This window comes from Dipodomys merriami, unplaced genomic scaffold (genome assembly GCF_024711535.1).
Source record: "Dipodomys merriami isolate MVZ:Mamm:240054 unplaced genomic scaffold, mDipMer1.0.p SCAF_21, whole genome shotgun sequence".
Classification (NCBI taxonomy): Eukaryota; Metazoa; Chordata; class Mammalia; order Rodentia; family Heteromyidae; genus Dipodomys; species Dipodomys merriami.
Window position 1 is genome coordinate 2680311 of NW_027203493.1, and position 72089 is coordinate 2752399.

The following is a 72089-nucleotide window of genomic DNA, read 5'->3' on the forward strand; positions in this document are numbered from 1 at the left end:
GAATAGCATCTAAGACATACAGTAATCCTACCTACGCATGTTGTAAGTTCAAGGAACAGCATGTTTCAACAGCCTGAAGGAAGACAGTAAAGGGAAAAGGCCCTATCCAATAGGTGGCCCATATATGAATCACTCACTTTAAGATGAGGACTTTCATAACTGGGTATGGTGCTGGAATTTGAAAGGAAGGAGCTAGGTAGGAAGAGATGAAGGAAAAACAGACAAAAGTTAACACATAACTTACATAGGATTCCATGAGAGCAGTCAGGTCTGAACGAATCTTCCTTGCTAGCCAGATAGAGCGGCTACAGAGGTCCCGGCGATGGAGGGCCAGTTGTGGATGCTCTGTGAATGCCATCCTCTAACTCAACTGGAAACCAGTGAGCTGGATTTGCTTCTGTCTACACTGGCCCAAATAAGAAATGTGACTCTCACAGACTAAATCCACTGGGCATTCTCTAATGGGATTGTGCACCCCCACCCCCACCCCCTGCCTGACTCAGAGGTGGCAGCAAATTCCTGGCTGTGGATTTTTTGTGCCTGTGGAATCAAAGGGCCCTTTTTAATCAAGCTTTTTTTTTTTTTTTTTGGTCTGCCTCTATCTCTCTCCTCCACTTGGTATTCAGCACACTTTCCCCCCCCCCCCCCACTATTTCTGTTGCTTTTTGTACTTAGCAACAAGGTCACTACCACATTAATCCTCATGTCATCCCTGCCTAATGTAATCTATTTTACATACAATATAATCAGTTCATTTTATTATTCCTTCTCTTATGCTCAAGTCTTTGCTTTTATTTTTATTTTAGCCTGGTAGAGTGTACAGTTACTGGTATAGATGCCACTTATTAAGCATATACTATAGACTAATTACTGTGCTATAAAACTTTTAAAATTTCACCTGATTCTTATTACAATGATTGTGGGAGTTTTCCCACTTAAGTAAGAAACTTAAGCTTAGGTAATATGCACAAAATCCATAAACTAGGTCCTAATTTATACATAGTTTTTGTGCTACAGCTTTCTACAACTTTCTAACTTCTTAAACACATTTGGTACAAGCCTAAGATTATCTGAAATAGGTCCTTTAAAAATGCACCATCTTTTCACTGATCCTTTCGGTGTTTCTCAAGTTATTGTATACATGATGAAACCTGAACTAAAGAAGCATCCCTCATGTCAATTATGGTGCCTTCTTGGTAGCTTACAGGATGTGGAAGGCACTGTTTAGGCCTGTTCTTTTCCAAAGGATACACCCAACACTAACTTGGTAATATTTCTCAAGCAGTCTCACTCAAGTGACAACATGCTTCATTCTCTACTCTGTCCCAATTGTATCAAATGCTTCTTAACTAAACTCAGAACAAGCTGGGCTTTGAAACAAGGACAAAAGAGTTCAAAAGGTGCATGGGGGAGTTGTCATCCTTATTGCCTTTGATTCAGAAAGTAATGGTAGAATAATGAGTTTCATCCTCAACTGATCAGTTGGTGTTCACTATTTCCTATCATTTATACTGCCGGAACCTGAAATCCCTGCCATGCTACCAAAAAATTGTAAACAATAAGGGATGTAAGGGAGAAAGGAGGGCCTGGGGAGCTGTCACAGTTTTTAAAAAGTAGAAGGTTTTTCCTTGGGGGGGATGCGGGTAGGGGTGCTGGTCCTCAGGCTTGAACTCAGGGCCTGGGCTCTGTCCGAGTTTTGTTGCTCAAAGCTAATGCTCTAATACTTGGGCTACAGCTCCACTTCAGAGTATAACTTTTCCTGAATACTTGAGATAGACATTGTTTTTGTAAACAAATACTGATATTGCTGCCTGAGTTAGAGTGATTTCACCACACAGCATCCTTAATGGTTTGCTCTACTAGATGAATAGGGCTACTCATCTTATTGAAATATCTAAAGATTTCCAAAATTGCTGAACACAGAATGTGTTGGCATTTCAGCATTGGAAATCAACAACTGAGTCAAAAGTTTGACTCTCCACAAAGAGCAAACAATGTATACCACACATAAAGCCAGCTGAGAGCACTTGGTAAGCAGCATTAACTCTTTTACCATTACAATAACTTAGGTCGATACAACTAAGGAAGACAAGTGGCTTCCAGGAAATAATTTTTATTTCTCTTTACATATTTATTTAGGATATACCTTAGACCTAGGGTAAGAGAAAACAAGAATTTGAAAAGCAAAGTATCCCTTTTATTATAATTTCTTTTTACATAACCTTTCCAATCAATCTAGATTCAGTTACCTACCCATTTCTCCCATCAAAGGAGAAGGGACCTGCACATTTCAACAGGCAAAAAAAAAAAAAAAAAAAAAAAAAATGGTTCTCAGGAAATAGGATTGATCTCTTACATTTTGTTTTCTTGAGTACATTGAAAAATGGGGAAAGACAGGAGGAGGAAAAACTGGTACTTTATAAACAATGAGACTATAACCACCTTACTTGGATTAGTTAATTTAATAATTTTTTTCCCTCTAGACAGGTACAAAGGAGGTTCAAGTACTCTATATGGATGTTTTCTTGTACTTTCATAGTTCTTTATCCCAAGGATTCCTGGCCAGTGTTGGTTTAAACTCTGTGAAATATATTAAGTCTAATTATGAAAATTACCTTGGATAAGCATAAACAAGGAGCAAGCACATCTCCCTAAAATATCGGAGTTATATAACCTATATCCCCAGAATTTAGAACTGCCAATTCAAGATAAACAATATGAAGTAAAAGAATGAAAAAGGTAACAAGGAGGTGACTAGAGTAGGAAATAGATTTTCAAGAGTAAATGAGTTGCATGGAAGAACAATGAAATAGAACAGAAAAGAAGTAAGATTGGGGCTTAGTTTGCATTCAACCCTCTTATGCTAGCACTCCTTTCTCAAGAGAAAAAAAAATCATAATAAAGTTCATCAAAAATACTCAAACTGCTACAGTAATTCATTGCTGGAAAAGTTCTTCATGAGAATTTTTTCAGGGAATAATCTACCTTCCCCCATCCCAGAAAGAGAAGACGTTTGTTTTAATGCAGTTTGCTTTCCTGTGGTTGGCTACAGTAACCTTAACTATTGAGATAAACATCTAAGTGCAACAAAACCCCAAAAGTGTATGATACAGATGCCAGCCAGTGAAACAATACATCCATCTCCTGATATTTTCAAATCCACTCAGCAATACCAAAGTGGGAAGAAATGAATAATCTACATCCCTTTTCTCCTGATTTCATTTTGGACTCTCACACTGGATGGCAAATCTGCAGTGCTCTTACTTACACACTTAGACACACACACACACACACACACACCCCAAACCCACAACAATGGCATATTTTAAACTGTTCACTGTAGGTGTCTCACTCCCTATTCTCTGGCATCCCAACCACTGACACTAGTGGGTGTACAGTAAGCCTCTTTCAGAGATGACATTTTGTTATTCTTCTTTTGAGGGGAAAAATAAAGAAAAAAATGATAAACTTTGTAGTTTTAGTGTTTGGGAGACAAACTGTTCCTTATTTTGTTCTCAGAAAACTCCATTCTTTCCAACAGCCATCATACACTTGCGACAATGGACAATGAATAGGGGAAGCCTTTAGTTCTAGCTTCTGAGGGTCACAGTATAGGAACTGTCCTTTAAATTTTCTAAAAATCAGCCCAAATAAATTTTCCATCTTCTGAGTTATCAATAGAAAAATAAAAGTAAAAACTACCTGTGTCTCCCACTGGCAGTAATAAACAATACATAGCATATGAAATCCCTTACTTAAGGGAAGTAATAATTTAGGTTAACGACAAAACCATTACATCATTAACTTTGTTCATTGAAGCCTTTTCTCTTCTGAGGATTATTAAAAGAAAAACAAAGCAGAGAAGTTCTCTTCAACTTTGAAATTCCTGACTTTGTTCCTTCACTAATGACAAGAGTCCTCCACTAATATGGAGCTGGACTAGCAAGAGAGAAAACAAAATGAGGCCAGAGTGAGGCTGTTAGGGAGGTATATGTAAGGAAATGATGGGGACAAAAGAAGTAAACGCACAAGAGAAAAATCTATCTGTAATTCAGACTCTGAAAACACTCTTCTCATCCTCTCGACATTCCTAAATCTTAGTGCTCTGCAAAAATGTCAAGAGCATACTAGTTATCACAAACCTATCATCGTTCCCTATAAAGGCTTCCAAAAAAAGCACTAGACTACTGTAGTGATTTTGTTAGTGGGGAGGACCAGCTATCTTTTAAGGCCACTGGAGAGCTGATTTCAGAGGCTGGCTGTGCTTCTTCAACCCTATGCTTTGCCTTTAAAGTACCTCTTGTGGAAGGATCCCATGTCAGAATAATCTCGCCCAGCCCCCCAAATATAGACAAAGACCCCCCCCCCAAAATCAGACTTTCCATTAATAAATAAGGAATCTCAGGTTCCACAACACAAAAAAACACACATGTTCAAAGTGCAAATTTTTGCCATTAGCCTGGGACTTTTCTCACTGATCTAGAGCACTACTGTACAGCCAGAGACTGTAGATGGCAGCCTACTCCTTTTGGGAGCCTGCTTCTAAGCAAGTGAGCACCAGAAGAGCCATAAGGAGCCTGGGGAAGGGGAATGAGGTGCTGGGATTAGAGACGGTATGGTCCCCATGTATTTTTCCTTCCAAACCTAAGGGGAAGAGGAAGAGGGGATAGACAGATGTGTGTTTTAACAACACATATGGCAAAGAGGGCCCTAAAGTGCCAAGTCAAGCTAAGCTGCCAGCCTCCAAAGATTAGAATTATATACTATTTGAGGATATGTGTGCTGCAGTGGGTAGAAGCCAGAACTATAGGGCAGCAGTAGAGGAGAAAGGATTTAGAAAACAGTAATATACTATTAAGAATTAAGAGCTGATCCAGAGCACATCAGTTACAGGCTTGAGAAGGGGATCTGTTGATGAGTAGGAAGTCTGCCACTGGCCAGAACTGAGTATGAGGATTGCTTCTTTTTCATCTACCTTTGTGGGAAAGGCAACATCAATATTTTTAGGGGAGACAAGAGAGAGATCCAGGGGATGGATGTATGTGCTGTGATACACAATGGAAAGAGCAGGCCCTTCAGTTATTTTACTAGATTTTAAATGCTTTAAATTGTTGGGTGTTTTTTTTGTTTGTTTTTTGTTTTGTTTTTTTTTGTCCTTTTTATGTTTTAAATACAAAGTCTGAACTGTCCCAGTGCCCAAAGTCTTCCTTTCCACTAAGGTCCAGTAGAGTCTGAATCTTCAATCAGAACCTCTGTGGTAGCACCGAGTATATCTGAGTTCATGACCAGCCCTTCAGTGCCCCCGCCGCTGCCACTTCCCACAAAGATCTTCCCATCAGCCATGAGGCTCACCCGCTCTGTCCCACTGCAGTACGACTTGGACATCCCTTCAGCTTCTAGCAGCAGGCACTCTCCTGCAGTTGAGTTTCCCAAGGGCTCAGGAAGAAGAGAAAGTCCCTGACCATCTGCAGGTTGTGCCAGGGACTCTGGGTTAGTGCCCAATATATCTGTGCTGGTGATGAGGGCGCCTGCATTGGCAGCCAGAGCCTCTGCAATCAGCACCTCAGGGTGGCTTTTTGCTTTGTGTGCCACTACGCTGTCCTTCTTCTCAAATTTTTTGCCACAGATATTGCAAGAAAACTGGTAGAAGGAGTCTGCATCGTGTTTTTTCATGTGCCAATTAAGGGACGCCTTTTGTCGACAAGTAAATCCACAGATCTCACATCTAAGGAGAAACAAAGAGAATGGGTAATCAAAGAGAAATAAAGAGCTCTTATTCAAGGGTCAAATAAGACCTCACCCTCCTATGTGCTTGTGCATTCTCTTTATCCTCACTCCTCTCCTTCCCCTTTCTTTCTCTCCCCCCCGCTTTTATTCGCTCTTTCTTCTCTCTCTCTCTCTCTCTCTCTCTCTCTCTCTCACACACACACACACACACAAACACACACATCAGTAACATTTACTTTTTGTGAAGGATTAGGAAACTACTACCATGGAAATCTGATTTTTTTCTGTTTGCCTGAAAAGCAGTAAGACAAAAGCCACTAAGTAGCTTCTCTGATCAATATCCAATCTGACATGTTTCTAAGGAACCTAGCTGAAAGTGAGGTGTGCACTTTTCAGCCAGATGTTCACCAGCAAGTGAATACTCACTGCAGTGGCTTCTCGCCCGTATGAATCATCCGGTGTACTGCCAGATTGTGGGAACTCTTGAAGGCCCGAGCACAATATTCACAAATATAATCCCTTTGATCTAAGAAGAAAAATAACGTAGTTAGTATTCTGATTGGACTCTTGAGTACTTTTCTTAGCTCATCAATGTGATCTGGTGATCAGGAGGTCAATTTAGAGAAAAAGCAATGCTATTTTCAATATGTAAACACTTGGGGTAAGCAAAATTTAGTTTTTTTTTCTGTTTTGATTTTTAGTCTAACTTAAGTGACTTTCAAAAAACAAAAAAAGCCTAGGTATAAATAAGAAAATTGGAATCCTTATCTAGTTTTACTAATAATCCAGATCCAATAAATTGGTTACAAAATAACTACATTTTTCCATGGACTTTATTCTTTTTCTTTTTTGCAGTACTGGGTTTGAACTCAGGTTATAGTGTTTGCCATAGAAGAACCACAAATGAACCAGGCACCTGATCTTTCTTTGCCTTATTTTTTGGATGGTACTGAGTTTTTGCCCAAGGCCAGTCTCAGAGACCCTTCTATCTTCTGATACAGCTGGGATTCTAGATGTGCTTCCTCATACCAACCTTATTTGTTGAGATAAGTTCTTACTAATATTTTGCTATCAGGCTTGTCTTGAAAAATCAATACTCTAGATTCTTGCTGCTCAAAGAGACTGGATTACAAGCATAAGCTCCTGTAGTCTGTCTGGTTTTTATTTTATTCCTGGAAAAAGAAACTAACCCATAGCTAAAATAGTAATCTATTTCAGTCAGGGTTGGACTCATACCTGTAATCCCAGCATTGCAGAGATAAGGAGGCTTGGAACCAGTTTGAATAATAAGTTAACAAGATACAGTCTAAACAAAAACAGCTGTCCTGGTGATGCCATGCATGTAATCCATCTACACACAGCGAGACTATACGTAGGAGGATCTTGGTCTGAGTGCAGTTCCAGGCAAAAATGAGAAACCCTACCTAAAAAATAACTAAAAGAAAAAAGGGCCCTTGGCATAGGGCTCAAGTAAAACCCTGAGTTCACACTCTAGTACTATCAAAAAAAGTTAACCAAGACAGTTACGAATGTAAACTTCTCATCCAAATATATATTTCTTACATTTCTTAACTGTATTCTCCTACCTACATCTTCTGCACCATTCAACTTTCTTCTTGTCTCTATAACACTCTTTTCCCAGTTCTATACTTTTGGGGGGGGGGTCATGGGGCTTGACCTCTGGGTCTGAGTACTGTCTCTCAGCTTTCAGCTTAAGGCTAGCCCTCTATCACTTGAGCCACAATGCCACTTCCTGGTTTTTGGTGGTTTATTGGAAGTAAGAGTCTCATGGACTTTCCTACCCGGGCTGGCTTTGAACCATGATCCTCAGATTTCAGACTGCTGAGTAGCTAGAATTACAGGCATGAGCCACCAGTGGCCAGCTCACACCATTTTTACCATGTCTAAGAGTCTTCTGTTCCTTTATTTTTTGTTAAACAGCTGTATAGAGAGGTTTCAATTCCAAAAGTCAGGTTGTAAGTGTACATCTTGATGATCAACAGCTCCCCTTCCACCATTCTCCCCTCATTTCCCTAATTTCAAGCTATACAGTTCAATTTTCACGTAATGTACATTGAATATAATGACTGTACTTGCTTACCTTTCCTCCCTCCATTTGTGTCCCTCTCCCCCCAAAAAAACACATCTTCTAATATTCTTTTTTTCCTTTTTTCTTTTTGTCAGTTGTGGGGCTTGAATTCTGGGCTTGGGTGCTATCCCTGCGCTTTTCAGCTCAAGAGAAGCACTCTACTGCTTGAGCCACAGCACACTTCGGGTTTTCTAGTGATTTATTGGAGATAAGAGTCTCATGGACTTTCCTGCCTTGGCTAGCTTTGAACTGTGATCCTCAGATCTCAGCCTCCTGAGTAGCTAGGATTACAGGTGTGAGACACCGGCGCCCGGCTATGTTCTAATATTCTTAAGGATAACCCAAGTGATAACTATGCTGATTGGTCTGTGCTCCAAACCGTCTATAACAAGATCTAAAAATACACAGTCCTAATACAAGGTTTTCTCCACTTGTATGAAACTCTAGGAGAGACATTCAATTACTAAATAGAGATTATATCTGCAAAGACAGTTAATAGATGTTAATCTGCAAAAGAAAACCATGAAACTACTAACCTGGAATAGAATGAGCTTACAGGACTATTTCTCATAGCAGATTGGTGATATTTAGCTAAAATAAATTAACCTGGCTATCAGAAAAAATTTCTATGGGCTAAACTACTGACATCAAGGAGCAAAAAAAACTGAATAATTCTCTCTCAAGATATACACTATAAAGCAAAGACTCTGAAGTGATTAAGACCTAAATTCATATCCTGGTGCTATGTGCCAGGCTCTGAACACAGTAAACATTACCAGGTATTATCAATTTATCCTTTCAGTAGCTCTGTGAGACACATGTTCCATAATTTACAGTTAAGGAAAAGTGATATGTAACTTGCCTAATTCACACATAGAGCAAATGAAGGGCAGAGTATGTAGCCCAATATCCTGTTAGGGAAGGGGCTTATTTCTACAACTCTGGTCTTATCCAGCATAACATACATAGTAATCAAGTATTTGGGACAAACCCAGTTAGTAATATGTGCCACTAATTATCAGCTCAATTTGTCCTTTCAAGTTGAACTGCAATGAGATTGTCAGCGCTACAAATATATGGAATTGAGTCCATTCTAGAATATAGATTATTGCACTGAGCTTCTCTTTTTTGTTATTTCCTGTAGGAGTAGGAACATGTTATTGCATACAAATTTAATAGCTACCTTTATAAAAACTGCCCAAGTTTCAGGAGCGACTTAAGGGTTATACATTATACATGAGCCTCCTTTTTACAATTTTGGCTTTCTTCCCAATGTTTACCACATTCAGTTCCCAAGAGTTACTACAAATATCTGCCTAGACTAGAATTCAGAAATCCTAGTTATGTCAAAAATCAGTTAGGTAATCACAGGTAAATTAATTATTATTACTACTTTTGATTATTCATAAGTTTTTTTATTGTGAAAATACCATACAGAGGAGATAAAATTACATGAGCAAGGTAATGAGTACATTTCTTATCAAGCATTGTTGCCTCCTCCTTTGTTTCCCCTTACCATCCCTGTACTACTGTTTTTTAACTATAAATCAAAGCTAAACCAATTAACTTAGAGGTGTTGAATGGATTATCAAAAATATATGTAAATTTTCAGTTCACCGTTGGTAGAAAAATATATGCTCAGTAAATTATCATTATCCTTTCATAAAAGTTATAAAAAGAAATTAAAAGATGAATGTTCAAAAGCCATATATCATCACTTGTAAAATGTATCAATATCACATGAATGAAGACTAAATGAGTTTTAATTCTTTTCTGTCAGTAGTGGGGCATGGGCACTGTACCTGAACTTTTTCCTTAAGGCTAGACTCTACCACTTGTACTATAGTGCCATTTCATTTTCTGGCTTCCAACTGTGATCCTTGGATCTCAGCCTGAGTAGTTATTATTCTAGGCATGAGCCATCAGTGCCTGCCTTAATTTTATTTTAAATCACTATGAATGTATTATATGTGTATGTGTGTGTGTGTGTAAGTCGATCAGGTACATGAGTATTTCTTTCTGTCATTTATTGAGACAGGTTTCACTACATAGCCCTGGCTGGCCTCAAACTTTTAAGAATCCTCTGGCTTTAGCTTCCCAAGTGCTAGGATTACAGGTGTATGTCACCATGTCCAGTTTAATGAAATGTATTCCATTCCATTTTTAGACTTTTCAAACTGATTAATGGTAGGCTTTTCTAAAAGACTTATTCCTAAAGTATAGTTTATTTGGTTAATTGAAAACATCTTGTCCCTATTTCAAAAGTAACCAGTAGAACATTTGCCTAGCAGATATGATGCTTTGGATTCAAATCTAAAAATCACTAAAAACAGAAACAAAAATACCACAAAAGGTACCTGTATGATGTTTTGCATGCCGTAGAAGTTGCTTTTGGAGCCTGAAAAGTCGTCCACAGGAGGGATGGGGACACACATATTTCTTCTTCAGCAAGTGCTGGTATTTTATGTGGTGCTAAGCAAAATATAAAAAGAAACATTAAGGTTTCTTGAGAGTTCTTTTCTTTGCTAAGTCAAAAGTTCTAAAGGAAAACCAAGTAGGAGGAGGAAACTGAAGAGTAAAATTCTTAAAATTAAAAAGATAGGTTAGTATGTTCATCTAGGTTCTAATGTCTGTTACCCACTAGCAATGAGATAATAAGGAGATGTATTTAAATATTTCAAGTTCCAGTTTTTATTTGTAAAATGGGGAAAACTGTCTCACAGTGTTGTTATGAGAATAAAGAGATCATATACTTTACTGTGTTTAGTGTGGCAAGTGGCACACAGCAAAACAGCAGTTATTGTTGTAACAGAACCATGATTTTATGATTCATAAGAGAATCTTACTCTCATGTTTTATTTGCTGCTCAAGATCAAACAGGCATGTCCTGAGTAGTAGCTCATGTTTTCTGCTAGAACTGAATATAAACGGAATCCCCACTTCATTAAAAAAAATCAGTTCACTTAAAATGAAAAATAAACCTAAATACCTCTTATTCCTTCTGTAAAATTGTATTTGGGTTACTAAATTCATTTTTTCTAATGTACATTAAAATAAAATCTATTTTTCTGCATCTTAGTGTATTACTACTAACACCTTTAGTATTTGTATCATATTGGGAAATATGCACAATTCCACAATTCTGAGGGGAGTCCTGTTTGGGGTCAGGTTATTTAGTCTTTTTCTTCACTTTTTTTCCCTTTGAAACCATGATCTGCTATGGTTTAAGTGTATCCCTAGATATGGTAAGCGGTAGCGTCTAAAGGAGGTGCTTAAATGTTCTGCTTTATGAATGAATGAAATTTGTTAGTATGGAGAGAGGGTTGTTATAAAAATGAGATCCAGTTCCTTCTTTCCTCCTCATCCTCTTCTTGATTTTTGACCTTTCAGTACACTATGAGGTCATCCTTTAAGAAGGCCCTTACCAGATGGTGGTATAATGTTATTGGATTTCCATAAGGTAATAAATTCCTGGTTCTTAATTACATAGTCTCAAGGATCTTGTTCTAAGAAGTGGGCTATGATAGAATTACTAAAATAATTATATACTTAAAATTTCACTTAATGTTATATGTCGATAATAAAGCATACAAATACCAGTTCACATGAGGTATAAAGACAGATAATGGGATATAACCTGAATGGCTGTTATATTACATCTCCACTCACCTGCAAATAACGAGGGTGAGCAAGAACAGTTCCACATCCTTCCATCTCACAACGAACATACTGGATTGGAGGTTTTTTTCTATTATCAAAATTTTGGAGAAAAGTTAGCAAAAGTGGCATTCTGTATTCTGAACAATAGCTATTTTATAATTACAATTAAAATTTCGTTACTATTACATAGCACGAAATTTGTAATAGAGACAATAAGAAACTGCCAAATGTTCAATAGGGCTTAAAAATGGTACAAATAAACTAAGAATCCTCCCTCAAGAAAAATTAAAACTTAGAAAATTCACCATCCTGTAATAAAAATAAAAAGCCATCACTTATGCATCATGAACATGAACACTAATAACACCACATTTGTGCAATTCTGTAATAAGCCATCCCAGCAGGATTAGTATGAGAACTATATAAGCAAGGAAAGTACCCAACACCAGAAGCAAGGTGCAAAAGCCCAGGAATAAGCTGGGCGCAGGTAGCTCAAGCCTATACATCCTAGCTAAGATCTGAGGATCATGGTTCAAAGCCAGCTTGGGAAGGAAAGTCCACTGAGACTCATCTCCAATTAACCATAAAAGAAGCAAAAAACAAACAAACAGACCCAGGCCTTGAGTTCATGCCCCAGGAACCGGCACAAAACCAAAAGCAAACCAAACAGCAACAAAAACCAGGAAAATAAATTCCTCACCTTCTTTTTGGTAACCGTGGACTTTTGTCATCTTTTCGTCTTCTTCCTCTCCTATAAAGAGAAAAAAATTGGTTATATACATTTAGTCTTTATTCTTAGATTTATGCGATTTTGACTAAGTATGGTAAAAACAGAAAACACTCTTTCATATACATTACACAGATCAGTTGATCCAGAGCTCTGAGCTAGTCCCAGACTATCATCAGCTGTATTTAAATCATCGTTTTCCTGCCATTAATTTTGTGAAAGTATGTCTCCAAAACACATAGGGTACCCAAAACCAAAGTAAAATCACACTATTTCTTTAAAGCCAAAACCAGCAGGTAATGTGCTTAATTTAAGCAACAAATTGAAAATTTTAAATCTGCTGAAGGTGCCATGTCCTTAGTGGAAGTTGGGCAGTATTATGGGAAAGTGAATCAAGCAATTGTATTTAAGAAAAAGGAAGAAATAAGATTTGAGATTTTGGTAAGCAGTATTAATATGTATAACAGTAAGAGAACATACTCCATGGAGTTTCAAATTATCAATGCTTAGCCCTCTTCTAGATACAAGATGAAGGTATATTTTGAGGATTATTAGAATACTGAACTTTATGTATACTGAACATTCATAATTTTTTCCAATGGCAGTCTCCTGGTAATCACATTCCACTGAATACTAAGAGTCTACTGAATTCTAGATGGGAGGATGGCTGGCAGGTATCAGATGCAAAGGATAACTCAGAATACATAAAAGCAAAGGTAAAATAAATACTCAGAATATATAAAAGCAAAGATAAGCCAGACTTTACTCTGAAGTAATATAATGCCACTTTCAAACCAGCACGAAACAGAAATATATGAATTTCATAAACTATCTTTTTTTTGGGGGGGGGGGGTGGGGGGGGGGTCCGGTCGTGGGGCCTGAACTCAGGGCCTGGGTGCCATCCCTCAGCTCTTCAGCTCAAGGCTAGCACTCTACCACTTGAGCCCCAGCGCCACTTCCGGCTTTTTTCTTTTTGCTTATGTGGTGCTGAGGAATCAAACCCAGGGCCTCAGGCATGCAAGGCAAGCGCTCTACCACTGAGCCAACTTCCCAGCCCATCATAAACTGTATCTTATGATGATCTGAATAAATATCAATGTTATTACTTGAAGAGTTGTTATAAAGTTTATCAACTAAATTCAATCAGCTTAAAAGTAGATTGAGAGTTTATTATCTAAAAACCTTAAAAAGTAACTACCTTCCTTGCAATAAAACAAAGAAGTCTAATACTTAAATCTTATTTCTGCAATGAAAAGTGGTTAATAGCAAAAGGTTGTTTTTTAAAAATAATAAAATCAAGAATATCACATGCTTTTACTTATTCTTCTTGAATATGACCTTATTTGCCATATTTTTAATAGTTGTTTCTATTCCCTTTGTGTCCCCTACTGCTACTGCCTAACTTGTTCATTCAGAATTACATACTGCATTCACTTGAAAGTTCAAACGGTTCAAGCTTTTGAGGAGATTCTCCAGTGAAACTTGTATCTGATTAATAAGGCAAATTTTCCTTTTAAATTAAAAAAAAAAATCACATTTTGAAGTATATACATGTCCATATCCTTCTAGTCTCAGTCTTCCATCCTTTTTTTCACAAGTGGCTTCCAAAAGATTTCATTTTTCATGAACACTGCCTACTTACTTCCTAGGAGGTTCTTCATCTTCTCTAATTTCATTCTCTTCTTCTTTTACCTCTACTTCTACTTCCACTTTAATTTCCTTCTTTTCCTTCTCTTCTTTTACCTTCCCTGATTTCCTCCGTGGTTTTGGGGTTTCCCTGAAAGTACAAATGCATTTCAACAGTTATTCTACTAAAGATTTTTCTTCTTCAAGGCAGTCTGTGATAGCAGGTTGAAGCTTAGTTTATTACTGACTTAGCATAAAATTATGATTCACAGTTCATGAACTGTAATTTTCCATCAGGTACACAGTAATGATGTATTCATGGTAGGTACAGAAGGAATCCCTAAAGCTAAAAACCCAATGCCTAAAATCCAACCTCATTATAGTTGCAATCCAATCTCTTTAGAGTTGTAAAACAATACAAATATCAGGGCAAATCATGTTACTTTAAAAAGATAAAACACACACATCTAATAATCTGTATACAATCAAATTTAAGTTCTACAAATGGAAGAGAGAACTAAATATTGTACTTGCAAAACGAGTTCATAATCTTTCCTTTAAAAATTATTAGTATATATATTTAGTTTAACTACAACATAAGTGCTTTCCAACTTATTTTCCTTGACAAATAATAGTTACATCTAAGGTATACCTTTCTAAGTGGGGTTTGTAGGTCTCATCTCTTGGGTCATCTTTGAATGGTATTTCCTCTTCACTGATTAACATCTCTTCTTCCTCTTCTTCCTCATCACTACTAAAAATAAGCAAATACAAATGAGAAATTCTGGGTGCAAGGATCATGTCTGCCTAATTTAGTGATTTGTTTAGAGGTGACCAAATAGTCCCATTAAATTATATAAATTTTCATCCTTATGATCTACTTGGATTATAAACTAGTTGTTTTAATCTATATAATTACTAGAATACAAAATACGGAATTCTTAGCTATCGTATTACTTTATTATATAAAGATAGTGGGGCACTAAAAAATAAAAAACAAATTTATATAATATTATGTCTGGTAATCTAATAGATCACAAAAGACCTATCAACAGAGACAAATAACAAAAGGATACTGATAAATTCTCAAAATTTAGTCAAAATACCTTTCATTCCACAGTAATTCCCAAAATGGTTATAATAAACCTAATCACAGAAGGTATAAAACCCCTGGTCTCTAGACTATGTACCTAAATCTCAGAGAGCTTAAGCTATAATCAAGGTCAAATAGGAGATCTAAGTATAATAGTCAAACTGAGGTTAGTTTCGGTTACAGCTCAAAATCCTTTAACTTCTGAATTATTTCATGTGACTGAATATTCAAGGTTTAAAAATATAATATCTTACCTAATGCCACCAGGAGATTGATGTTCTTCTGAAACTTCTAGAATAAAGCCAAAATAAAACTTTATGTATATATGTGTTTCCAAGATTTAAGCCATGAGATAATTACATAAAAGGAGATGAAGTAAAATCTGTTAAAAAAAAAATCCTCCCTATACTATCACCTGCCAAAAAGTTAAGACATTTAGAAAAAATATTCAATACTATGCAAAACTTGACAGTAAGTAACCACACAAATAACAGCTTGCACTGTACCATAGTCAAGCTGATCTGTAATTGGCTCTGACTTGCAGATGAGCTGCAGTGATCCAGTCTTGGACCGAGAGCTTCGGGTATTCTCGGTGTCCCGAAGGCGAGAGACAGATGTCCTACTACTACTGCGCCAGCCCCGGCTAGGTCTAGTTGTAGCAGTGGAAACTTCCTGAGGAAGGACAGACTTGTCTTCTTTCTCTTCTTTGGGATCTGTATGAAAATATATGTCATTATTTTGAAGTTTACAGTTAACCAATAATCACCCCTAAATATCTACAAATTGTAAATACAGTCACTAAAAGGCACTTAGGCTCTGGGTCCAATTCTTAATACAGCAAAAATCAAACATTAAAAACTTTTCAAAACAAAATCCCTTATCCTTAATGTCATTACCCTAGATGGTTTGTTGCCTTATCTACTAAAAAGTGTAGTACTAAGAGAAACACCTAAAATACATCACAGTAATTTGATGAGAGAGAAACTAAGTTACACCAATTATTAAAATAAACTAATGCATAAATATAAGAGCTAACTCCTCCCCCCCAAAAATCATAATGAAGACCTATAAAATTAGAAGTATTTGCATATATGGAAATATTACAATAAAACCCTTACATTGTACAATTAATGTGCTAAGTGAAAAAAAGGAAAACTGATGCCTAAGGGAATGCAGAGAAACTGAAGCCCTTGTGAAATGCTAGGAGGCATGTGGAATGGAGGGGAACAGTTAGAGAGCTCTCAAAAAATTTACAACACAGGACACATCCATCCCATTCTTAGGCACATAAAATTTTCCTAAGGCCTTGAGATATAGTTGGAGGATTCTAATTTTACCAATGTTTAAACAGGGGGGAAAAAGATCTTCAATCATAAAACTATTGTTTTTAACAGCTCAAGTTGCTTCACTTATTTTTAATATTAAACAAGATTATATAGTATAGATATATTATTTTGGATTTTTAAAAATCATTTCTTATTGTAGCTATCTCTTATTGCTTACTACTATTCAGGGCAGAAGAAATCCTCGGAATATTGAAAGAAAAGGAAACAAAGGATGAAAATTGAACTTTTACAACATTCCTACAGATATTAAAAGTTTAGGGCAAAATTTCATGATTTTCTAGGTATAGGCATCAGGCTAATTAGTTCTGTTTCTTAAAAACCCTTAAGACTGCTTTGGCTTTGAGAAAGTAAAAGGATGTTTTCTCTTTGAATCAGAAACTCATAAAACCAGTGTTCACTGAAATAATGGTTCTTAGGTAACAATTAGCTTGAAGTTCACATTTAAATAGATATTCTAAAGGATGAGAAAGTGCTAGGTAGATCACAGAAGTAGAGAGGACTATACTGGAAAGTAAGATCTTACTCAAGATCAAAATGATTAGGGCAGGGAAAAACATGAAGAGCAGACCTATGCAGGGCAGATGCATAGGGACTAGCTAAAGGATTACTGTAGTAATAGGCCACACAAAAAGCTTGAGGAAGGGCAAACATTGAAGACAGAAAGAATTAAGAGATGAAAAATACTTAGGATGAGAGCTGTACTTAGTATATTGTGTGAGGAGTGGTGGTGGTAGTGAACAGGGAGGTACTTGGCAAACACTATGAAAAGAAAGCTACCTTTTAACATTAAGCTGTAAAATTACATAACAAAAATATAGGGCATATGCTGTCATTGAGAAAGTGGATCTAACAATTGGGCTAGCAGTTAACTGTTAACAAGTCAACCTGACATTCCATATAACCATCATTGTTTGATGCAATTATTTTTATTACACTAAATTCTAAAAAAAAAAACTAAACAAAAACAAACCCACATTCATGAGCGAGTTAAACTATCTTCCTTTATTATAGATAGGCAACAGTCAGGAAGCAAAGGCAAGAGAACCGTGAACTCAGGACTCGCCTGGATAAGACCATCTCAACAAAAATACAAAACAAACAACACAACAAACTCTTCCATGGGAACAGCTTTTCCATGGACCAGTTCACTTGTAGAAATTCTTTATCTCGCTATATAGGGGAAAGAGAAGAGTTTCCCCACTCCATTTAATCACCTTTGCCCTCAACTGAATATTATGTCAGAGCCTGCTTAGTTCTACTAGCCCTGATAGTAACACTCCACTCAAATGTCAGCTTTTGGTGAAGGCTTCTGAATGTTGAAACTTCCAATATTGTTTTTTCCCCTCAGAATGCTAGGCACACTTTTTTCCCTCTGCCTGTGTTAACTCTGTGTGTGGTCTCTAGGTATGCTCCTCTCCCTGCCACTAAAAAACACTGGACTAAAAAAACATGCCTAGAAATCAGATCTCTATGCATGGGTAACCATGCAAGAGACCCTTGCAATTAGATCTCCACTGGTATTCTTTTATCTTGCAATTGGTGATCAGTATTAAACATTCCTTTCAGCAATTCCAAAATATTTGATATATTATTATTTACTGTTGTCATTGTATATAGAATAATAGATTACTAAAACTGATTTCTTTGGTCTAACTGAAACTTTATATCCTATGATCAGCATCTTCCCTTTCCATATATATATATATATATATATATGTATGTATATATATATATGTAATCACACATCTTTCTGTGGCTAATTTCTGGCTAATTGATCCAACACTTTCCAGTTCTATCCATGCTGTTCAAAATAGAGAAAACTATTAGTGAGAATGTAAATTCATACAGCATTTTTAGAAAATGGATGCACTTCCTTAAAAAACTAAAAATAGAATCACCATACCCATTTCTAGGTATATACCCAAAAGGAACTACAACTGGTACCAGAAGTAGTTGCAATCTCATATTCATTTCAGCATTATTTACCGCATCCAAAATGTGAAAGCAACCCAAGTGTCCTATATATATTTTTTTAACCTGACAAGTCCTACAACTGCATGAAACAATCCCTTCAAATATATCTATTCTTATCTTATTGGTTCTATCTCTCTGAAGAACCTGGTTAATACAAGTTCTGGCTCTGATAGTGGTTCTAAGAAGAAAAGAATCTTAAGGAGTTTTTTAAATCTGTTATGAAATTTCTGCACTTAGCTCTAATATGATTACATTTATAATAACTCTATTTCAGTAGTCAAGTGAGCAGTGACAGTCCACAGTAAGATGTGGTAATAGAGACAGGCAAAATAATGACCAAAGCAGACTTCTAGTCAAGCAAAACAGGAAAGGCTTTGGGTGACCATGTCTTTCATAACTTTCAACACTGGGGTCAAACTAGTGAATATAATGAAATTGGTCGCGTGCTGCTAATCAGGAAACCCAAAATGGGCAAAGAAGGGATGCCAGCCTTAACTACCACCTAAACAACCTGAAAGTTTCTATATTTATTCCTAAGAATTCCTTATCCTCTGTAGGTATAGAAGTGACAATGCCCAAAAGCAAATTGTCTCACCAAGGCTGACCGGTCAGTATATGTTGGATACAGTTCTTACATACCTATATACCATATAGAGTTAAAACAGCTACTCTAATAGGTGAACTAATGAAGACATGGGGATTTGATTTTGAGAATATCCAGACTCAGAACCATTAGCTAGTGGATTAATGTAGGATAGATTTTGGAAGTGAATTATCTAGAATGAAGTTTTAATCGCCTAAGAGTTGTACAAACTATATATGTCAACATTCTGGTTTAGGACAGCTACACAAAAATTACTTAATTTATCCCCCCCCAAAAAGGGATAAAAATTTCCATCACACTCTCCAAGTTTCCCTGAAGACAATCTAGAGTAAACTGCTCTAATTTTTTCATTTTTACATTTTTCTCATAACCTAAAATTTCTTAATAATCCCCAAACAAGGAAAATAATTCTTGGCATATGTAACACTTTCCAAATAACAACAGTGATAAAACCACTTGAACAAAATAATCATGTTAAGCTTTCTACACAAAAGTTGTTTTTTTTTTTTGGGGGGGGGGGTCCGGTCATGGGGCCTGAACTCTGGGCCTAGGTGCTGTCCCTCAAGCTCTTTAGCTCAAGGCTAGCGCTCTACCACTTGAGCCACAGCGCCACTTCCGGCTTTTTTCTTTTTGCTTATGTAGTGCTGAGGAATTTAACCCAGGGCCTCATACATGCAAGGCAAGCACTCTACCACTGAGCCACCTTCCCAGCCCTACACAAAAAATTTAATGGTATAAAATATCAGATATTAGTTTTAAATTCTAAGAATCAGAGCAACAAGAAACCTGGGCAGCCATCAATTCAAGTATCAGTTCTAATCATACTATCATTCTCCTAAATGACATAAAATCTGAATTTTCACTTACTTAGCTGTAAAGCATTATTAAAAAAACAACAACAGAAAAAAAGCTTCATTCAAGTAACATACAAATACACACATACCCACAGAATGAAACAGAACCAAGCTAAGAAAAATGTGGTAGTACATGTTTATAATCTCAGCTATTTGGGAGGCTAAAAAGAAGAGCAGAGAAGTGAAAAGGGTGGAGAAGGAGAGAAGGGAGAGGAGAAGGGGAGAAGGGAGAAGAAAGGGGAAGAAGCAAGCTGTAAGTGGATTTAACATTGGTTGACTTCATTAAGTGAACTGCAGAGTTGGAAATTGGCTATGTTAGAACTGGATCAAGAGTATACACAATAAATGAATTATTTCCGTTTTAAGGAGTATGTTATGCATTTCAATTTAGCATCAAGGAACAGCGGATTACTAGAAAAATGTAATAAATGTGCAGCCGCTCAACATGATGGAGGCAATTTTAATAGACCAACAGGCAAAGCCAGAATGAAGGCTCTCTTTAAAACGCAAAAAGCCTGATCAGCTTCTTTTCACAATCCAAATAAGCAATAAAGTACATTCAATGTAAATATTTTGTCCGCTAAAACTCTAGGTTTCATTTAATTATTCACCAGGTTGAAATCTTTACTTTTCGCATTCTTTAATCTGTTATTTTAAGTCTACCAGTACCAAGATCCATTCCATCTAGTTTGTTCTGTATACACCTTTTCTCTCTTAATTATGTTTCTTCTTATTTTCTAAGTAATGCAAAGATAGTCTACTGTTCAAATCTGCTTGATATCATCAAAATAGATTCTATCAAACCCAGTAATGTTTTATTCAATGAAAGTCCCTTTAAAATGCAGAACTTGAAAGATCAGACTGTAGCTTATTCTCTTTTCTAACACAATCAGAGCAATTTACACATAAGAATCTTACCTTTACCAGTTATTTTTTCTATGCATCTGAAAGAAAAGACAAACATCAAATGAGCATTTTGTATATTTTCTTGAAATATAACTATTTCTCTCATGTTTATCTTCAAAATGATGTATGAAGCATTGAGTACTACTGCCAAATCAAAACCTAATTTTCAGCATTGGCAGGAAGATTCTGTATCTGCACTATCCAATGTTAGTCACATGGGGCTACTGAGCACCTGAATTAGCTAGTATAATGAAAGAACTCAATTTTTAATTTTGATTAATATAAATTTTAGTAGTCATATGTGACTTTCAAGACTGAAAGCAGTTAGAATACTATCCAAACAGTTGTTTTTAATTATAAACAGATATTAATATGCAAAAATATATTCCATTAAGTAATCATATAAAAACTTAATGTCCTGGGCTGGGAAGGTGGCTCAGTGGTAGAGCACTTGCCTTGCATGCTCAAGGCCCTGGGTTCGATTCCTCAGCACCACATAAGCAAAAAGAAAAAAGCCGGAAGTGGCGCTGTGACTCAAGTAGTAGAGCGCTAGCCTTGAGCTGAAGAGCTGAGGGACAGCACCTAGGCCCAGAGTTCAGGCCCCACAACCGGACCCAAAACAAAACAAAACAAAACAAAACTTAATGTCCTTATTTCACTCAGAAGAGCAACTAGGGATGAAATGATATGTTCAAGATATCCTCTAAAACACTTCTGCCAAGAAAGGAGGGTGTCAGGAAGGCAAGTGTAGCAAATACCACAAAATCTCTGCAAGCTCAGGATCTGGCTTATTATATACTATTTTACTTTGATAAAAACTGGATATAAACCTTAAGCAGACCACCTAAAAACTGCTTGTTAAAATCAAAGACAGGTGTGGTGGCTCAAGCTTGCGGACTGAGGTTAGCCCAGGCAAATGTCAGGGAGCCCATATCTTAATCAGTACATCAGATGTTGTGGTACACACCTAATTTAAGCAGTGCAAAGGTAAGAGGATTGTATCTGAGACCAAGGTTGGTTCTAGGCAAAAATGCCAGACTATACCCCCATAAATAACCAAAACAAAAAAATGGCTGGAGTAAGGATCTTGTAGTAGAAGGTCTGTCATGAAAGCATGAGCCCCTGAGTTCAAAACTTAGAACCACCAAGAAACCAAACAAAATGAAGTCTCTAAATTCTGTATCACAAATAAATTTGTACTGTACAATCTAATACATAACTGGCAAGTATCGTACAGTGAACTCCTCCTCTAAAGTATCCAACTTTAGAAATAAGTAAGCTTTGGGATTTTATCAAAAAGATAGCATACAGTATTATCTGGGAAGAACAGATTTTCATTTTTACTTTTTGCAAATAAGCTTTATACAACTGAAAACTGTGTAATCATTTTTGCTCCACATTTTTAAAGATTGGTATAATTTAAAATTTTATTACAAACATTCCAATGAACACAAGGTAACTATGCTAGCTGGAAGTGAAAAAGAAACAGTTATTGCTAGATATTTTGAAAAAACAAAACAAAACAAAAAAACAACGCTTTAAAATGGTTCATTGTGTTTACTACTCTACTGATGACTCTAGGATCCTGATCACAGGACTGCAGTCAGTACAACTGAAATTCTCTAGAGGCAAAGGATTTTAGTTTTTTTGATTCAGAGTATCAGTGGCTCTTCATTCTATTCAATGGTTTAGCATTTTGCTTTTAGCAAAACAAAATACAAGTGAATTCAAACCACCAGAAAATAAGTAGAACAATACTTTGTTTCATCTGTAAAATTCATCTGAACCCAAAGGAAGACTTTAAAAAAAACTCAAGTATTGGCTAATAGGTTAGCCACCAGCTACATTGTTAAAAAAAAAAAAAAAGTATTGTTTGAGTTTTAAAATCGGAAACACACAGGACATTATGACAGTGAATAAAAAGAATGAATGAAATGAAGCTATTTGACAGTTTCATGGTTTCTATTCCAGCAAAAAGCAGGAATGCTTCTGTACCCTAAAACTATACCAACATTACCACATTTCTTATAGAATATAATTAAAGGATCAAACAACAGAGTACACTTAAACTTCTGCATTTCAAGTGAGAATTCTAACTATATAACTTATTGTCTAAAATTTGGCAAATGATGGTCCTGCTTCTTAAACAGTATGACTATGTAAACTGTTTAAGTTTCTTTCCTTGCTACTAGTCTCTATTAGGCTTTAGTTTATATCTAATAGATTACACGTAACATTTTATGTAATGTATGTGTGTAATATAATACAATGTATGGTTACATATAATGTAATGCATGTTATACTGTATTTGTAGCATATTATATATACACATATGCATATACATTTTATGAACGTGTCAGACATAATTGTGTATAATGTATTATACACCATATATAACACATTGTGTGCACACACACACACATATATATATATGTACACACACACACACACACACACACACACATATGTAAGTTTTTTTTTTTTTTTTTAATTTTTTTTGGGTCCGGTCTTGAGGCCTGAACTCTGGGCCAGGGCACTGTCCCTCAGCTCGTCAGCTCAAAGCTAGCACTCTGCCACTTGAGCCACAGCGCCACTTCCGGCCTTTTTTTTTTTTTTTTTTCTGCTTATGTGGTGCTGAGGAATTGAACCCAGGGCCTCATGCATGCAAGGCAAGCACTCTACCACTGAGCCACATTCCCAGTCCCACACATATGTAAGTATTATATACTGGTGCCTGTCCTGACGCTTGAACACAGGATCTGGGTGCTGTTGCTAAGCTTTTTTGCTCAAGGCCAGCACCCTTAACATTTGAGCCACAGTTCTCCACTTCCCACTTTTTGGTAGATAAATGTAGATAAGTATCATATAAGACTTTACTACCTGAGCTGGCTTTGAAGCATGATTCTCAGATCTAAGCCTCTTGAGTAGCTAGGATTACAGGTGTGATGGGGGCGGGTGGTGGCACATGCACAGTGGCTCCAGGCCTATGACTATATTTGAGATCAAACCCCGAAACTTATGGAGTTTGATCTCAATTGCCAGTATCTCTTCCATCATCCACCAAAAATAAAAGCCTTCATTGGGTTTTTTGCCAAGTTAGGCGAAAAAATAGCCAAAACATGGAAAACTACTACTCAAGTATAATTACCTCAAAATGCAGGCATTTAAATCTCAAAAACAAAAAAAAAATGCTTTTTCACAGGATTGACACAGAAGAAAACCCAGCACTACAAATCATTCATTCATCTGCCAGGTCACCATTATTCAAAGAACCAAGTTTTACCTAGTATTTACTACATGGCAGGAACAAGTAGTTCACTTGCTACTTAATTTACATAAACTGAGGTCAGACAGGTCATTGCTTCACATCTAATTCCCTATAGGGAAGAAAATGGAGACATTGGTAGGTTGAGACATTTATATCTAAGATTGGTAGCTTTTATAGTGTAGAAGATTAAATGCATAAGTATAAAATCCTTGGGAACATAAAAAACCCTCTATCTGCAGCAATTACAGTTCTTCAATTGAAAATTTTCTTAAGAATTTGTTGTAGAACAAAGTAGGAACAGTTCATACAGTAAATGCTGTACATTTTATTAAGTCACTGTCAAAACTCAGAAGGTCATGTGAAATCTCTTTCCAAAAGTCTTTTAAATATCTAGATCACAGACTTAACTCCTAATTCTGGAAGGTCTGTTTTAAGCTTTAAAAACATTCTGGGTTCAGAAAGAAGCTAAACCTACTGTCAGAATGGTGGCATCTAAAATCAGCACCACGCTCCTTCAATTTTCCTTCTTTGACTAAGTGTTTTCACTTACGGAAAAAAAAAGTTTTCAGTAATGAACTCAAGTTAATGTTACTAATGTCTGCAATTTGCAAACGTGTGTGCTTCAGCATTCTTAGCCTGTGAACATTGTTTTAAAAGGCTTTCTGTCCACAATTCCTGTATTACATCTAGAACAGTTCCTTTCAGATGAAGTTTCTACATTAACACAGAGGTTAAAAAAAAAAGCCGAAAGAATACATACGCAGTAGTTGGTAAAAAAAAAAAAACCACCAAAGGCCTTTTTATATAATAAACGTAAATATACAGTATGAATATTTACGTAATAAATAAACGTCACTTATTTACATAAAATACGCTGTACTTAAGATGGGCAGAGAGCTGCAGTTTATCCCCCAACTGAAAGAATGAACATCGAGGGGAGTCTGGAGAACCCTGGAACTACACACACGCGCGCGCACACACACACACGCACACACGAGCACTCGGGCAGCTAGGGGACTTGGCGGGGGGAGTGGCGGGCGGGGGGGGGGGGGGAACACGCAGCCCTGCGGCAGGGACCGAGCTAGCCCCGTCCTAACGGGGGGGGGGCTGTGATGTCACACTGGAGGGCGCCCCGGGGAGAGGGACGGGCTGACAAAGGGGGCGCAGATGCCAGCGGAGGGCCGGGGCGGCAGGCAGCGGAGGAAGGGGTGCTCCCCACCCCGGGCGCCGCTCGGGTGGGGTGGGGGGGCGGGGGGGGGGGAGGCCGGGGTGCGGGCGTGACATCTGGCGTGCGGCTCCGGCAGGGGGCAGGGCGCGCGGGCGTCACGTGGAGCGGGCGCTACGGGAGCCGGGAGGGCTGCGTGCGGGCACCGGGGGGTCTCTCCCCACCGTCTCCAAACCCTGCGTGTACTCACTGGAGCCGCGGACTCTTCTTGCCCTGCACGGGCGACGGGGGCTTCGCGGCCTGGGCCGGCTGCCCGGGGCCGTCGGGAGGCCTGGCGCTGGGGCTGCTCCTCCGCCGACGGGGATACTCGGCCTTCCTCCGACGGGACACCGCGGCGGCGGCGGCGGCTGCAGCGGCGGCGGCGGCCGCCGCGGCCCGGCCCCGGTCCCGACCTCCCCTCAGCACGCGGCTGCTCGTGGTCCCCGCAGGCGTCGCCGTCGCCGCCGTCGTCTCCGCGGGCCGGGGCTGGGATTCCTCCGGAACCGCCTGGGCCGCCGCCTCTCCCGCCGCTTGCTCCTGCTGCTGCTCCGGGGATCGCGGCTCTTCCGTCTCCCCCGGCATCGGGGCTCGTCCGTCCCCCACCCCCACCCCCCCTCGTCCCAGGCGGCGGCGGCGGCGGAGGCGGCGGCGGCCGCGACGCTGCTCCCCCCCGCCCCCCTCGCCGCCCGGAGCGTCCGGCTCACTCTCAATCCGGACCTGCTCTTCCCCCCCTCCCCACCGCCCGCTCCGAGGGCGCCCCCCCCCTCCTGCCACTCAAGGCCCGCTACCGCTAGGGGCGCGCGCGCGTGCCCGCCACACACACACACATATACACACACACACACACACACACACACACACACACACACACACACACACTACGCGGACCAATCGGAGGGGGAGGGTCGGCCTCCTTGCCCCTCCCCTCGCGCTCACACGCAACGACGTACCAAGTCCCGCCCCCTCCCCTGCTTCCCACCAATCAGGAAACGGCTCCTAGGGAGCGCGCGAGGTTTCCTTCCCCGCGCACCCGTTCTCACCGTTAAACGGATGCGTCTCGCGACAATCCCAAAGTGACCTTCTATCCCCCCCAACCCCCCTTCGCCGGAGTGAGACGCACGCTACGGGCAGGAGGGGCGGGTCTGGCGAAGTCGGTGGGTGGGGAGGACACGCACCTCGTTCCCCGCCTTGCGCGCGCCCTGCACCGGCTGCGCGCGCACCCGCTTCCCTACGGAGCGGCGACTGCCGGCGGGGTTCTTTCTACTCTTCCTTCGCGGCTGGATGCCCTACCGCCTCCAACTGGACCCCACTTTCCTGTCTTTGGTCTTTTCGTCCCCGGCTCCGCCAAGTCTGGGAAGACGGGCAGAATTTTTTGAGCTGTCGCTTCTCCTTTAAGAAAAAAAAAAGCCCCCGTCCGTGGCCGGATGAAAGTCTCTGAAAAAAATGGCGGCGGCAGGACGGAGGCGGGCTTACGCTGACGTCCGGGGCCCGCCCCCTTGCGCATGCGTGTAGCCCGCGTAGCCAAGAGCAGCCTGGGAAATGTAGTTCTGTTTTTTGTGTGAGCTTCGGAGGAGAGAGTAAAAAAAAAAAGGAAAACTGGAGGCGGAAAAGAGTCTGGAAAGTTCTTATTTGTGTGTTTGTTTTTACTAATTCGTGATGGGAGAGGTTTGGTCTCCCCCGCAGTCCCTGCTCACTTTGCTAGGGTTGGTGAGGTCGAGACAGCGCTTCCGGGTTAGGACGTGACACCGCCTACATCCGGGCTCTAAGACGAGCCCATTGCTCATTAGGATCGTTTGGAGGGGCTTACGCTCCTTTTTGTTGGTGTTTGTGCGTTTTCCCGTACTTTCTTTTATACTTGGCGTGGTTTTCCAGGAGTGGCTCAGTTACCTGGTTCCGTGACACCGGCTAGCCTTCGTGGCAACATTTCCTTAGTCATGCGTCTCATCGTGCTGGAGGTCAGGGACCGGTTTAATCATCACAGTAATACGATAATAATAAATGTCTGTGGAACGAATCTGCCAACTTGCTTCTCTCCTAGGCTGTTGGCACGTGTGGGACCGGGTCGGCCGCGTTTCTCGCCGGTGGTCCCCTGGGCTGGAGTGAGGGGGTGCGAGCTGGACCGCGGGCTTCCCAGCCCAAGCCCCGGGCCTCTGCGGCTTACCTATGCGACAGCAGCGCCGGAAACACCATCAGGACGGCCTTGGTCAGAGATGGCTTTCCTGCTCTGTCGTAGCAGGTGCAACCGTTATCTTCCACGTGTTCACCCCCAGGATGCAATCAGTGATGCCCTGGGCCGCTCCTGTTTAGTTCTCCCTTTGATCCACGAACAACCCAGGAACAATTTGCAAGAAGAGTTCTTAACCCTGGTAGTTAAAGCATCTGGGGTTAAAAAGAGAATGGATACAAGGTCGGGAAAGAGTCAGTTACAGATTTTATATGGGAAGTTATAGAGAAGTACTGAAGTAGGTTCCCCCCCCCTTCCCAGTATTTGACTTATTTGCCACATTCCAGTAGGTAAATACTATCTATCCTTGCTGATTTGACACTTTCATTTGGAAAAATTCATACTGTACATAGGAAGTGTTTCAAGCTGTGATAGTCAGCAGACTTTGGAACAGCACTGACATCCAATGGCTGCTTAAAGTAATATAAAAATTTACACTGTCCTACAGCGGAATGAGGGATCTTTCCTTTTTTAAAATCATCACTAAAGAAAGTCCAGAGGCTCTAAAATAAAATTTGTATTACAGTCAATAACAAAGCTACCTTTGTTATTTTAGCCAAGTAAATTTTATCCCTGGGGGGGAAAATGGGGTAAGATCTATTTCTCAGGGTCTTTTCATACTACTTTGAGAAAGTATGCCTTTTATAGATATTTACTTTCAAAATGAACAAAATAATAGATAAAATAAGTTTTAAAATCTCATTGTCATTCTTTAGAGAAACTATGATGATGTCACCAAACAAGAATTATACATTATTTGGATGTCCACAGTTTAGTATCTAGTGTCAAACCTTCCAACTTGATTCTATATAGATGTTCACATTTTGGACAACTATGTGTCTTGTCCAAGGAGAACTGAAACTTGAATCTACTTGGGGCCTGGTTGTTTACAATCTATACAGGAAAGCAGATAAGCATAATTTTTTTGAATAAAGACTGAAAAAAAATCTCAAGGATACTGCTCCTCTAGGATCCGCCATGGAACACAGCTAGTCACTGTGGTGTATACACACTTGGAAAAACCCACAAATGAACTCTGGTTTATAATAGGTGTTTCTATTTTTCAAACTTAAGTTTGCATATTTATTACCCCAGGCAATGTACTAGCAGAACTTAAATCTTACAATTTACCTACCATTCTGTGTCAGGATCGTTAAAAAAAAAAAAAAAAAAAAAAACTAAACTCAAAAGAAGAAATTCACTAAATCAAAAGAGAGGAAGTGTTAAGCAAATACAGGAACCAAAAAAGGATTTTAGAGGCTGCCTTACACTGTCTCATTCAGTTCCTTTGCGGTCCCCTTCTTCACCACATCCCAGAGCAGTTCTTCACAACCATTCCGACAAGAGCATCTTGAGATTAAGACAATGGAGGAGTTGGGTGAGTGAGTTGTTTCTTGGAGGAGAAACACTAGGGGAATAAAGAACAGGTAGCCATGTCCATGTGTGATGGGGTTGATTTCTAGTCAAAGTGAGAATAGTGCTCTAAGATTTTATTTCCAATTTGTATCTGCAGCATGACCAAGAGTGAAGCATGAGGAACTATATACTTGTTCTGGGGAACTAGGGTCACACACAGTAGGCAGAAAGTTTGGTGCTAACCACAGAGTAAATACTCATAAGTAGTTTTAGACTGAATTATTATTGAAAATTTCAATCATTATAAGCCCTTTTTTCCCCCTCTGTAGCTACTGGAGATTGTAGGGTAGCTTTTACAGCGAAACAACTGCAGAGATGTTTTGGGGAGGGAAAGAAAGGAAAAGAGGGGACAGTATATAAAGAGGAAGACTTCCAACTTTTTCTGGTTACTTGGAGATGAGTCCCATAGACTTTCTTGCCTGGGCTTGTGTTGAACCATGATCCTAATATCTTAGGCACCTGAATAGCTAGGATTATAGGCATTAGCCACTGGCACCCAGCTGCCTTTTTTTTTTTTTTTGCCATCCTAATATTGAGTTGCTAACTTTAACCAGTTTACAAGTTGTACTAATTTCATACTCTCCTGGCTTTGTGGGTGTTTGTAGGTCTGGGGAAAGTGCCAACAATAGAAAAAATATCATGCGTAGTTTTTTTAAAAATTGGTTTCATTGTGATTCAAGAGTTGGAGAAATAGAGGAAAGAAGAACAAATAGCAGGAGGGAGGAGATGTTAATGAGAAAAAAAGCATTTGATGAGTATTACATTGTTTCAGAAATAAAATCTACTTTAGATGTGAATCCAAATTTGTGAATCCAAATTCTTACCTTGTAGGAGCCATGAATATTGGGGAAATTCGCATTTTTTTCTTGAGTTCTATCAGAGTCTAACGTTTTTTTTCAACTTCAGGAACACCAACTATCGTGCAAATAATTCAAAGGGAACTAATAGCCTGCAACATAAGTTAAAATTAATATTTTATATATGTTAATATTTGGCAGCAATATTCTGAAATATTATTTGCTTTTGTTTTAAATGACAAAGAAAAAATAGCTTATTAACTGCAGTTCTGACACCAAAAGCAGACTACATAGTGTACCATGTTAGAAGTGGTTAGTTTAGGTATTCTAGCCAATGGTAAAACCCTCTTTTTTTTTTTTTTTTTGAAAAATGTACTTTTGTATTTTGTGAGCAAGATAAATGTTAGAGAAATCTTACCCAAAAATACAGAAAATATGAAACAGTCTGGAAGCTGACATTCAGGTAGATCGTCCAGTTGACTACAAGCCAACAGAGAGCTGATGACCATGCTGCAACAGTTTTTTCAAATAATCATTTCCACTTCTATCCCCAAGATGTGAATTGCCCTCTTTTTTTTCCCTGCCTGCAGAGAAACTGCATGGGAGACAGGTTGGCCCAGGGGAGCAAAAGTTTTTCTATGGTGTTGCCTTAGAAGTTAGTGTCTTGTATCCATTCAGAAGGTTTTACCTAAATGCTAATGACAAAAGACTGATAGATTAAAAGAACCATGAGGCTCTGTCTCTGAATGAGTGGGCAATCCCCAAAAGACCTTACTCTTTTCTGGTTAACATTGTTTTATTTCCATAGTTGAAGGACTAGGGAGAATCACTACAGAATTTTCAGTCGACTCTCTCCATTGCTCTTAGGAATCTCATGTCTGTCATGCTGTCATCTTCATAGGTTCTGTAAGGATCTAGTCTTTAAATTAACATGATGGATGGGGTGTGGGCGAAGTGTGCTCATAGGAAACAGGAAGAGCCCTTTGTCTGCTAACTTGTGACCTAGAAAGGAGTGTTTTAATAACTTTGATTAGCAGATTCTCCTAAGGATAACTTCATACTTTTTTTTTGATGGCATAACCTTCCCCTTCCTACCATTACTTTTTTATTCTTAAAAGATCTTTGACTACTGGCTGGAACAAAATTTAGAAAATAGAAAAGAAGTTCTATTTTGATAGAGTAATATACAGTAAAAAGTGAAATTCTAAAATTCAGAATTAATGTTGGCTACTTTATATTTTAGACATTTAAAAATCTGCTCATTATAGAGATTCATAAATATGCAACATTAGAGAGAATTTCTCAATGAAATTGAACATATACTTCAAGCAGCTTAACCAACCCACCATACTAGTACATATCCTTACATATCACACCTACCATAGCTAGTAGTTCCTCAATATCATGACTTATCATTATCAGAAAGGATGAATGGAAATCACTGCAGTATGTTTATATTTCCATTACGATACTTAAACTAATGATTTGAAATATTGACTACCCAAAGTTCAATATTCTTGTGGTTTAATTCTTAAAAGTTCACTTAATGACCAAAATAAGGCTCACATAATGGTCTACATTATGTGCCTTAAGACTTTAAGTCGATGGATGCCCACTCAATCTCTTCTTCCCATTACAGCTTCCTTACTGAAGTGTAATTTGACTTGAAGAGTTTAGCTTAGTTAGCTTATCTGTAAAATGGTGCATAAAGCGCAGCATTGTGAAATATAGATAATTAAGAAAGCTCTAGTTTTGCAAAAAGAAAATAGCAAGGAAAGATGAAATCTTTCTTTAAACTATAAAGAAGTAATTATCCTCCCCAAATATGAAATAAATGAGTATCTGTTGTTTTGTTTCAATGATCTATAAAGTTCATTTTTCTTATGTAAAAATTTAGAAATAATCCAGTGTTTCCGCAAACTTTTAAAAATTATAGCTTATGGTTAAAAATTTTTAACAAAGGATCCTCTAGTGGAATAATAGCTTTAATATGTAAATGATAAAACAGCTTCAGAGAGGATGTCATGATTAAGATGATTCAGATAATTGATATGAGGAAGGAGAGTATAACTTCTTGTTTATAGTTAGTTCAGAGCTAGGGATCAGATAGCTCCAATTCCAGTGCTGTTCAAACATTCATGATCCTGTGGAAGTTATTTTATTCTATTGACAAAATGGGGACAATAATACAATCCACTTCAAAGTGTTAGAATAATTCAATGAAATGTATAAAATCCCAAACACTGTGCTGCCATGTGTTAATTTAAGTTAGTAACAATGCTATTATTTTCATTACAACACAAAGGTATTAGTGTAATGCTTATAATATCCATTGGCTGTTGCGAAGAAAACTAGAAAATAAACAAGTCTTGACTATTTGGATTGCAACATCTTTCTTGATTTCACAATATCTCAATTTTCTCTTCAACTAATTTTTCTCTCCACACCCTTAAAAAATAGAATACTTAAATTTTATTATAAGAAGTGTGTTGTGCTCTAGGGATAAAAATCAAGATTAAGTTGCGTACAGGTGGTTCATGCCTATATTTCTGGCTACTCTGAAGGCTGAGGTCTAAGGATCACAGTTCACAGCCAGCCCAGGCAGACAACTTTGGGACTCTTAACTCCAATTAATCAGCAAAAAGTGAAGACTAGAGGTGTGGCTCAAGTGTAGACTGTGAGCAAAAAACCAAGCAAGAGTATAAATTCTAGTACCAAGCACCAACCCCCCCCCAAGACAAAACTCAGAATTTCTGGTGTATATTGAAAACAGTGCTAATAAAATGGTTTAGTTTTACTGATAGGTAATATATTTATAATATAATATATTTATAATATACTTATAATATATTTATGTTTTTCATTTGAAGATTTTTTTGTGAGTGCTTTTCCCTAAATGAATTTATCAATACATACAATATGAGTTGTCAAACAGGATGAGATTATGAAATCAAATGTGACTGTAGGAAATAGGAAAAAAACTACCATATGAGTCCAGAGGGATCTCCTGACAGAGAGGATATAGTCTTGAAGGGAGAATATGAGGAAGGGAAGTGATTTGAAAATAGACCTAATTTCATGTAATTGTAACCCCTCTGTACAGTATTTTCACAAAAAAATGAAAAAAAGAAAATAGACTTAACTCAAGAGAAAAAGGTGATCAATGGAATCATGGTATGGTTATTAAGGGGCCAAATGATTCCAGAAACATACACTTCTGTATTATGATTCTCTTGTTTCTTGCGATACAGATGCCTTATTGGAGGAGCTAGAACGCTCTACCTTCCAGGACAGTGATGAATATTCCAACCTAGAACCAGTTTCCCTGGATCAGCTTCCCCAAAGGGAGAATAACATTGCTGAGATTTCAAAGACCTCACCTGATCAGGGTCACACAAGTCCCTTGAAGGTAACTTAGTTATTTTATGTTTAGTAGATTTCAGAAAGCGAGTTCTATCCTCACACAGTGTTATTAAAAGAGAAGTCTATATCCAAGAATGAAAAAATAGTCTTTCAACTTTCATTTTTAAAGATGATGGTTTTGGAAAGATGAGAATTATGAAAGTCAGTTACAACTAAATGTTTTCTTAGGGCATGGTAACAGGAAGCATATTGCTTGGCTCTCTTTGGGGCATTCTGATATTACTATCTGGGTTCAGAGATACCATGTATGGTTTGACCAACATGACACTCAGGCCAGTTATCAGATATCATCAGATATCATTGCTACAAGACCAGTTTAGACAGTTTAGGCAAGACCAGTTTTGGCAGTTTAGACAAGTCTTCTCAGAGGGAATTTTCTGCTCACTTTGTAAAGCAACCTAAATTTAGGTTGCATTGTGTACAAAGTCAGTTGGAATCTTTATTCAGTGTATCTAGAATAAAAACAAACTTTTGACACCTTTAGCAATTTGCAATTATGTAAAATTAAACTTGTACAATGGAAGCAGCTCAGATTTCTCCTTATAAAAGCTAGGGAGGAATTGAACAAATAGAAAGATGAGAGCTCATGGGTTTAATTACCTAATTTGTAATTGTGCAACTCTTGACTTTGATGGATTTGACTCCTGTGTTAAGTTGGGTAATCCATGTTCTCTATTAGAATGGAATGAAATTGTGAAAGTCTATGATTTTTTAGAATCTATTTTTGGTTAGGCTACATGTTAAAAAGAATCATAAACAGAGACTACCTGACAAGTTTGATTTATAAGAATATTATTGAGAAGTGTTCTCAATAGAGATAGAAAAAGAATACATGCAAAGATATTTTTCCTGAAGTAATTACTCATTTGAATATAAAAAAAACAGAATTGAAACTGGGGGAAAGCAAAGGAAGGGGTGGCATTGTCCAAAAAGAAAATTACTCATCACTTGACTTGTGAAACTATAACCTCTTTGTACAATACCTTAACACTAACAAAAAAATTGTATTTAAAAAACAAAACTGAGGGTGTCTTCCATTTAGCTGAATTTGCTGTAAATTTTCAGGTTCATGTGTCTAGAGGAGTACTTTATTAAAATATTATAGACTATAGAGTTGTACAAATTATCAACAATTTTGAATCTATTAAGCATAAAACACAGCTTTGAAGAAGAAAATGAAGTGAAATGAAAACAGAAGTACAACATATACATTACAATAAATAAATGAATAAAAGCTGAGGAGATATTTAGCAAGCAAAACATAGGTATTTCAAAGAAATTTTTCCATATTACAATGTGAGAGATAACTATGGCTAAGTAGCCAGTTCAGATGTGTGAATATAAAGATATCAAGAATGATAATTTATTTGTGCTATTTAAAAATGTTTAGAGAATTGTTTTATAGTGGTGATATTACAGATTAAACTCAGGTCTAACTCCTACGAGGCAGACACTATCACTTGAGCTAAGACCCTAACTCTTTTTGCTTTAGTTATTTTTCAGTGAGGTCTTTTTTTTTTTTTTAACCTGGGCCAGCCTGAACTTATTTATACCTCTTCTTTTTTTATACCTCTTAAATAGCTGGGATTGTAGATATTAGCAACATAACCACCATATCCAGCTTCATTGGTGAGATGGAAATCTTGCTGGCCACAGACTGCATTCTTTTCTCCCAGTCTCTACCTCATGAGTAGCTGGAAATCCAGGTATGAGCTACCATGCTCATTCCAAAGAGGTTTTATTTTTATTATTTGCTTTAATCTTTGTAACTATGTGTTATATAAGAATATTTTTAAAAAGGTTAAGAAATAAAAGTTGATGATATTATATATACAATTATTGTTGTTATTATTATCATTTCTTGGAGGCAGGATGTCTCATAATGTAGCTCAGCCTGGCCTCAGATTTGTGCTGCTACTGCCTCCGCTTCTTTTCTGTGGGGAATAGAGGTATGCACCAACACGCCTTAAACTTGACTAGAATTATTTTCAAGTAATTGTATTTTGTGCCTGTAATCCCAGCACTTGGGAAGCTCAGGCAAGAGGATCTGGAGTTTGAAGCCTGCCTGGGGTTCCTAGGGAGACCCAGTCTGAGAAAAAAAATATATAAATATGAATTATTTTTAGAGTCCCCTTTTGCCTTCAAGTGTCCCACGTTGTGCAGCCAATTATATGGTAACTCTAAACATCTGCATGATCTGGAGCCTGTCTTCCTGGTCAGGCAGAGTTCACACTGGTTTGCTTGTTCTTCCAGAAGACCTTCCTTCTACATGGATCATGTGATCCTGATATCTGCTTTTCTCTCCTCCTATAAGTCCCTGTTCAAGTGTCCTCTACTTAGCAAGTCCTTCCTTATCAATATATCTATAACTTCCATTCTTTTTCTGCTTCCCACTGTCCTATCTCTGATTTATTTTATGGATTAATTTGTCTCTTATCACTACTAGCGTATAGGCCCGGAGTACTCACCTTTTATGTGATTATTTTAGTTGGTTTCTTGACTGTTACATCTTAGCCCTGGCACTTAATACTGAGTAAGTATTTGTTTATTTAATGAATGAATGAACAAGTGAATAAATAAATCACTGCTCAACTACAGTTTAGATTTGCACATTGCTTCTTTTTCTTTTCCTATATCAAATTCAATCCTATAGCTTCTCTTAGGCATTATCTTGATTAGTTAGAGGGAATTTGCTCTGATTCATCTTGTTTGTTGTATGGCTCCTGTCTGACCATGGAATACTTTTCTATTTCATTGCTTTTCAGGCAGCAGGAGGCTGCTAATATTTGTTCACATGCCAAAGTCTCTGTTTAGAATTTAGCCTTTTTCTGAAGGGGTGGCTAGTTATTTTTTTTAACCTTATGAAAAGTGGTCCCAGAGCTGTGCTGGTTATTCCCTTTATTATTTGTTTCATTTTTTTTAAAGAAAAACATTTGTTGTTATTGTAAAGGTGATGTACAGAGGGGTTATAGTTACATGAATTGGCTAAGAGTACATTTCTTTTTGAACAATGTCACCACTTTTCTCTCTCCCAGTTTTTCCCTCCCATCCTCGCCCACAAGTTGTATGGTTTGTTTTATGGGGCTAGGATAGCCTTGAACTCATAATCTTCCTGCCTTAGCCTTCCTAGTAACTGGGATTACAAGCATGCACCTCCATATCCAGTTACTATCCTCTTTAAAAGCTGGAAATAGCTGGGCACCGGTGGCTCATGCCTGTAATCCTAGCTACTCAGGAGGCTGAGCTCTGAGGATTGCAGTTCAAAGCCAGCTCGGGCAGGAAAGTCTGTGAGACTCTTACCTCCAATTAACCACTAGAAAACTGGAAGTAGCTCTGTGGAACGCTAGCCTTGAGCTGAACAGCTGAGGGACAGCGCCCAGGCCCAGAGTTCAAGCCCCATAACCACCACTACCACCACCACCACCAACAACAAAGAGCTGGAAATATTCTGTAACTGTCAGTGATAATAAGCACCAATATTCTAATAACAGAAAACATTTTTCATTCTTCTTTGTCATTTACATGTCCTAGGCGCAACTTGTGGATACTTCTAATATCCAGAAGTCCAATGTCTACAGGTATGTTTTCAGTTTTTATTATATTTTCAAAATATAAAGTTATTAAATAATTGTTGTCAGTCTCCAGGCACTAGTTTGCTCTGCAAGTGTGTATTATCAGATCTTCCCACCCCTCCTCTTTTTTCCCCAGTCTGTGACCAGGGATAGAACTCTGCTAAACTGACTTGGCAGCATCTAGACTGACCATCCAGGCTGGTGGGCTCTGTTATTCCCTTTATCACTTGAAAAATGTAAATAGTCTTAGAGTCACCACAGGTGTCTTGGCCCACTGTTCCATGTATTATGCTCCACTCTGCAAATGAGAAAACACACCTGAAGAAACTTAAACAAGAGTCCAACAATGCCCGTTCTAGATTTAAAGCTGAATTTACACAGTGAGGCTCTAGGACAGGCTAATGCCTGTGTACTCTTTGTGCATAGGCTCAACATTTATTTACATGCTGGAGGGTTTTCCTTTTAGTTAAAGTTACATATTGAAAAATATTCACTTACTTAATCATTAATCATTTCTTCTGGCTAAAGCAGAATTCACATTTACGGGAAGACTTTTTATTTGTCATTGTTCTACCCTTAGGTGTACCTTGCTTTTTTTTTTTTTAATGTCAGGCCCATTTCTGGGAAACAAATCACATGGCTTCCATTCCATATAGTAAAGATTGATACTTGGTAATAATTAATCTGCGGCACTTTATTTCATTTCAAAATCACAGCCAGTACGTACAGCACATACCAGAGGTAAAAGCAGGGGAAGGACTTGTGGTATAAGAAACTGATTTTTAAAAAAAATTTCTCACTTGAGCGCACTTTCTCCTCGGGTGGGATTAAGGCCAGTTGATTAATACATAATTGCCAGTTGATTACAATTCTAGGACTTGCAGGTAACTTTCCCCCCCATAGTCCTCCTCTTTTCTACCCCAGTAACACATTTAAAAAAATGCAAAACAAGGACTTGATACACAGAGGCTCTCAGTAACTATTGCTTTCTTAAATCTGTGAAGCCAAGACTTCAATAGAAATACAAGTGACCACACAAATATATAACATGATAACCAGCCCAGGCAACAGCCATATTTCTGGTATACATTGTGATCAACTGATGGCAAACAGGTACTAGTCTATTAATGTCTGCAGTATAGATCTCCGGCTTCCAGCTGCCAACGTCCTTCTTCCTTCTCTTGCCCTGCATTCCAGGGAGCTGATGCTGCAGTTTGTGCTTTCCATCTCTAGGGATAGTTGGCTTTCATGAGCTGTGTCCAATAAGAGGCACTGTAGAGACCCTAGCGGGTGCAAAGCATTTGTCCTAGGCTCTTACTTTCCTTTTTAAAAAAATCGATGTTATTGTTAGGATGATGTCAGAGGGGTTGCAGTTTCATAAGTAAGGTGATAAGTACATTTCTTGTCGCGTTATTATCCCCTCCCTTGTTTTCTCTCACTTTCCCTTCCCCCTTATTCCTCTCCCCTCGAAGTTGTAAAGTTCATTCACAACATGGTGTCTTGTGAGTCTTGCTGTTCATTGGTTCACCCTTCGTCCTATGTATCACTATTTTCTTATTCCCTTTCCCTTCCCCCAAATCACATAAATGCATATAGAAGAAACAGGATACCAAAATAAAAAAACAGTGACAACAGAGGATAAACCAAGGAAGGAACTTAAAAAACAAAATAAAAAAGAAATAACTCTACACAGTACCTTAAAAAACAAAAATTAACAAAAACCCTCTTGTTTCCATAGCTTGGAGTTCATTTTGATTAGCATTATTTTATATGGTCATATGTACATAGCTATTGAGCTATTGTGATCCTCTGCTAGGGTTGACCTAGATATATATTAATTATTACAAATGAGGGAAACCATGCAGCCTATGTTTCTTTGGGTCTGGCTTACTTCACTTAATATGATTTTTTCCTAGTCTTTCCATTTCCTTATGAATGGGATGATGTCATCCTTTCTGATGGAAGCATAGAATTCCATTGTGTATATATACCACATTTTCTTGATCCATTCATCTAGGCATCTGAGTTGGTTCCACAAAAATTTAATCCAGTGGGCTGGGAAAGTAGCTCAGTGGTGTGTGCATGAGGCCTTGGGTTTGGTTCCTCAGCACCACATAAGCAAACTCCCCCCCGCCCCCACCAAGAAAAACAGAAGTGGCACTGTGGCTCAGGTGGTAGAGCACTAGCCTTGAGCTGAAGAGCTGAGAGACAGCACCCAGGCCCAGAGTTCAGGCCCCAGGACTGGCCAAAAAAATCCTGAGACTTGTTACATATGTGATGGAGAGCTGAGAGCCAAACTCAAGACATTGAGATAACCAGAACTTAGTCACAGCTGCTCCTAAGTTCAAGGGACACAGCAAAGAAGCAAAGATACCTGAGCCACAAGCTGAGGTCAGTGAACTAGAACCACAGCACATCTGTCAGTCTTCAGCTGAAGCCATAAAGGAGCTGCTGTTGATGAGAGAGGCACTGAAAGTAAAAGCCTAGACTCTTAGGCTTAGGAGCAGCAATGACTTCCTGCTGTGGCTAATTTTTGGTTACCTCTATGTCTTGGGTTTGGCTCTCAGGTCCCCGTCACCATGTAAACAAGTCTCTGGATTAAGCTTTTGTGTACTCAAGGTGGTGTATATTTTCTGGACTGAACTTCGGCTGATACAGTCTCCATTACAGACAACTTACTTACTTAAAAGGCATGTGTAGAAGAGTCGTATAAAATCCACTCATAAATTTGTTATAGAACCCAGAAGCAGTAACAATTCAGTATTAGAAATGCTAGCATACACTGAATGGATGTAACACACAGAAACTAGACCCCTACATCTTTTCCACCTTTCACACTGACCTGAATAAATCAACTGCTTATCACTTTTAAAATATCCTGAAAGCTGTGACAATAGCAGTGGCCTAATGGTTATATGTCAATAGCAATGTGAGTAATAATTTAGCAATGGAATGTTTTGTGTGTGTGTGTGTGTGTGTGTGTGTGTGTGTGTGTGTGTGTGTGTGTGTGTGTGTGTATGTGCGTGCATGTGTGCACACATGCGCACACACACGCGCACCAATACTAGGGCTTGAAATCAGAGCCTGTGTGCTGTTCCTTAGTTTTTAAATTCAAGGCTGGTGTTCCACTACTTGAGCTGCAGTTTCACTTTTGGCTTTTTGGTGGTTAATTGAAGATAAGAGTTTAATGGACTTTCCTGCCTGGACTGGCTTGCCTGCCCTGGCTTAGAGCTCAGATCTCAGCTTCCTAAGTAGCTTGGATTACAGGCACGAGCCACTGGCACCTGGCTCAGCAATGTAACTTTTACATAAACAAAAATAACAAGTTTGGTGATAATAGGGAGGAAGAATTCACAAGATTTAAGAGAAATAAATGGAGGAGAGGATCCATCACACCAAAGCCCCTTAAATAGGGGCTTTGTCTGGAGTCTTCTAAATTCACATCTTGTGATTTGTATTATTATAATCTTTGAGTAGTTGTTGTTCCTAATGGCATAGCAAGGTAGTTTTCCTGTCTTTACTGCCTTTAATAGGTCAAAGGAAAAACCAAAAGACCTTTGATTTAAAGTTCCTTTTCAGGAACATTATATCAAGGCACTTCTTAACCATCAATGCTTGGTAGTCTCATTTCCTATTTAGGATATTACTTATTGATTCAGGATATTATTTATTGTCCCTTAGTGTATCTCAACAGCTATTTTTCTTTACATGTTGTACTAGAACTCTAGTTAAAAACAGAGTTCTTTGAATAAACGGTAAGTATGTCTTGACTCTGAAATGGGAAGATTTTATGCATTCCCAGGGCCTAATGAGAAACTGTATTTATTCTTTGCTTGTTCAAGCACAGAGCAGCAGAATGTGCTCAAAGTTCTGCCAAGAAGCATGCCTGTGGCAGCAATTACTAACGGCTTAATGACAGAAAGTTTGAGAGAACTCCCTTCTGATTTCTAGGGAACTTTCAAGAAATAAATCAGTCACTTGAATACTGGACCATTCAGCCCTAGATTTTAAAACAAACAAAAGAAAATAAAAAGCCACTTGAATTTGGAAGAGTCCTGTGTTGGACACCGCAGAAAGTTTTTATTTCCTTTTAAGAAGACTATTCACGTTCGTTCTACGTTTTCCTTGTTAAAAAACTCAAAAATTTGCTTAAGTCAGCAGTGAGACATATACTCAAATAATGGTTTCTTTTTTCTTAAAAAAGAGAAAGGTATCCATCTTTTCGTTGAGTTTTTCTTGGCTGGTAAATACTAGTGAGAGTAAGCAATAGAGTAAGTCTGTGTGTTTATTTTTGAAAATATATTACCAAACTACATGGAGTATTTCCTTTTAATTTTGGGTTTGCATTGTGTGTGTATGAGAGAGAGAAAAAGAGAGAGAGAGCATATTATAATACATTATATAATCTTTAAGATCACTTTATAGGATAGAGATTACAAACTTGTCAGTCTTCAGGCCCCAACTTCGTTATCCCACAACTTAGAGAAAAACTAATTCAAGTGCTCTATACTCCAGCTTTTCATCTGGGGTAACAAAAGTGAGAGTACTTACCATTTTCTTTCAAATACATTATATTTATAGTTCATTTTAGGATATCATTGAAGATTAGCAATAGTAATAAAATCTATCTCCCACTTTAGGAATGTGTTTAGTTTTGACTACTACATGTGAGGATTGATATAGATTTCTTCTAGACACATTTTGTCTGGTTGTGGAATTTTTCTTTTATTCCTCAATCTCCAACAATAGGAATGATAATTTGATTTCTCCTGCTTTTTAAAGCACTTATCAGCATCCTTAAAAGGCTGTCCTCTTATTGGTTATTACAATGAATTTTATTTATCCTTTCCTAATGTTGAATCATTTTGGATGACTGATTTGAGCACTAGCTGTGATATTTTTTATTTTTCCAATGATGAGGATCGAACTAAGGGCTTTGCGAAAGCCTAGTAAAGTCCTCTACAACTTAGCTGCATCTCTTTCACCCTGATTAAAATAAATTCTACTTTTAAAATTTAGATTTCCCCATATATGGTTCTTTCTTTGTCTGACTTTAGTATCAACTTTCTGTGATCTTTGTAAAATTGATTTGGTGACTTTCTTAATATTCTTATTCACTTAGAAATTTTATATAATTCTCTCAGTAAGCTGATTTTCTCCCTTGCTTGTTTTCTGCTTCATTAGCTTATACTTTAGTCCTAATAAATGGTGTTAGGATCTTACTTGGTCTTGAGTCACATATTTTATTTCTCATTTTCAAAGCTATAATTAAGGAACTGGGATATAGCTCAGTGGCAAAGCACTTGCCTAGCAAGTGCAATGTCCTGGGTTCCATCCACAGTACTGAAAAAGAAAAGACAAAATGTAAGTTAAAAAATAGCAGTTAGAAAACTACTCAAGTATATGTGCATATTTCCCTTTCTAAAACATTTTGATTTCAACATTGAGGGTGTGTGTATATATTTCTGAATGTGAAATAGTGTGTTTTCATTGTTATTTCTAAATACTCTGAACATTCAATTTTAATTTTTTTCAAGACCAGTAATTATTTGTATGTGCCTTTTTTCTTTATAGTTAATTTTTACTTTTATTCGCTATAGTTTAAGCATGACTTATTTTTTTTGCTGTGGTGTGGTGTGTGTGTGTGTGTGTGTGTGTGTGTGTGTGTGTGTGTGTGTGTGTGTGTGTGTGTGTGTGTGTGTGTGTGTGTTGGTGTGTGTGTGTGTTGGTCCTGGGCCTTGAACTCAGACTTGGGCACTGTCTCTGAGCTTTATTGCTCAAGGCTAGCACTCTATTACTTGAGCTATATAGCTCCACTTCTGACTTCAAACTCAAATCCTCAGATCTCAGTATCTGTGTAGCTAAGATTGAAGGTGTGAGGCATTGCTGCTTGAAGACTTAACTTTTTGTGTGTGGCAGTACTAGAGACTGAACTCAGCAACCTCATGGTTGCTCAACAGGCACTCCATCATTCAAGCAACACCAGCATGATTTACTTTTTAGAATTCATTGAGCTTTATTTTGACTCCTAATACTTGTGTCCTTTTACTAATGAATATTCGAGTAGAAGCATTTTCACAGAATCTCTGTTCTTTTGCTTGAGGCCAAAGATTTATTTATTCACAATGTGTAAATAAGAACACACCATCATATGTATTATCTAAGAGTCCTGCAACCTTTATGTGTTAAAATCCAAGTAAAATATGTCAGGTTTTGTGGAAGGTAAGGCCTCTGTAGCATCTCCATTCCTCTTCTGGGCAGTGGCTGTCAGCAGGGGGAAGTGGGAGGAGGTAGTTACAGTAGTCCATGGGCCTAATATTGTTGATACTTACTCTGTGTATTTTTATTATTATTTTCTTGCCAGTAATTAAGAGGAGATAAAATACCTTATAATGTAAAATGAAGAATGCTATTCAATTTTTTTAATGCAGTATGGTGATTTTAAAGCTTTTTTCAGAGGCCATTGGTTAGCTGATGGTTGAGGAAGAACGGCCTGTCATGCCATGTGTCCTACGCTTTGCTTCATTCAAGTGAGAACAGTGCTTATTTTTCAAGATGATCAGGGACAGAAAGAAACAAGTGGCAGAGAGCTCTGATGGTCTGATTCAGATTTTTAGTCTAATCGCTGGGTGTTTGTTGTTGTTGGTCAGTACTGGGGAAATCAGAGCCTTTTGCTTGCTAGGCAGGCTTTCTATCACGAGCCACAACGCTAGCCCTCTCCCTCCCACGTTTTTTGTTGTTGGTGTTTTTTAGTTTCACTTTTGGGATAAGGTTTTATGTCTTTTTTGCCAGGGGTCAGCCTTGAATTTTTATCCTCCTACCTACATCTCCGTGGAGCTGGGAGATGGAGACTTGTGCTTTACTTTTGCTGCTGCTGGCCTGAAATCATGAACCTCTTAATCTCCACCTCCTGAATAGCTGGGATTACTGGCATGTGCCACCATGTCAGGCTCCTGGTCGGTTTGTTGTTGTTGTTTGATTCTGTCTGGTTTTAGACTCACATCTAACTGGTTAATAGCTAAAATCACATTTTCTGGTCATTTATATACGTGACTTACAATTTATTTGGGTTTGGGTGTGTTAATATGATTTTTTTTCTCTCTCTTCCTAGTGAAATCCAAGAGCCAAAGAAATCACTACCACCACCTAAAACCCCAGCAGCTGCTCAGCTGGATGAACTCATGGCCCACTTGACTGAAATGCAAGACAAGGTGGGTACAGTCTGGATGATAAACCAGGTCCTGAGGGACACCAGCTTATCTTTGTGGGGATCAGCTCTGCATTTCTCTGCTCGGGAACCCCTCTGTACAGTATTTTCACAATTAAAAAAAATACAAAAAAAGGAATTCTAAATTAGCATTTACAAATTCAGCGAAGAAACTCAACTTTGTGCCATACGTTACTTGGGCACAAAAGATAATAGGGTGCATGCAGGTCCTGAGCTCAGTCAGCTTGGCGTGTACTTGGTGATCTGAGGCCTTTCTAACATTTATGCTACCGAGGGATACTAGGCAGGTGGTTTAACAAAACATGTGGAGCAAACTATAGGGATTTGGAGAGGTTATGGGACTTGGGATGGATTCTGAAAATGAATAGGGTTGGGCCATACAGAGGTAAGAAAAGTCCTTTTAGTTGGGGTGATTCTTTGGGGAACACCCACGGGAGACCCGATGATGCAGAAGGACTGCTAGAGACCTGATAGAGCAGAAGAGAGGAGGCCAGTGGGCTAGCAGAGACAGTGCTAGAGAAACCTAAGTAAGATGAATGAATTGCAAGCCCATATGCAGATAAAAATCTGCTTCCTCATTCTTGCCCACAGACCATTGCCTGTAGAGCACAAATGGCAAGCTCTTGTGGCCTGGCAGGGAATGGAGATCAGAGATATCTACAATACTTTCTTTGGTGCTGACCTTGAACTGAAGACCCAGGCACTGTCCCTGAGTTCCCCTTTCCCTCCTCCTCACAGCTAGCACTACACAGTTTGAGCCACAGCTCCACTTCCAACCTTTTGGTGATTAATTGGAGATAAAAGTCTTATGGATTTTACTGCCTAGGCTGACTTCAAGCCACCATCCTCAGATCTGAGCCTCCTGAGTAGCTAGGATTACAGGGCATGAGCCGCTGGCACCTGGCAATATCTAGAATTTCTAAGGTAGAGAATGCAACTGCTATAAATCTGGCTGGAGGCTTTGACACACACTTTTGAAATAACTATGAAATACTTTTAAAACACAGTATAAGAATGTGGAGGGCAGGGATCTTGATTTTGAGGCTCAGGATCTAAAGCAGTGCCTGGCACACTGTGGGTACCATGTATTTATTAGAAGGAAAATGAATAAACACCACAAACATGGTTCTTTAATGGATAATATTTTTTTGATTAGCTAAAGCCTGCAATCAAGCTGAATAAATTGGATCATTTTTTGAAAGTGATAGACAAAATTGATAGTAGGACATTATATTATATTATATTAATGATTTGGCCTGTGTCTTGATCTCTTGGAACATGAGTTCTGTGACAGCAAATCTGATGTGATGATGTGGTGGCAGTGGACAGCCATTGTGGATTTTTTTAAGTATCCTGTCTGTTAAGCATTAGGTAGATGGTAGCATTTCCCAGTTAGAAAGAAATAGAGTCAGAAATGAGGACATAAAATGCTGAAGGACAAGTTAGGCATTTTATTTTTCATTATGTGAGGGTTTCCCTTTGAGGTTTATAGCAATTAGGAACTTTTGGAGTTAATCATAATTAGTTTGGAGTTTTACTTCCAATCCATCAGACTGCCTTCTCTGACCACTTTTCACCACCTTGTCCCTGGACTGATCATTATATGACAGTCTCTGCATCTGATCTTGCTTTTCAATGCCCAACTCTCCACTCAGCCATTACGGGATAATGTGAATCAGCTTCCTTCACTCTCATGCTTGAAATCCTTCAAAGGCTCCATTTGGGATAAGCCAAAGCTGTTACCCCGAGGGTCTCGTGTGACCCCTGTCTTGCTTTCTGCTATCTTCTGCTAGGCTTAGTCTCAGTCAGTTTATCTATCTTCACTGACCTTATGGCTTTTTTGTTGTTGTTGGTGTAAATATGCCTTTTCTAGAGAGGCCTTCTCTGATCATCCATACCTAAATCCATTCTTCTTTACTATCTCACCTTCCATCACTTCTATCTCCATAGAAACTTAGCAGCATTTCTTTACCTGACATTATGGCATATAATTGTTTATTGTTGATCAATCATCCATTTAATACAAATTTCACAAGGTCAGAGACTTGCTCTGTCTTATGTGTTGCTTTATACCATGTACCCAGAACAATGATTGACACAAACTAAATGTTCAACAAACCTTGTGGATTAAGTGAATAAAAGAAAGATGACTGATTATCAGCTGAGGTCACTATAGAGCTGGAAGAGGGTATCATCTTCATGTACTCAATTTTCTATAATCTAAAGATTTATAAATAGATAGAGGTTGGTCAGATTTCATTTGGCCTGAAAATTTAGAATGAAAGAACAATGAAAGTGTTTTTTTTATTTGTGTCAAAATATTGGCAGTATACAGTACATTGGAGGAATGTTAGAAGACCAAAAGATCAGTCAGTAGGGGTGAGCTTAAGGAGTTGTGTTCATACACTTCACTTTTAGTATATGAAGGCTGATCTCTTCACAATTCTTTCCATTTACCAGATTGTAGTGAAAGCAGATGCCAGCAAGAAGCACTTACCGGACAAGCAGGATCACCAGGCCTCCTTGGACTCAATGCTTGGGGATCTGGAGCAGGAATTACAAGACCTTGGGATTGCCACAGTGCCCAAAGGCCATTGTGCTTCCTGTAGGAAACCAATCGCAGGAAAGGTAGGGTTGGCCAAAGTGTTGATTCTACAGCATGTGTGTCTTGTGTTTTTTTGTCTTTCTATCCCACCAAAGATGGTGTTTTCCTTATATTCTGATATTTTAGAATGTAATTGCTAATGATTACTGATCACTTACACTGTGCTAGGCCCTAAACTGTGTGCTTGACAGATAGTTCTTCATTTAATAGTCCCCGAGCTAGTCAAGAAAATCCTTAGTATTCCTTTTCTAAAGATGAAGACACTGAAAGCTCAGAAAGATTAACTGACACGACCAAGGTCTAGTAAAAGGCAGACGATTTGGAAGGAGGAAGACATACTCCTGAGTTCTTAACTATTTCCTGTATTGCTTTTACTGAGCGACCCTGTTTACTTCTTCCTGTACTCCAGCATTTCAGATCTAAATTGGTTGATGGCAGTTTTTAGTTGACTCTAACTTCAAATCATAGCAGCAGATTTTTTTTTGGATTCAACCTTCACCAAATCCATGAGAAAAAAAAGAGCTTTTAGAACTGATTTTGTGAGATGCTCAGAGGTGAGAAGTAAGCACCATTTGACTTATTTATCTTCCAAGGATGCCTTCAATGCAAAGGCTGAGCTTACCTCTTTATCACCAATGTGTTCTTTGTTATTTCTACCACTCCTTGGGCAGTAGAAGGAAAAATGATAGGCTTTTATCAGGGAGATTAGTCAGGATAGTAGGTCCTTTTTACTATTTATTAAGTATGACCACAGACCGCATTACAGGGAGTTTTGTCTGACATGGAATACAGTGTGAAGAGCGCATTCTAGAGTCAAACAAGCACGAAACCCTTGCTCATGGTACTACTCTTCCATGTTCTCCCCAGGTAATTCATGCTCTGGGGCAGTCGTGGCATCCAGAGCACTTCATCTGTACTCACTGCAAAGAAGAACTTGGCTCCAGTCCCTTCTTTGAGCGGAGTGGCTTGGCCTACTGCCCCAAGGACTACCACCATCTCTTTTCTCCTCGCTGTGCCTACTGTGCTGCCCCCATTTTGGATGTAAGCAAGCCCCTCCCACTAGTTTTTTTTTTGAATACTCATCTAGAAGCCTGATCATCTTTGACCATGTGGTGTGCTCTTTTTCTAGAAAGTGCTGACAGCAATGAACCAGACATGGCATCCAGAGCACTTCTTCTGCTCTCACTGTGGGGAGGTATTTGGTGAAGAAGGTAGGCTTGGTGAAGAAGGGGCTGGTGATGGGGAGGCAAGCTATGTTCTTCCATGAGGCCTACCATCCACTGTGGTCTCAATGCTTTCTTCAGTCCTACATTGCTACCACTCTCTATTTTTCCCCCAAACATTTATAATTCTTGCTTTTTTTTTTTTTTTTTTTTTTTGTCGGTCATGGGGCTTGAACTTTGGGCCTGGGCACTGTTCCTCAGTTCTTCAGCTCAAGTCTAGTGCTCTACCACTTGAGCGCTACCACTGGTTTTCTGATGGTTTATTGGAGGTAAGAGTCTCACAGACTTTCCTGCCTGGGCGGGCTTTGAACCATGATGCTCAGATCTCAGCCTCCTGAGTAGCTAGGATTACAAAGTGAGCCACCGGTGCCCAGCTTGTTTAAATTTTTTTAAGTCAAAAACATACAAATGTATAGTTTTAACATTCAACTATTATTTTAAGGTTAATATGAAAAAGAGTGTCTTGGTTTTCCCTTCCCTAGACTTAAACTGTTTTCCTCTTCCAAATTATTTGTCTGTTTAAAATAACAGTACTATAGATTATTTTTAACACACCATTATATATTGACTTTCTATCAGAGAAGATGAGATGTAGAGACTTTTATTACTACCCTACTCACATATTTCTCCTCTCCTATTCTCTCAATATATAATTATGTCATAATTAGAGGTTAGGCAAACATTGACTGTGTTCTTGTTGACAATCATACAAATACTGCTCACTGTGAAGCCATTTAGTAAGCCATGATAATAGTAGCACATGGATGTTGGGGGTCAGACTGCCTCAGTCAAATTTAGGCTGTGGTATTTATTATGTATGTGATGTTGTTTAAGTCATACACCCTCTCCATACTTCTATTTTCTCATCTGTAAAATAGGCTTAATAATAGTTGCCACCTTAAAGGGTTGTAATAAAGATTTAGAATATAAGCATATTGTTTACAACAGTGCCTAACTCAGGAAGGTAAGGTCATAGTATTACTATGGATTTTTTTGGTAGAACTCTATTTTTACCCTAGAGTTAACATTTGAACACTTTTGCTTGGTTTTGTTTTGTGCCAGTTGTGGGGCTTGAAGTCAAGGTCTGGGTACTGTCCCTGAGCTTTTGTACTCAAGGCTAGCAGTCTAACACTCAAGCCACACCTCCACTTCTAGCTTTGTGTGTGTGTGTGTGTGTGTGTGTGTGTGTGTGTGTGAGAGAGAGAGAGAGAGAGAGAGAGAGAGAGAGAGAGAGAGAGAGAGAGAGAGAGAGAGAGAGAGAGAGAGAGAGAGAGAGAGAGAGAGAGTATGTATGTGTGTGCTTAATTGGAAGAAGGGTGTCACAAACTTTCCTGCCTGGACTGATTTTGAACTTTGATCCTCAGATCTCAGCCTCCTGAGTAGCTAGGATTACAGGTGTCAGCCTTCAGAGCCTGACACATTTGAATACTTTAATTATCTTAGTTTTATTGTATTTATCACTAATTTATTTATCTAAGAGGGCTGTGAAATCCTTCTCAAAATTGTCAGCCACATCTGGCAGTAAGTCAGTTCCTCAGGCATGCTTTTTTAAAATATTAATTTTTATTAGCATGTATTAGTTATATAAAGGGGTTTTAGTGTGATACTCCCATAAAATGAGTATAATGAAATATAAAGTATAACTCTCCACTGTCCCTATCACTGTCCCTATACTTTCTCCCCCTTCTTAAACAAGTTCAACAGGTTTCTCTGTTCTGTTTTCATACATGTTTATAAAATAGTTCATTCCTGCTCACCCTCACCCACCCCACCATTTATCCTCTCACCCCACTGATACATGCCCTCTAATTAAACTTACTATATGTGTTCAGCTTTCATATTTTTAATGTATGTTAATTGTATCATAGAGTTTCACCATGATATTTCATATGCATATGCCATGGCACTGGGAAAAACATGTTGTCTCCATGCATAAGGCTGAAACTGAGACCCCTGCCTCTCACCCTCTATGACAATCAACTCCAAACAAATCAAAGACCTCAATGTAAGATCTGAACCCTTGAAAGCACTCCAGGAAAACAGGGAGAAGTCTATAGACTACATAGCCCTAGATGACAATTTTCTGAATAAGACTCTTCAAAGATTCTTCATTCACAGCATTTCAATTATTTGCTTCTGGTGATTAGATCATCAGATAGTATGAAACTAGTTCCATATCATCTTTTCATTCAATTTTTCCTATAAGAAACATGAGGAACTGACACATTTGTAGCCAATAGCATTGTAAGTAATTTTCAACTGCTTTTCTCTATTCAGTAGTCCTAGGCCCCATCTCACCTATGGATTTTTTCTAGAGATGAATCAGATACCATCTTTGAATCCCACAAGTGTCAGGACACACACATCTCATTTCCACAGTGGTCTGATTTAAATCCCTTTCTTGACCTAAGGAGCAGAAAGCCTACAATTTTAAATAGAAATCCCTTTCATGATTTTCTTTTCTCTTTGCCTGTTGTATATCATCAGTGTGAGTGAAGAGTTCAAGCTTTATGCAAATAGTCTTTGGATATCTGTTTTGAGGATCCTTGCAGCTCTGTTTTCTCTTGGTACCTTATATATTTCTTCTTTACATTTGTCAAATGCTAATCCTTGATTGTTGTTCCTGATTTAAAATGAGACAATAAAATACTGATTGGAGTTGGGCAACAGTGGCTTACACCTGTAATTCTAGCTACTCAAAAGTCTGAGAGTGGAAAGGGCATGGTTTTGAGGCCAGCCCGGGCAAAGTTCTAGAGAACTTATCTTGAAAATAACCAGCAAAAAGGCAGGGTTGGAGATATAGCTCCACTGGTAGAGTGCCAGCCTAGGAAGCTTGAAAGTCCTGAGTTCAAACTCCAGTACCACCCCACCCCCACCAAATACTAATTAGAAGCCTTCACTATGGGTATATAGACCTTGTTGATTGGCGGACTCAACTATATAGTAGTCTGGTATGATAATTATAGCCCTTTTGTCAAGCCTCTACTTTGTTTTAGTCCTTTCTCTTGAGTCAATTTTAATGAAAGAGAGAGTCTCTCTTAGGTCATAAAACAAAATAAAGGAATAGCATTTCCATCATTCACTATGTCAGCTTTTGCTTCCATTTTTTTTGGTAGAGACTTTGACTACTTTCTTCAAGACACTTAAGGGCTGGGAAGGTGGCTCAGTGGTAGAGTGCTTGCCTTGCATGTATGAGGCCCTGGGTTCGATTCCTCAGCACCACATAAGCAGAAAAAGCCGGAAGTGGTGCTGTGGCTCAAGTGGTAGAGCGCTTGCTTTGAGCTTAAGAGCTGAGGGACAGTGCCCAGGCCCAGAGTTCAGGCCCCACCACTGGAAAACCCCCCCCCCCCAAAAAAAAGAATGATCACAGGTCTTCAAGACACTTAATATTTCTGAATATCGAGTCTTTGGTTTACTTTTTCCAGAAATAACCAGTGTATTTTGTAGTAGGGTGGGACATCTGATTTTTCAGTGAATCTTCAAACTTGCAACCAAGCCTACTTTTAGCCTTAAAGAGTATTTTATACATTTAGTTCCTGAGCTTCTCTGATATTATGGAACTCAGAAGGGCTGGAGGTTGTTTTTTTCACCATCTCCTGTCTGTAAAGTTTTCTAATTTATGCAACTCACTAATTGCTATTTTTTTTTCAGCACTGGAGTTTGGACTGTGGGCCTTGTAGTTTCCAGGCTGGCACTCTGGCATTTGAGCTATGCCTCTAGCCCTGTGTTTTGTTTTATTGTATTTTATTTTGCCAGTCCTGAGGCTTGAACTCTGGGCTTCTGTACTGTCCATGAGCTCCTTTTGCCCAAGCTAGCACTTTACCCCTTGAGCCACAGTACCACTTTGGGCCTTTTCTGCAATTCAATTGGAGATAAGAGTCTCAAGGACTTTCCTGCCTGGGCTGGCTTCGAACTGTGACCCTAAGATCTCAGCCACCTGAGTAGCTAGGATTGTAGGCTTGAGCCACTGGTGCCTGGCTTCTAGCCCTGTTTTCTTTGCCAGTTATTTTGGAGGTGGAAGCTTGAAAATTTTTCTGCCCAGCCTGGCTTCAAACTATAATCCTCCCGGGGCTGGGGGTTTAGACCAGCGAAGGGTGCCCACCCAGTACGCGCAAGGCCCTGGGTTCTGTCCTCAGCCCTGGAAAAAAACCCCAACAAAACTATAATCCTCCCATTCTCAGCTTCCTAAAAAGCTGAGATTACAGATATGATGCACCAAGGCCTGGCTTAGTTGCCACTCCTATAACCTACTGTAATTGAGACCTTTACTGCTATCTCCTTAATGGCATCTTTCCTGTCCTTGTGGCTCTCTCTCTCTCTCTCTCTCTCTCTCTCTCTCTCTCTCTCTCTCTCTCTCTCTCTCTCTCTCTCTTTCTCTCTCTCTTTTTCTCCATATATATATTTAATAATTCCTTGATTGTCATATTAGTGATGTTTCAAGAAAGAGTAAAGAAGCCTCTAAAATGGAAACCCTCCTAAATGCCAGGCATATTACAGTATTATGAATATTGATAACTGCTCTTCATTTGACCTCCACTAAAGCCTAGTGAGAATAGTTTTATTTCACATTTTACCTATTGGTAGATGAAAATATTGAGCCTTAGGAAGGCAAGGTTATTTTCTTAAAGTCATACAACTAGAAGGAGATTGAAGAGATAGGATTTAAAATTGGATCTTATTTCTGCCAAGTCCTTTTTTTTCTATCTGGAGACTATCTTTGCCTGTAGTTGAATCTCTTTGCTTGCCTAGTACCAACATGAGGTGCTTGACAACAGACTTGGGTCCAGCAGCACTGACATAACGTACTTGTTAAGGGCTTTACTTCTTCACTGGAGCTTGGCCAGTGCATCTTATAAATCGCTAAGTATTTCATTTCCAGGTTGCACTTCAGTGAAACAATGTGTTTGCTTTTTATTGGGAGTTAATTTAAATCATATAGCAAAATATATCACAGCAAAAATATAGCCATAGAAATCTGGGAATTGTTAGTTGAGTAGACTAGTCAGTGAGTTAATACAGTCCACAACAAATTATGATGTAGAAGTTACTGGGAGGCTGAACAACAGGTTATAGGCCCATTTAAAGTAAGGACAGGTTAGATACAACTAGTTAGAAATATAGGGTAACTAGAAAGTATAATGAAAGTATAGCTAGGTTTGGTGTTCTTGACTTGGGCCCCTTTGAAACAGACAGGCTGATAAAGTAATTTATGACTTAATGTAAACATGAAACTGCATGTTAACATATTTATTAATTGAGGCACCTGACAAAAAGGGCTTTTGATTAAACAGAAGCTTCTTTTAGGTTGCGTTTCTGTTTTTCCTGCCTTTAATCCTAAGTCACATAGTTACACTGTGAGTTTCAATAATGACAGTTTAACCCAAGAGCCTCCTGGGAAATTAAATTCATGTGCATTTTCTGTTCCAGTTCAGAGCATTCCTCTTTAAGCCTCAAGTTTTGAAGCACACTGGTCCTTAGCATCGTCCTCCAGGGGCTAGGTCCTCTGTGCCTACCTGCCTTTTAAATTGTTCATTATCCAAGCCATGTAGGTGCTCCCTAATTTCCCTTGTGGCTGAAACTCTCACCAGAATAAAGCCTCCTCCCTCTCTCTGTGAGGCACTTTTAATTGTCAGTGTTACTCATCCATCCTTCAGAGGTAATTGGCCCCAGAGTGAGCCTCTGGGAAAGTGCTGAAACTTTGTCAAATTGTTGGATTACTAGGTGCAGGGGTATTGCAGCAAGTTTGGCTGATTGGTTTTCATTCCTCTCCTGAGACTTGCCCGGGTTGAACAGTGGCTGTTACTTCCCCACTGACTTACTCTTGAGAATAACTGCCCTGGATAGGCCTGAGATGAGGGTCATTCCTAGGTTAGGTGGTATGCCATTTAGCTTTCTTAAGTAATACCAAAATAAAGACAGGCTCAGATTTATGTCACTTGCCTTATATAGGAGCAGCATTACCTAGAGCCTTGTTCAGAATGCAAAATCTTGGGGTATCCCATCCTAGAACTAGTGCCTCAGAAATCCTAGGGGACAGGACCCAGCACCCTGCACTTTAACAAGTTCTTAGGTGAGTGATGCATAAAAAGCTTAAGAAATACTGTGCTACACATAGGCAAGAGAGAGAGTTGTGGGTGTTTGTTTTTCTTAAATAACAGGATTTGTATCCATTCCTTGGAAGTGGCTCTGGAAGTCATCCGAAAAGGCAAAACGAACACCCGGTGATATGGGCTCCTCCGCATCTTGGAGGGATTAGAGGAGGAACACAGGGTGGCCTATTTATACCATTATTAGTTTAGATTATTAGGTGTGTAGGCTTCAGAATTCTGCTCAATTGTTTGCTTCTCATAAGAAAGCAAAGCAAACCTAGCATTACTGTTGCACAGTAAGAGACACAAGGAAAAGTGCACCTATATTATTTGGGTCCCAATTCCTGGTTATTGCAATCTTGTGACCTGGCCACTTAGTATACAGTAGAAAGAATGTTTCTTGGGTAGGTAAGTGCGCATGCTTTGCTTACATATTGTTTTATTGTGGCTGTGATATTTGTGATCAGCTGATACTATCTGTTCCCAAAGAGAGATCAAGTTTAGAACATATTCAAGTCAGAGGCATGACACTGAAATTAGGCCTGGATTTGAAGCTCTTTCACTGACTAATTGATTGTAGCTTCTTGTTTCTCCTTTGTAAAATAGGGTTAAAACCTACTTCAAATGGTTGGACTTTGTAGGCTGAAAACCTACAAAGCATTGGAAACAGTATAAAGCAACTGTTTCATAGTTGGGATTGCTGATAATTTCATATTCTTTGTAGGCCACCTTTCTGAGTGAGTACTAAGAATTCCTGACCAGGTGGTTCAACTATTTATACATATTCTAGGCAATAGTGTACCAAGACTCTTAAGCCACAACATACTTCTGGAGCCAACGGTCACGAATTTGCTATTTTAAGATTGCTCACCTGACAACTATTTATTCGGCAACTATGATGCATGTGTCAGGTTCTGTTATAGGTCCTTGACATACAATGACAAAATGGAAAGTTTCTGTTGTGGTGGTAAGGATATTCAAATATATTCAAAGACAAGAAAAGTAGCCAATAACTACTAACTGTATGTTGAAGGAGAGGGCATAGTTAGGTGCTATTGAGAGAGGATGCTCAGGTGGGTCACTTCTCTTAAGCAAACTCCCATCCCCCAGCCTTTGTTTTTATATATGTTTAGTGAGAGTCTTGGAGCTTGAACTCAGGGCTTGCCTGGGGCCTGTTCCTGAGCTTTTTTTGTTTAAGGCTAGTGATCTACCACTTGAGATATAGCTCTACTTCTGGCTTTTGGCAGTTGATTGGAGATAAGAATCTCAAGGACTTCCTGCCCAAGGTGGTTAAGGCTAGTGATCTACCACTTGAGATATAGCTCTACTTCTGGCTTTTGGCAGTTGATTGGAGATAAGAATCTCAAGGACTTCCTGCCCAAGGTGGTTTTGAAAACACACACACACACACACACACACACACACACACACACACACGTGTAAGTGGCTTTGAATATATATATATATATGCACACACATATATATATATATCCACACATACATATCTATTTATCTATCTATCTATCTATCTATCTATCTATCTATCTATCTATCTATCTATCTATCTATCTATCTATCTATCTATCTATGTGTAAGTCATTCACATTTAAAAATTTGAAATTTGAGCGTTATCTATGGTAGTTTTCTCATTTCTGTATTAAAGGTGAATCTATCTACTTTTAACCCAAGTATTTTTGCAGTTGGAATGATTACATTTAGATGGTGGATCCATTTTGAAATTATTATTCAACTGGTGATCCCCTGCCTCATCCTCCTCGTTGCGTACCGGCGTGTGCCACCATGGCCGGCATTCAGTAATATTTTATTTTACAATATAAAGTACTATTTTTTTTCTCAGCTTCTGTTTTATATATTGGAGAAAAAAATGATGACCAGACCAACAACGTATCAGTGTATCTCAGAGCTAATGTTGAGTGAGGGAAACAGGCCCACAAGATTATTTCAGATGATAAATGCTGTAAAGACAAGTAAGAGATGAGGCGACAAAGAAGGACTAAAGAGATGCCCCTCCGATAAGATGACCTTTGAACTGATTCCCAAGTAGCAAGAAGAAGCCAGCTATATGAAGGTCTTTCCAGGCCATCTGAACACTTGATAGAAAGGCACTGAGTAGCAAGGGTTAAATGCCAACTGTCCTCCATCTGCGAGGCTGAAACATTTTACCTGGGTTACCTTTCTTATTTATTTCAACAGCCCTTTGGTATAGGTATCCTTAATTAACCTGGCTCTGAATATAAGAACACTGAGGTTGGGAAAATTAGATTGCTGACCTCTTCTTGCTTCCAACATAGCTTTAAGGGCTCAAACCACAATTATGTATCCTGATTTTTATCTCTTCAGGCTATCATGAGAAGGACAAGAAGCCATATTGCCGAAAGGATTTCTTAGCCATGTTCTCACCCAAGTGTGGTGGCTGCAACTGCCCAGTGTTGGAAAACTACCTGTCCGCCATGGATACTGTGTGGCACCCAGAGTGCTTTGTGTGTGGGGTCTGTATTCTCAGTTCTCTTTTCCATTTAGGAGGGAAAAAAATCAAGTAAGAGGTGTCACCACTCCCGAGAAGGAATTTGTGGGGCTTCCTAAAGGAGAAATGAGAGGCGGCACCCATTGCATTTGCTTGTCGGTTTTACAAGTGGGCAATCTGGTCTTCACCTGGCAAGGACCTGAGTGGAATCCTTACTCCCAGAAGACACTGGCAGGAATTTCAAAGCAGAAACATTTTACTTTGCTGACATTTTATCTCTTGGTATGTACATTCCCTTTCTCTATCTTCTCTCTACCTCCAGGACTGCTTTAGCAGTTTTTCTACTGGCTCCTTCTTTGAACTTGATGGACGGCCATTCTGTGAGCTCCATTACCACCAACGCCGAGGAACCCTCTGCCATGGATGTGGGCAGCCCATCACCAGCCGCTGCATCAGTGCCATGGGGCACAAGTTCCATCCCGAGCACTTTGTGTGTGCCTTCTGCCTGACACAGCTGTCAAAGGGCATCTTCAGGGAGCAGAATGACAAGACCTATTGTCAATCCTGCTTCAATAAGCTCTTCTCACTATAAACTTACCCAATTCACAGCCTCTTTAAATTGCTCATAGAATTTAGACCAAGACAAGAAAGAATACATTGCTGTCATTGACCTGCTTAGTAGGTTTACAGAGGATGAAAAGGTGATGAACAAATACAGAAACTCTGGGTGTTACATGACTAGGCTTGCAATCTTTTCAGACTCTTACTTTATTTTAAATTCAGGTACTTGGATTTAGATCTAGATTCTGCTGGCTGGTTCCCCCGCAGATGTATTTCACATGTCTATTTTCACAATCTATTCCTCTACTGCTGCTCTCTTCCTCTCCCTCTATATCTTTCCCTCTATATCTGACCATGGTCAGATCTGCTGTTACCCCCAGAACTTCCCTTCTTCAAGCTTTCCTCATTTCCCCGTGAATCAGTGTTGCATCATCACTACCTTGGCTTTCTGCTTGCTTAGGTTTTATGGTAGAGCTCATAAGCATTTTGTGTCTTCTTTCAACGACATTTCTCTTTTTCAGGGGGAAGTAGATTTTAACTAACAGCTTTGATAAAATGACTTGTGGTTTGAATGACTCATTGTCATATTACTTGGTAACTAAACTTTCTGTTTGCCAAGTTAACTAGGCAATATTTGCAATTAAAGTAATATCCTCTATTTTTCCTTCCACAAAACAGGCACTTTAAAAAATAAGATGAAATTAAATGAAGAGGCCCTTACTCGTTTACTCTTGTCGTTAGTTTGAGCCCATAACCATTTTGTTTTATTTGAGCTTATATTACTGAATCATCTTCAGTTTTTATCATGTTGTTTGCATAAAGAATAGGGCTCTCCATTAGGTAACTTACAAATTCATTTCTTAAAACAAAAACAGGACAAAATACCACACATTCATTTTTTAATTTCCTTTTGTTGTTTTGTACCCTTTGTCCTCTTCCCCTCCTTTCCCTTTCATTTACTTCCTTTCCTCTTTCTTTTCTTTGAAGATAGGGTCACACTATGTAGCTCTGCCTGGCTGAAAATTAATTTCTAAAGTGAAAAAAAAATAAGACACATGTCTCTCTGAACTTCAAGATTGCCTCATAAAACAAATAGACATTCTCAGAGCTTCTCTGAAGAAAGATATTATACAAGTTCCAATACATTTTTTTAGCGAGGACAAGGAAAGCTACATCTCAACAAAGATCTCTGATTTTTTTCCTTTTAGAACATTGTAAGTAAATTTCTAGAAGAATGTTACAAACTATCCTTGAATTTGATTCTCTTATATCCTAGCTATTCATAAAAGTAAACTTCACATGGAGTCAGCCTTCTACAAGATAAGTATTGATAAGGTCTAAAACAAATTCTGATAAGGTATGAACTGTGTCTTTCTTACTGTGGCCTTAAAATAATTATAGGACGGTTTGTTTTACCAATAAAAACAAACAGAAACTGAAACAGTTTTAGAACGCTACATTCTGAAATGTTACTGACAAAAATCTCTTTCACTGGGATTTTTTCAAAAATAGGACTAAATTAGTCACCTTTATATGGGAGAATTGAAATGCATTAAGTTGGAATAAGGGAGTTTTAAGAGTTAAAAGGAAGTAGTGACAATTGATTCTATAAAACAGGAACTCCAAATGTGTGTAAAATGTATGGGAGGCTACAGGTTTGGGGCCATCTGGCCTTCTGCCCTGTTTAGCTGACAGAGATTCAGACTAAGCAGAACACACTTTCAGCTTCTAAACATCCTCTTGCCCATGCCCTGACTGTGTGATGCCACGTGGTAATATGGCAGTGCTCATGATTGCCTTGTCATATGACAAAGCAAATAGGAGTTTAGCTTTGGAGAAGGAATGCTCAGGTACTCAATATTGTTTTTTTTTTTTTGTAAAGAATTAGCTGGGTTTTTTATTGTGAAAATACTGTACAGAGGGGTTACAATTACATGGGCAATATAATGAGCACATTTCTTATCAAGCATTGTAGCCTCTTCCTTTGTTTTCCCTTCCCATCCTCCCCCCCACCCCCCTCAGAATTAGTTGTTTTGAGTTTCCTTTAGGATCTAAATATTTAAGACTGTTAAAGTCAGAGTTCACTAACACCCAATTAAGATGTGAAAACATTTTTCTCTTACGATAAAGTGTAACTGGTTTTACTTGACCAAAAGGAGATGCTATTTTAAGGACCAGTCCTTTAACAACAAGGAAATCATTCACAAGTAAAATAGTTTAAAATAGTTAAATAAAAATAGTTTAAACCCCAATAACTCGGAAGTACTAGTATTCAGACTGGCCTATTTACTCTCAGACCTGAGAACTTCTGGATGACTGAAAAATAAAACCCACTTCTCAGGTTGGGACTTTCCTACCAGTACCTATATTTGTATAGAAAAAGCACACACCCAGACACAGCTCACTTCTCCAAGAGGAGTTTGACAGGTTATTCTTTGGAATAAACATAGTACCCTTTAAGGTGATATGTTGATAATACAATAATTACATTTCATACACATTCTAGCACACATTCCTTTTATGGCTTGAGCTAGCCTAATATGTGCTCCTGTTTATATGGACAGGCACAGGAGAAAAAGCAGTTTTCTCTAGCATTGGTAAACACAAGACCCAAGATTCATGCTAACTGGACTAGTGTAAGTCATGTGACCACCAGTAATTCTGTCCCCCCGCCCCCCCACACACACATACTTCCCTTGGTACAACTAGACCATTCCTAGATTTAGAGGCAGGATTAACTGTTCTCAAAACAATGGCTTTGTGTGAGAGATGTGAATACTTAAAAGTATGTGTATTGGTAAGAAGGAGGACATAGGTAGTGAATTTTGAATTCATACATTCCCAAAGTGAAAATGCTAAAGACTCTTGAGTTTCAAGGAGGGAGAGAGGGCTGGATTCTGTTGGCCAAGCACTGCATGAACTTTACAACTACACACAGGTGGCTGGGAGGCAGGGGTTTTGTAGTAAGTAAGCAAGTAGGTGTTACTAGTGTGCCTTGAAGGAATATGTGTGAGAATGTTTACAGAAAAGCAGAGGAAAGCCAGGGATGATGGTGTCATGAGGAAAACATGAGATGCCCTGGTCACCTCTAGGAATACAATATTAAGGAGCATCTAAAGAGCTGGTGCCAGTGGCTCATGTCTGAAATCCTAGCTACTCAGGAAGCTGAGATCTGAGGATCATGGTTTGAAGCCCCACCTGGCAGGAAAGTCCATGAGACTCTCATCTCCAATTAACCACCAAGAAACTGGAAGTGGCACTATGGCTTAAAGCAGTAGAGCGTTAGTCTTGAGCATAAAAACTCAGGGACAGTGCCCAGGCCCTGAGTTCAAGCCCCACAAATGACAAAAACACCCCCCCCCAAAGAAAAAGCATCAAAAGTAGCTTCAAAACAGGAGGTCTTCCAGCTGAAATGAAGGCAAGAAAGGGTGACATATTCCTTTAGTGTTCAATGTCTTAGGCAAAGCAGGTAGTGATTGCATGCCCTAAAATATGTTCTGAACAAGTATCTATTATCCCTGAAGACATTGAGAGGTTGTTATTTGCTAGAAGTTATTTGCTAAAAGGAGAAATGGGATCCACAGGAGGTAAAAAAGATGAAACCTCATTTGTGACTATGTGTTTGGGCTGTGCTTGTCAAAAATGTATAATGTTTCCAGAAGGCAGCAGTGTCTCAAATCTATTCTGTATGAAATGGGAGATTATGTAGGAGGTTTCTTACCCCAAATAGATATGATAAATACACTCCATCTAAATTGAAGTCCTATGGGACGATGTCTCTTGAGTCATTCACAGACTGTGGGTTCTGGATGATTTCTGCATACACTTACTGTCATCCTGTGGGGTAAATCCATCTTTCCTTCCTATTTTAAATATCAGTATTAACAAATGTTATATTCTAGGAATAACAATTTTGAGTGGGATAATTACCCCAGTTTCATCAGGTGACAGCTGCTGAGGGATCAACTCATATAGCTGAGAATTAACAGACCAAGAAATCAAAGATTTGACTTTCTTTAATTGTAATGCTTTTGGCTTTCGAAATACTGGGCTGGGTTACGTGAGTGGATAAAATCAGGGATGGGAAATAAAGCGAGAGTAAATTTTTTCATCTTTCCTTGCCCTGAACTCCCATTTTGGGTACGTGTGTTTAGAGAAGGCTGACTTTACCCTTTGTTCTTTTTTTTTCTTTTTTTTTAAATTTAATTTTATTTTAGTTGTGAACATACTGTACAGAGGAGTTACAGTTACATGGGCAGGATAATGTATACATTTCTTACCAAGCATTGCAGCCTCCTCCTTTGTTTACCCTTACCCTTTGTTCTTGAGATGAAAATAGTTCTATGTCTGGCCAGTAAGATTATCTTGGTCTCCAAGGCTAGAGTGTTTGTATCAGGGGCAGACATGTAACCTTAGCAAAGCCAATTATATTGCTCCCTAGGCCCTTTGCTGGATTTATTGGTAAATATGAATACTCATTTGTTGGAATGCTAGCCAGGAGGGTAATAAAAGTTAGTGTTGCTGAGAAGCAACTTTATTATTATTTAGAGGGAACCTGCCTGACAAGGCAGCACACAGGAAAGTAGAATGGAGTAATGGAGAAGCTGGCTTTTCTTTTATAAAGCTACCAAATTCTACACTATCAGCATCTTAACCCTAGACTAGGACATTATGTGAGCAAATAAATGTTCTCATTTAAACTGTCTTGAGTTGGGATTCTTGAACTGATTGAATAAACAGAGCAGACATTCTCTCCCTCCCCCCACTCTCCAGTTTAGAGCATAGTGAAAGAAGGTATAATAAAATAAATAAATTGAATGTGGAGATTGAATACACTGCATCCCATTATGAAAGCTAGAACATTAGTATAATAATCATTTCTCTATACTCTTTACACTAGATAAGTGAAGCCTTTTCTATTTTAAGGTTAAACCAAGCTGAAGATCATATATTTAGGACACAAACTTGTCCAGTTTGCTAATAAAATAGAGTAATGTGGGTGAAAAGAAAGGGAGGAAGAGGATGCTATCACCCTCTGAGATTAAAAAAAAGTGTTGGAAATCGCATGATCATGCTGCTTTGTCTAGTTGTTGTTCATAAAAAAACAAATATCTAAGAGGTAGTGAATGTGACCAAAGTACATTCTGTGTATATACAGAAATAGCACAATGAAATATGCTAGTAAGTAGAGAACAAATACTGACTGCTATGTCAGTGTTTTATGTTTGCAGTGAAAAAACCAATTAAAATCTTGATATATTACTTTCAAACAAAATGGATAAGTAGTAAAACAAGAGAAATAGATTTACATGTATGCTACATCTTAATCTGCTTTACCACCATAAAGAGAAATGATACAGATTGAATTAAACAACAGAAATTAATTTTCTTACCCAACTGGAGACTTAGAAGTTCCGGCTGATGGGCTGCCAAGTTTGTTTCCTGATAAGAGCTCTCTTCTTGGCTTGCAGATAGCTACCTATTAGCTATCTCCCTCACGTGGTGAAGAGTGGGAAGGAGAAAAAGGAGAAGAAGAAGACAGAGGGAAGAAGGAGAAATAGAGGAGGGAGAGAGAGAAAGGAAGGGAGGATGAGAGAGATTGAGAGAGAGAGAGAGCGAGAGAGAGAGCAATCTCTGACATCTTCTGACAAATATAGCTAGATTGAAGAGGTCATGGCTTCAGTACATTTTGGGGGACAACATACCTGTAGCCATGCCATACAGAAAGATTGATACTTAAAGAAACTTGGCTTTACAAGAGAACAAGGAAGAGGGGAAAAAGTGACCTTTCTAATGATTCTGAGAGGCAACCTCAGAGGCGCTCTTCAATGATTTAGATGGTGAGGGTGAAAATTTTCATTATGTTCAGCTACACTTGGTAAGTATGGCTTTCCCTCTCCAAGTGCTCTTGCATGTTTCAGATATGAGTTAAATAATCAGAGGCTCAAAAATAAAATATGGGGCACAGAGGCAGAGTTTCCTAAAATAATCTGAAAAGTTTGAGAGGAGCGTACTTTCTGAGAGGAAGAGAAATGTGGCATGGTGGGGTCTGTCCTTCAGCTCCCACCACAAGCTGCTTGGTGGGGCTGTCACGGAGGTTTCAACCCTTGGGTTGACCTACAAGTGGCCTTGGAATCTAGGAGTTGTGTGCAATCATCTTTTTAGAAGGTAATTTCTGGGTTAGAAAATGAGATAGCCAAAGTGAAGCCAATTTTGTGCACATAATGGCCAGGGTATTGATATAGACGTTATGCTTTTGAAGACCTGTGGGATTTATTTTAGAATTTCAGTGCTTACAACCCACCTTTCTACTCCACGTTTTGCCTTTTCTGATCTTCCCTGCATGCAAGTCGGATGTGCATCTACAGTCAAAGCAAGCCTTTCCTTCTCAGGTCTGGGCACTTTCAGCGAAAGGCTTGCTTGTAGTTAGAAGTGAGTGCCAGCAGACATGACATCAGCTCTGCTGACATCATCCATTGGGGTGTGTGTTATTTTAAAGAAAAAAATATTACCACATCCTTCAACTTAGTGTCCATCACAATGTACTTTATGTGGTAAGCCTTTCATTTGCAAAGCTTTATAATATTCCCCACTCTAGGAAATTTAATGCCTTTAAATCAAGAGCAGTGGATTGAGGAAGAGAGAGTGGCCAAGGAAGGATTATTTCCATTTGCTTGTGAGAAAAGTGATCACACACATGAATGAATCAAGCTAAGACAAGAAGCATTGATGGCTAATTCCTTGCTTTGGAGGCTTTCTCTTAGGCTCAGTATCAACAATGCAAAGTGCCTTTGAGGAACGTGGCACCTGAGATGAATTTTCAAGGGAGAAGAAGCACTAGGGCATCAAAGCAATCCAACATTCTAGGCTATGCTGTTTTGGCATCAAACTCAGGTCCAAATATTGGTTCTATTCTATGACTTACAAACAATGTAAACCTTGGTTAATGCCATTGATCTCTCCAAACTTGTTTTATAATATGCTAAACATGGGCAATAATACTTTCCATGTGGGTTCGCTATGAGGATTAGCCAAGAAAGTACATGAAGAAGGGCTTTGTAAAGTGTGAAGTACCATATGCAGAAGATATTAGCAGAATAGCTCGAGAGATATGTGAAGATGTCAATGCCGCAGCATTTCCATGGAGACTATATCGGGATTTTAGTATGGTTTTTTTTTTGTATGATTTTAGAAAATCTTTTTTAAAGACTCAAGATAAAAGCTGATGGAATTGAAAATGCTGGGAGATTAAGAGGAGAGCTTGAATTTGAGCTCATAATCTTCCCTGGCAGAAGTATATTGACAAAGTAATGCTCAAGGGTGAATGATTTACATGGTGCCGGAAATCCATCCATTTAGTTGCTTCCCCTCTATAGAAAACAGCTAATCCAGGTCAAGGAAGCAAAGTCACACAATAAAAGGTCAATGCCAAGATTTTCACTGTCTGCCGTTGGTCTCACAATAATTCGAGTTATTTCCGGGGGAAACCTTGGTAACCATGATTACTTCAAAATATTCCCCTAAAAAGATATAATTATCTCATTGGCCTTCTGACCACCAGGTAGATTGTATCATTCTGCCAAATCTCAGACTTGTCCACAAGCAAAGTGTGGTCTTGGTGTGTGGCTCATTGGAGACCACATTTGCATTGCAGTTGAAAAGTGGGAGGGACTTTATTCTGTAGGTCTTGACTTCAGGTGTGTGGTTCTGTCTCAGGCCCACCACTGCTTAGTTCTGTTACGACTACTTAGGTTTAAACCATTTGTTCGGAAGTGGCACTGTGGCTCAAGTGGTAGAGCCTTTGCCTTGAGCTGAAGAGTAGAGGGATAGCGCCCAGGCCCAAAGTTCAAGCCCCACGACCAACCAAAAAAAAAAAAATAAATAAAGTAAACCATTTGTACTCAGGGAATATGAAGATATTTCTGGCGATGTTTTATGAAATAAAGGAGTTGGATTGTAACTCACAGGGCTGAGAAGTGGTTTACTGGCGGTGATGAGAAAGAGATTTCCAAGATGGAGATACTGGAGACTTTAGAATTCTGAAAGCATGCATGCCAATGGTAGGTGGAGAAAAAAATGATATAAGCAGGATCTTCTGTGTACCGAATACTATAGTGTGGACCCTTTGAGGAGGGCTATGGGGAGAAAGTAGAACATTTAGTGGTTATAAAGAGAAATGAAACAGCTGGAAAGATTATTTGGGGTTAGATTGCTCTGTGTAGTAGGTTAGAGTAATTATATAGTGTTTTGTCGGCATCGTCAATTGAAATGGCAATGGTGAGCTGAGGTTCCAAGCATCTTCTGTGTTTACTTACAAAATACAAATTCAAAGACAACATGTTTAAGATGTTGAAGATGGCAACTACCATGCATTAAGTCCAAGCTGGGACCTTCCTGACTAGAGGCTCCCAAGTGAGGGCATTGATTTGTCCGTCTGTGCAGCTGGGTCTGGTGTGTCCTTTCATATTGCTTCAATGCTGTGAAGTGGAAGTAGTTGAGACTAGGACACAATAGACAGAGCAGACAGACCCCTCTTGGTCATTTTTTGTGGTAGAAGAAAGGATACCGATATAGCATAAAGGTAAATTAGGGTGGGAGAAAGTTTTGAGAGCTCGAAGGAGAAACTATGAGTTACCTAAGCATGTTTTTGGACAAAGACAATAAGAGTAAGGGAGGTGGAACTATTCCAATAACATACTGAAAAGTAAGTAGAGGCAAAATTAGAGATAGAGATGGATCAATCTGCAGAAGGAGCCAGGGGGAATTCTGAGGAAAATGGAAGAAGACAGTGGGTTTAGGTGGTGATGGAATTAACAGTGGAAGTGGAATTAGCAGATGAAGTGGGGAACAGTGAACAACTCCTGCCTTACTAAAGGAGATGCAAATATTTCCCAAGAGTGCAGATACTTCAGTAGGGCTAATTCTTCAATGGACACGCAGGAAATTCTGGGGAAATTGATAAACAGAAATAAAGCAGCAGTCTTAATGCTACACATTTCAGTTATAACCTTCAACCAGCCATGTGGCTTTAAGCAGATACTTCACCTCTTTACATCTTAGTTTAGTATTTGGGAAAATTAGTTATAATAATTATATAGTGCTTCATAGTCTAAGCTCTTGGCATCTATTAGTTTTTCAAATTTTCTCAACACCTCAATCTGACAGAGGAATGGGGAGGCTTAGTGACTTGTACAAACACTTGGTTCACTAGAAGTGAGCTGGGATTTGAACTCTTGTATTGGTCTCTAAGATGATCTTACCAATGGTTTCATGGACTACTGGTGCCAGGTGTGTATTAGGATCTAGGTGATCCATAAAGGTTATACAATGTGGCCATGAAGTTAACCACTAAGACAACTATAGCTTCTCCATTTGTCTCTTAATTTCAAGATGACTGTATTTATACTCCAATTTACTGGCCAGTGCTACAAGGAAGAGAAATCCTTCTATTAGTTCCCCCCACCCTGCCACTCCTTCACCCTGGCTCTTCATGTGAAAAACTTTAAAAGACCTCAAGGTGGCAGCATTAACTCAAAGATGGATGAAGAGAAACTGGTGATGTGCTGCTACTAATGAAAAGTCAGAACAAATGATCCTTACCATTTTTAGTTTGTTTGTTTTTAATACCTCAAAGTGTGACTGTGTGGAGATGAGGAGCTGAATTGAGTTTGTGAGGAACCTCAACAATGTAGGAGCCAGAGAAGTCTAACCAGGAGCATTTACACAGGAATTAAAAGCCTTTGGGAAAGAATTAAAGGATATATTTGGTGCCACGGAGAATGGATGACTTTCAAATAGATTTAATAATTTATCTAAGTGATGCATTTAGCAAATGGAAGATTCTAGGCTCTCTCTGACTAAAGTCCAGGACTATGATTCTACTTTATAGTACTAATAAACTTTAGTTGAGGCTGCTGAGTATTTTACAATATTAAACACTGAGAAAGAAATGCATTGGTTTTATAGAGCCAGGTGTTTACCCTATACTATCTTAGTTGTTAGGTGTCAAACCTACAGATGAAGCTCTTCTGTTTCTCATTTTCTTCCTACTCTTCCATCCCATTTTCTTCTCTTTGTTTTAGCTTTCCTCTGTCTTCTTATATCTCCCTCTGTCTCACCATCTTATTTAATTTTCTCTTTTTCCTATTAATCAAATTAATAAGAAATCTAATTCTTCAGGTTTGGACATACAGGTCAGGAGATCAGATGCTAGGAGGGATGAAAGTACCTTTGGATTTGATTACTAGCTAAGCACCAATGTGGTCACATTTTATTCATTTATAAAGAAATGTAATTCATTATTACAGAACTTTCCCTTGAAAATATTTTCAAGAGAGAAAAGAAAAATGTTAGCAAATAACCTACACTTGTGTATTAGAACATACACTTTTGAGGACTTTGGAGAAACAGGACCCTTAGTGAATTTTGAGAGCATCCTTGTCTTTCTATGTTCATTACCAAAAGGAGTGTGGGGGAGGACAGTGTAAAAGTAGATGGACTTTGGGGATAGACAGACTGTGTATTATAGAGCAACTAGACATGTTGGATCTACCTCCAGTGGCTGTCCTAGAATCAGCCAAGGAAACAGGTCTGTATGTTACATCTACACTAGCATGCTTTTCTTTTGAATTTATTTATTTTTATTATCTTTAACTAGTTGGACAAAGAGATTTCAATTCAACAGGTCAGTTTATGACTACAGTGCATCTTGATAATTCTCAGCCCTATCCATCTCTTTTCACATCTGTAGAAATGGAAAAAAGAATTTCTCATTGAGTTGAATGAAGAGTGAAAGAAGTAGTCATCCTATACTTGGCAAAAGAAAGAGAAAGAGATAAACACATGGATATGACAAGGCTTGACATGCTAGAGGCCATCCATGTATGTGAACTCAGTAAAGTAACATTAATGAAATAGAATCCTTTGCCTTTTATAGCTCCAAAGGAACAATTCCTTAAACTCACTTAAAATTGAGTTGATTAGAAAACAACCTTCTCAGTGTTGTGATTCACAAAGCTCATTGGACTTTGCTGTAATCAGAGCTGGAGTTAGGCAGAATGGAGATGTTGATAAAGTTCAGTGTCTATACTGTGCCATTTTTGCATTAACATTTTTATTATCTCTAAGCAGTTGTTCATTTGACAAAGCAGGTTATGAATACAATGTATCTTGCTCAATGCCAATATTCATTCTCACCTCCCCTTTTCCTCCTTACCCATTCCCTTGCTCTTCTTAATTTTGTAGGATACACATTGGATTCTTGTCTGCATTTTCTCCCTCTTCTCCTCTTCATCTGCCCCTTTCCCCTTGACCTCACTCACCCCTTTCCTGTGCCTGCATCCTGGTGTTTTACTTTGCTGAACTTTGCTATTGGATTTCTAAGGAATTCTGTTCTTGAGATCTTGAATCTACCTTGGATTTACCATATTTCAGTTGATGCATTTGTATACACATGCATACTATTCAACTTATTTACTAAGTTTATAAGCTAAATCTAGTTTCCACATATACAAGGGAAAACATAGATTGTTTGTCTCTGGGCTTGACTCCCCTTAACATAATTCTTTTCCAAGTCTTTCCATTTCTTTACATACGATACAATATCATTCTTTCTAGTGGGTGAGAAAAATTCCATTAAATGTTCCCCCTTATCTAGTTTTATAGAAAGCTGTTTCCAGTATAGAACTTCCATGAGGAGTGGCTACAGAATACGTATATCCTCATCATATTCTTTTGAGAATATTTTCAGTGGAACTTTCTCACCACTAATCAGCCTTTGATTAGAAAAGCCTAGAGTCCCCTTTGCTCTAAGAGGAATCTTGAAGGATCCTTCACAACATAGTGATTCTTTAGCTCCCTCAGGAAGTGTTGTTTTGTTTGTACCTTTTCATGTCACTGAGCACTGGATTGGGGTTGAGACTTCAGGGAACTTGACTCCCAAGGATCCTAAATCCACATGGATAACAGCCTCTCACTGATTTCACACCTCTCACCCAGTTTGGTATGACTCATTTCGGGACTCATGTAAGCTGCAAAAGCCACTGAACTGCCTTTCTACTTTTATTACATAGCCTCAGGAAATCTTTTACTATCTGAAATCCAAGGTCCTCAGAGATCAAACAGCTCTTTCTTTTCTTCTTTAGACTTTAAAAAGTCCAGAAGTTGAAGGCAGTGCTGAATTAAGATCTCATAAATCCCAAGGATATAGCTATGTTTTCCCTGACCTCTTTTCTAAAGAAACATTCTGTATGCTGTGGGTAGAAATAGTGGACTTTTCTAGGAGGAAGAGACTCAGAAGTTGGTATAAAAGACTGAATTTATTTTTGTTTTCCCCACGCATCTCTGCCACATTTCACAAGAACAGGGACAGGAAGGAGTTTCCATAGGTGATTTCTGAATGGTCTTTGTTTAGACCACACCTCCCATTGTCTGGGAAACAAATTCACATGCTTGACCTAGACTTTAATAAAGAGATAGGCAAATTAGCTTGATTTGAGCACCCATGTCTAACCACACAATGGATGGATTCCTCCTTTTTGGTGTGGCGCTTCACTGCTATAATGTCTCAGTGGAAGTCCTATGTACCTTTTCTTGACAGTGGGAAATGTTCTCTTATGTCAAGAAGATGGTGTGTGATATAGTAGGAGTAATATCTCCTTTGTCAAAGAAGTTAGTCAACCAATGAACAGCCATATTTGGTTGGAGCTTTAGAGCTTGATTTAGTCATTTTACTGCATCATGTCTCAATTTCTTTGTGTATGTGTATATGTATATATATGCATGTGTCTTTATATTATCTTTACCTGTCACCACCTATGTATTTCTATTTCTATATCTATCTATATATCTGTATTTCTCTCTCTATCATATATCTATTCAATATAACAAATATGCAAATATTATTGAAAATCTGAACCAAAAAGTTCTATAAATTCTATTCCTTATATAAATTCTAAAGCATGATTCTCAACCAGGGGACTATTATGCTTCAGAAAATATTTGGATTAATTTTTAAAGTTTGGAGATATCTATGTTTGTTACAAATTGGGGAGGACACAGGTGTTTTAGAATCTAGTAAGTAGAAGCCAGGACAACTGCTGATATTTTACAGTCCATAGTTATAATGGTTGTAGTGCGGATGTTGGAATTTTTGGCCCTGAAAAAGTAGATAGGCTTATAATTATGAAGTCATGTGACCTTGAGAGTTACGACCATAAGCTTTAATTTCCAAGTATGTAAGACCAGGACACTGCTCTTTATAGATTACAGAAGATTGTGACTGCTAAATTATAGAGTATGTGAATGTGTCAAAAGCCAAAAAAGAAAAGGAGTCAAAGAGCTGGATTAATATAATGGAAAGTACTGCTGGTAAAAGGTTAATGGAACCATTACTGGATGAAAATCTATGAACAAACAAATGAAGAATGGAAATATGAAATTCTAAGAATTTTTGTTAGTCTTAGGACACATAGTAAAGAGTTAAAACAATGTATTGTTTATAAAGGTAGAAAATTGGAAATGACAGGGAGCAGAATCTGTCAGTGTCTCTGTCTCATGGTGTTTTTTCAACCTTGCTGAACCAGTTCTTGAATATCTGGCTTTGTCACATGCCATCCAGAAAGGACTAGCTGGTCTATATCCTTCCTTCCTTTGTCCCTTTGTTCCTTCATTCCTTCCTTCCCTTTCTTCCTTCCTTTCATCCTTCCTTCCTTCCCTTCTTTCCTCCTTTCATTCCTTCCTCTTTCTTTTCTTCCTTCCTTCCTCTCTCTTTCTTCTTTCTCTCTCCAACTCTCCCTTCCTCCCTCCCTCCCTCCTTTCCTTTCTTCCTCCCTTTCTTTCTTCCTTCCTCCCTTCTTTCTTCCTTTTTCCCTCCATTCCCTCTTTCTTCCCAGTGATGATTTCATTTATTATAATAAGGTTTTTTGGCCCTTTCTGTTCATGGCATTAAAACCAAACCAAACCAAAACACCAGCCCCTCATCTGATTGATGGCTGTAGCGAATCTCCAAGGCTAAGGAGGCCAAGCAGAACTGAAGCACGTCTTCTCTTTCAAATAAACTCCCATATCTCCCATTCCCTCCTCTCTTTGCACATTCCTCTCTTCCCCCTTCTGAGCCCGTTTCTGTCCATTTTGGTACTAGAGCGGGGAGAAGCCACCTTAGGCTGGGGAAAAGTATTAGGAAGAGGGAATGCTGTAAAAGTAGGTCAGGAGCCTTTTTCCAGTCTTGTTCGTCACAGCCAAATAAATGATTACTTCTGAACATTTTTTTATCACCATAGATTTAAGTTAATATTTTGGCAGGAAATGTGGATACAGCTAGACAAAAACTCCAATAGCTTGATTGTTGTGAACTGAAATAGCATGCAATAATATTTTAATACTTTGCCATTGATGTTCTATTCGACTTAACAAATACTTTGCGTATGTGTACAGGAACCATGGGAGTCTTTGCAAGCCAAACAGGGATAAAGAGAAAACTAAGGAGCTGTGGTGTTGCCTCACTGATTATGTGATAATCAACACTCCAGTGCTTTGAGAGTGCAAAGAAGGGAGGGATGACTTGTAACCAGCATCAACAACAAAGTCTTATGATAGGAGGTAGAGATATCTATATGGATGAATGTATACATACATAGATATGCCTATACACATATATAATTACATTCATACTTATGTTTGTAATTATTAAATGATATTTACATATACATTTCTACTGATCACCTCTCTATCATTTATACACATACACATTAAATATTCCCTAAGCTACTGTTAGGGAGGAAACTTTCAAAGACATTGGAAATTGTCATTAAGATCTCTATCTATTCCTATCAACTAGAACAGCATTTTAATTTTGCTTGCAACATTTACATGTTATGTGGCTTTGATCAATAGTCATTTTACGATTCTTTTTACTTTGTGATGTATCTATAGTCTCTATGAAAAGGTACCCAATATTAGATTGCAGTCAATAAAAAAAAGTCAAGATATAAAATATACTGCCAGCTGGAAATCACATGAAAAGTAAAGGTTTTTTAAAACATTTGTATATTTTGAATAATGTACCATTATTTATAGTGGTAAAATAGAAATTGTAAGTGACAGACTGAAATTTATCACATGTACAGTTTTTCTTTGTGTAAAAGGAGGAAAATAAAAGAGTCAGCCCCTAAGTATTTAATATTAAGGGAAAATGATTTAAATGCAAGTAAAGCCTTTGGAGCCATTCCTATCATATAGTAAGCCACTATGATTTCTAGAAATAATAACTATTTAATTATATGTGCCTAGAATGTTTTAGGAAATCTCTAGCAAGGCTACATTATTGAAGTTGAATGAAGAAGACAACAAATGAAGGCTACTTTTAATTTATATTCTTCATTGCTTCATA

At 38.6% G+C, this 72089-nt stretch overlaps 3 protein-coding genes across 5 annotated transcripts in view; 1 reads left to right on the plus strand and 2 right to left on the minus strand.

Moving 5' to 3' along the window:
- The window catches only part of Cntf (ciliary neurotrophic factor), a 2083-nt gene extending 1460 nt beyond the window's left edge, over positions 1-623 (minus strand). The window contains exon 1 of the mRNA XM_070032272.1: positions 245-623. Within this exon, the coding sequence (XP_069888373.1) occupies positions 245-358 (114 nt within the window). The 5' untranslated portion in view covers positions 359-623. The remainder of the gene's footprint in view (positions 1-244) is intronic.
- A 1474-nt stretch (positions 624-2097) lies between these two features.
- Positions 2098-25775, minus strand: Zfp91 (ZFP91 zinc finger protein, atypical E3 ubiquitin ligase). Of its 2 annotated transcripts, none has more exons than XM_070032267.1 (11): positions 25290-25775; positions 20619-20644; positions 15429-15635; positions 15177-15213; positions 14482-14583; positions 13846-13980; positions 12177-12227; positions 11486-11564; positions 10174-10288; positions 6154-6253; positions 2098-5725 (listed from the first exon to the last, which is right to left on the minus strand). In XM_070032267.1, exons 1-11 carry the CDS (start codon positions 25658-25660, stop codon positions 5215-5217), a joined length of 1734 nt encoding a protein of 577 aa, XP_069888368.1. In that variant the 5' UTR covers positions 25661-25775; the 3' UTR covers positions 2098-5214. The 2 variants fall into 2 exon arrangements, with proteins under 2 accessions (XP_069888368.1, XP_069888369.1); XM_070032268.1 differs by having other exon boundaries at positions 14482-14580; positions 25290-25678.
- Positions 25776-26083: 308 nt separating this feature from the next.
- Positions 26084-57948, plus strand: Lpxn (leupaxin). 2 transcript variants are annotated; one of them, XM_070032269.1, is made up of 10 exons: positions 26084-27444; positions 28620-28680; positions 32767-32924; positions 36470-36516; positions 43622-43721; positions 46199-46366; positions 47211-47384; positions 47473-47554; positions 56017-56165; positions 56463-57948. In XM_070032269.1, the coding sequence occupies exons 1-10, from the start codon at positions 27013-27015 to the stop codon at positions 56730-56732; spliced, it is 1641 nt and encodes a 546-aa protein (XP_069888370.1). In that variant the 5' UTR covers positions 26084-27012; the 3' UTR covers positions 56733-57948. The 2 variants fall into 2 exon arrangements, with proteins under 2 accessions (XP_069888370.1, XP_069888371.1); XM_070032270.1 differs by having other exon boundaries at positions 27364-27485.
- The last annotated feature ends 14141 nt before the right edge of the window (positions 57949-72089 follow it).

Excerpts from the sequence above, each read along its gene's own strand:
- Zfp91 (XM_070032267.1), bottom strand. The coding sequence starts at position 25,660 with ATGCCGGGGGAGACGGAAGAGCCGCGATCCCCGGAGCAGCAGCAGGAG. Across the intron at positions 13,981-14,481 it reads TACAAACCCCACTTAGAAAG|GGAAACCCCAAAACCACGGA; the intron begins GTATACCTTAGA and ends TTGTACTTTCAG. Across the intron at positions 6,254-10,173 it reads GCATGCAAAACATCATACAG|ATCAAAGGGATTATATTTGT; the intron begins GTACCTTTTGTG and ends TTTTCTTCTTAG.
- Lpxn (XM_070032269.1), top strand. The coding sequence starts at position 27,013 with ATGCGTCTCATCGTGCTGGAGGTCAGGGACCGGTTTAATCATCACAGT. Across the intron at positions 28,681-32,766 it reads TAAGACAATGGAGGAGTTGG|ATGCCTTATTGGAGGAGCTA; the intron begins GTGAGTGAGTTG and ends CTTGCGATACAG. Across the intron at positions 32,925-36,469 it reads GTCACACAAGTCCCTTGAAG|GCGCAACTTGTGGATACTTC; the intron begins GTAACTTAGTTA and ends TACATGTCCTAG.